This window comes from Rhododendron vialii, chromosome 6a (genome assembly GCF_030253575.1).
Source record: "Rhododendron vialii isolate Sample 1 chromosome 6a, ASM3025357v1".
NCBI lineage: Eukaryota > Viridiplantae > Streptophyta > Magnoliopsida > Ericales > Ericaceae > Rhododendron > Rhododendron vialii.
This window is the reverse complement of record NC_080562.1, coordinates 28353517-28406740: the sequence shown is the minus strand read 5'-3', so window position 1 is coordinate 28406740 and position 53224 is coordinate 28353517. Positions and strand designations below refer to the sequence as shown.

General features: G+C 38.5%; 2 long non-coding RNA genes and 2 pseudogenes across 4 annotated transcripts; all 4 read left to right on the top strand.

The window, feature by feature from the left end:
- The first annotated feature begins 4161 nt into the window (after positions 1-4161).
- On the top strand, positions 4162-15466 carry LOC131330098 (isoleucine--tRNA ligase, cytoplasmic-like; annotated as a pseudogene).
- A 553-nt stretch (positions 15467-16019) lies between these two features.
- On the top strand, positions 16020-22482 carry LOC131330104 (uncharacterized). The gene is made up of 7 exons (XR_009200953.1): positions 16020-16276; positions 16781-16975; positions 17431-17534; positions 17771-17833; positions 20100-20193; positions 21211-21509; positions 21885-22482. It is a non-coding gene; the product is annotated as an uncharacterized LOC131330104 (long non-coding RNA).
- Positions 22483-22528: 46 nt separating this feature from the next.
- Positions 22529-24829, top strand: LOC131330109 (uncharacterized). Of its 3 annotated transcripts, none has more exons than XR_009200963.1 (4): positions 22529-23138; positions 23760-23873; positions 24006-24450; positions 24565-24829. It is a non-coding gene; the product is annotated as an uncharacterized LOC131330109 (long non-coding RNA). The 3 variants fall into 3 exon arrangements; XR_009200964.1 differs by having other exon boundaries at positions 23760-24305; positions 24388-24450; XR_009200962.1 differs by having other exon boundaries at positions 23760-24450.
- A 1732-nt stretch (positions 24830-26561) lies between these two features.
- LOC131330054 (ATPase 10, plasma membrane-type-like) lies at positions 26562-52698 on the top strand (annotated as a pseudogene).
- The last annotated feature ends 526 nt before the right edge of the window (positions 52699-53224 follow it).

Sequence of the window (53224 nt, the reverse complement as noted above, 5' to 3'; positions counted from 1 at the left end):
GAACATATAGCCTGCTGATTTTTCTACAAGTATTGTCAAGGATGATAACAAAGAAATGATGAAATATTGAAGTTTTGACTCAACCTCTGGTGCGATATCTTCGTCCAGATACATAACCAGAATCTCTCTCATGCAGCTTGAGAATGAGATTGGAAATCCTTTCTATTAGTGAATGGGATCAAGAAAAGGCGTAACTTACCAGAAAATATATGCAACTCTTTTGGGGTTTACTGTATTCGTAACTTCACCAAAAAAAATTGCGTAACGAATGAACCAAAACTACGTGTATCGTACAAAATATGCCTACTATGTACAAAAAAAAAAAAACATGACCCAATAAAATGTGTGTACCATATACTTCCAAGGTACATCCTTGCGTAACTAAATAAAAGAATGCAACATACACCAATAAAATGTGTAAAAAACAGCAAAAAAGTGTATAAAATCTGTACCATACATGACCCAGGTGTACCATAGCTTTCTCCAACATTGAATCTATGTGAAGAAAGTAGGGTTCCGACATCCTCTTGCCATCATCTTTTCACTCTTTTGTTGTCCGTTGAAGAAAACAATCCAACTAAAACTTTCCAACTCCGATTGGGAACCAAGAAGAACTATTTTCTTCTTGGTAAGTAGTTGGCAAGAACTATTGAAATTTTAAAAAATAAAAATAAATAGAAACTCTAGAGGAGAGTCAAGTCCATGGGCAATGATTTAGACCTCTCGAATTCTCAAAGTACGTCAGTAGTTATCCAGAGGGGAAGAAAAATAGTTATTGGCCGTTCGGCTAAATAAGCTACTTGGCTTATTTTTTTGTTTTTATTCAAATTCTTTTCGCATTTGTTAGTTTTTTTGTCAATTTTGAGGGATTATTGCTTCTTCATGACAAGAAGAATCAAAAAAGTAAAAAATTACGATCGAAATTTTTTTTTTTTGAATAAAGGCAAAAAATTGGCTTATTGGCTTATTTTTGTCTTTATTCAAAAAAATTAGGTTTTGATTGTAATTTTTTACTTTTGTAGATTTCTTTCATCATGACGAAGCAATAATCCCCAAAAAATTAACGAAAAACTAACAAATGCAAAAAAAATTTGAATAAGAACAAAAAAAGTAAGTCACTTAACTTATTTAGCCGACCGGCTAATATTCTACGGCACATGACTTGACTTTGGGGTACTGGAAGGATCAATGGATGTAGACCAGAAAACAAGTGTACTAAGGTCAAGCAAATATCAGCTTGATTAGAAAACCAACACTATCTTAAATTACGGTTATCAGCAAGCACCAAATTCCGTGTTTAAGATTCCTATTACCACATCGGTATGGCAGTGTTAAAAATTACTACGCTTTTCGTTCCCGTTGTTTTTCTGTCGTGCTTGCATTCTGGCTCTCCGGTTGTAGCCGGCTTTATGCAAGGAGGGAATGAGACTGACCGTCTAGCCTTGGTTGCAATCAAAGCTGCAATAACCAGTGACCCCTTTGGAGCTCTTGTGGAATGAATTCATCTACTTTTGTCAATGGTTCGGTGTAACATGCGGCCGCCAACATCAGAGGGTCATTGAGTTGAAGCTCGATCATCAACAGCTATCCGGGTCTGTTTCGCCTCACATTGGAAATTTGAGCTTTCTCAGGATACTATGGTTGCAAAACAACATCTTGAGTGGTGAAATCCCTCCAGAAGTCAGCCACTTGCGAAGACTACAAAGAATGTTGTTGGGAACCAATACTGTAGTGGGCAGAAATATCCATGGATCGGGGTCAAACTTGGCCCCAGTTATGAACACGTCATCTCCGACGTATGCCAGCTGTCTCGGTTCGCTTGCAACGTCGTTATGGACCTCACGAAGGCGTACCACTCGTCCGCCGAATCGTAGTAATGCTTCTTTGTTTATTTACCGTTTAATCACTCGGCACACATTTAATACGCTCGGCTGGAAATGTTATCACTCGGCAGGAAAGCTATCGTTCGGAAGGGCTATTATTGTTCGGGAATCACGCTAGCGCTCGGGAGTAATATCTTACGAGGAGGCGATGCTTGCCAACTGGAGCTCAGGAATCATCTGGAAGCTTCCTAGCCCTACCAGCTGGAGCTTAGGAATCGACTGGAAGCTTCCATTGGCAAGGCAATATACTTGACACTCTTCCTAGCCCTACCAGCTGGAGCTTAGGAATCGACTGGAAGCTTCCATTGGCAAGGCAATATACTTGACACTCGCACATGGTCCCTCTTGATGAGGGGCTGCGTTGCACATTTAGGCCTTGTTCGTTTCTAAATTTTATTTTGTTTTAACTTTGTTTTTCAATTATTACTCTATATATTTCTCCAATTATTACTCTTTTTTTCAAATTATTAATTTCATTTCTCTCTCTCTATCTCTCTCCACTCAGTACCTCTCTTTCCAATCATTACCCTATTTCTCTCTCCACCCACTATCAAAACTAAAATACCCAAAGTTATCAAACGAATAAGGCCTCAATGACTCTGACATGTGACGTCATCCGAGCAGTACTACGTGCTTGCCAAGGCACGACCTACATACGTGCCAAGGCACGGCCTGCTTGCTCAATACTCCAAGGTTTGCCTATAAATAGTAGACGACATACCTAGGTAAGGGGATCTTCTTCTTGACACTTTCTATCTCTAAGATTCATATATTCTTCTTCCACATTTTGACTTGTTTGTCGGAGTCGGAGTCTCTTCCCGGAGGTACACCCCCTTTCGGTCTCTCAAGTACTCAAGTCACCGTTCTTCTCTACCACCGTTCAGATCAAAGGAGGAAAAAGTTCAAGGAAGATTCAGCCCCCCACAAATACCATTACGGGTGAAATCCCCAATAATATATCTGGTTGTTCTAAGCTTATTACCCTTGAATTCACTGGCAATGGGTTGACAGGCGAAATTCCTGCAGAGCTCGGGTTTTTGACTAAGCTCGAGTTACTGTCTATTGCAAAAAACAATCTAACTGGTGGTTTGCCTTCTACTCCTGGGAATCTATCTTCTCTTGCAGTATTTTATGCAACTTATAATAAGATTGGCGGTAATATACCAGCTACTCTTGGTCGGTGGGGAAAAATGGAACTTATTAGGGGGGAACAATTTGGTCGGTGCCATACTGCCATTCCTTTCTCAATATATATAATCTCTTTTCTGTCACAGAATTTGAAGTTATGAATAACCAAATTGAAGATAACCTTCCATCAAACCTGGGAATCACTCTTCCTAATTTCCGTTGCCTTATGACCAAAAGCAAAAAAAAAAAAAAAAAAATACTAAAGGCGAAAAAAATAACTACCAAATAGCTGTCTTTTTATCCTAAAGTGTCGTCTTGTACGAACTGTTTTCAATATCGGTCCATATTTTTACATTGTCGAGAAGAATGATTAACCTTAAAAATTACGACGAAAAACTCAACAAAAAATTACAAAAAGTAAAAAAAATAACGGAAAAAGATTTCGACAAAAAAATTCGGGAAGAATGGAGCCTTAAGGCACGTTCTGCTAAAGTTTTTATTTTTTAAATATTTATTTTTTGCTTTACATAACAGGTCATTCTCACAATACATTACATTTAATTCAAAAACAAATACTTATTTTAATTAGCAGAACAAGGCCTAAGTCTATGTAAATTTTGTGCACAAAGTTAAGAGCTAAATTTCGGTAGGAAGATGCTAGGGAAAACCGACACACTACACCAACCAAGCGTACCGACAGGCTCGTGGGATACATTCCAGAGTCCTGCACAGATGATTCGAGTTGCTTAATAATTTTAAAAAAAAATTGAGTGGACCCATAACAAATCAATTTAATCCAATATATGTGCGTGCTCGATCCAATGTTCTTTTTTTTTTTACGAATCCTATCGGTGTGGGGTGTCTGTTTCTATAGGTTTCTCGATTTTTTGTTATTCCTTGTAAATTTATAACCAAGACTTAAAGCTTGATTTGGAATTGCAAAACACACCCACACGATCCACATGGAGCCGTTTGTGCACATCAGCATGCGTATCTTATTAACCGGATGAAATCTTCCCTCATGCAATTTTTTGTTTGAATTTCTTAACGCATTCGAGAGAGAGAGATAGATAGAGAGAGAGAGAGAGACGGTTGTGCAACGTACCGTTAAAAAATTAGGCCTCTTCCTTCGCATGCACGTTTTCATCCGGAGCGGTTTGTTCCCAATTTCAAAATCCCCTCTCTCTCTCTCTCTCTCCGAAAATCCCTTGGTACCTCTCTCAAACCCTACGATCCCAATCTTTTACCACTGCAATCACTGGTGTCACCGATGAAGATTGTCAGAAGTCTGGTGGTAACGGCATTGAAACTGTTTGGGGGTTTCTCTGAATTTTGACGATCATAGTTTTGAGAGTTCTCCGAAAAAAACCCTAGATATGAGAAGTGAAGAAGGCAATGGCTCTTTGGGCAACTGAATACGGAAGCGTCAGGTGCAATTTGTGAGTTATTTTCCTCTGTCCTGCGTCTCCTTGCTTGGTTTGTTTCACTTATGCGCTACTCTGTTTTCTTTTGTCTTTTTTTGCCAATCTTCACAGTAGAGAGAGAGAGAGAGAGAGAGAGAGAGAGAGAGAGAGAGAGAGAGAGAGAGAGAGAGAGAGAGAGATTGATTATATGTTTGTCATTCCTGATTTATTTAAGTCATTGATAGATAGAATAGATGAATCATATTTGTGGTTGAACATATATAGCATAATCAGACTTGGGGTTTTGGTACAATAATGAGATTATGTGGGAAGGCAATTTCATCCCTCGTTTCACTAAGGGTTTGTTAATTTTAGGGCTGTTATCATTTTAACCCAGGTATGAGTTTGATTATTGTAGGCATGGGTTTGATTTCTGTGCATGGGTTTGGTTTAACTGGAAAATTTGGTTTGCCATACTTTTCGTTCCTCACCTGCTCCCCGTTCCCTTCTCTCTGCAGATGCATGCACCTACGCATACCATCTATCGATCTTCTTCCCCATACTGTTGAGCTTATAATCATTTGCCAAATTTAGGTTTCAAACTTTTTTCTGAGCAAAATCAGCATGACAGAAGAAGGCATGCTTGTCGCCATCCCGTTCTTTTTTGAGATCACTGTCACGAAATCTATGAATTCTCTAATTCAATGTATTTGTATAATTATTTGTGTAATTATTGATGGTTCGGTTCATATGGCTGGCTGAAGGTGAAAATGAATCGCCCAGACCTCGGGCTTCTCCCTACGATGAGGCAATGGACGCTTGTCATCTCTGATAACGAAATGCAGCCGTGCGGATAAGACCAACAAAGGCGATCGATTCGACATTCTGTACGATTATATCAAGGTGATTATGTTATTACTGGTAATTTGGTTTGTTTATATGGTGACTTAATTGCTGTACGTACGTTTGTTGTTAATGTTGAGCTGATGGTTTGCTGTGTATGAACTGCAGATGCTGGATTTGGAGGAGCCGATTTCGAAGTTGAAGGTTATTCATGTCGCTGGAACCAAAGGAAAGGTAGCATGATTTCCCGTTTTCTATGTAAGGAGTAAAAGAAGAATCTGGTTTAGCTGTGACTGTGGGGGCTTATTTCTCGAACCGCATATGAATTGGTTCTAATCCAGAGAAATTAGGGCTGCAACGAACCGAGTGTTTGCGAGCAACTTGAGGCTGGGCTCATTATGGGCTTGGCTCGTTTACTAACAAGCAGAGCTCGAGCTTGAGTTTCAAGCTCATTTAGTAAAGCTCCAGTTACTTGTAATGTGGCCTGTTTGTATAAGATCGACTCGTTTAGTAAAAGAACCGAGCTTGAACATCTTGATATTTAACGAGCTGAGCTCGGGCTAGATTATTTGGGCTCGACTTGAGTTCGAGCCGAGGTTGAACACTTAAAAGCTCGGCTCATCTCATCTCGTTTCCAGCCCTAAGAGTAACACAGCTCGAATTTATTTCATGTTCATTAGTCTTAGAGTGTTACGGTCCACGAAGAGAGGTAGTTGCAAGTTGTAACAACAAAGAAAAGCGATGAGCTGCCACTAATGGAAATGCTAGACGGAGGGTATGACTTAAGTTGACATGGAATGACATGGTAAAAAGTCATGAATCTATTGAATTTAATCGAACATATAGCCCTTGACAGAGCGGAATCGGGAATGCATGGTTTATACATGAAAGATATGTGTGTAGAACATTGGCTCAATTGGATGCACATCTTGTTTGACTTTTTTACTTTCTATGTGAAGTTTGATCTTCCAATCGAACATACTTTTGCGGTTTTGCCATAGCATATGGGGTACTTATTTAGCTAGATGTATAATGGGAGTCAGCTCTTTCTTGTTCCAATACAATTCGATTACTCAACTAGAACTCAAGGTATTCTTTCACTCTCTCTCTCAGCATGTCATATACTGTATGGTGTTGGACACTGCAAACAACATTTTTTCTGGAGTAGTTAATATGGGCGGTTGTTAGTCAAATTAAAAAATTCAGAGCTTACAATATGAGATTCAATTAATCTGTAGTGTTCTTTTTTTTGTGTGGACAAAATCAAAATTAATCTAAAGATCAGACGATTCAGAACATTATGGTCTCTCTCCCCCATGGGACTAGGGTTAGAACATCACGGACTCTTAGTTTTCTGGTTTTGAGCTCTATCTTCTCGTCCTCTTTGTCTAATTTCTCCCTACAGAGCTTGCAATCAGCTCCCTCAGTGGTAATTTCCCTTACTACTTTTGGTTCAGTGTCATATCTAGATTGGGTAATTTACTCATGCCTTTTGTGTTGGTTAGGGCTACAACAAAGAAGACAGTTGTTTTGTTCTCTTTTGTGGTTTTCTATGTTGGAGAGGTAATTTTCCGTTGGTTTTCAGTTTCTATGATTTGTGCGGTATATGGTAATATAGTTGTACATTTGCTTTAGAATTGCCGCTTTAAATAATGCATGTATTCCATTTATGGTGTCCCTAGGATCATTAAATCACACAATACACTGGATTTTACATGTCACTGAATCATGAGGCTTATAAGGCAGCTACATAGGTTCAAAAAAGCTGTATTTTTTATTTATTTTTAGTAAAAAGAGTTTGTAAGCATCAGTAATAGAAGTAATAAAAGCCACATAAATAGCCACTGAGGTGTGAAGAAAGGAAAAAGAGCAAGGTAGAGGGAAAACTAAGGAAAAAGAAAAAGGGAAGATGAGACAGAAAATATAGTAATTGGTGAGACAACTTACTCTATTAAAGTTATCGTGGGTAGGCAGTAATTATGTTTTTCTTTTTTCATGTACCATAATAGATTTTTCCGTGTTGTCTTTCTAGTTCATTTTATCATATATATAGTAGGGGATACAGATTTGCCTATGTTGGACTTCCGTTGTCATCTTGTATGTGTGCACCAGCTGAACACTTTGATTGCCCTTTGGAGTTTAATAGTTAAAATCAACTGAAGGATGATGACGAGTATGCTCCTTACAAACTCGATTTTCCAATGCTCAAGATAAGTATCACTGAATCCTCTATCTGATTTTCTCTATGTTTTCCTTCACATGATTTACATTCAATTGTTTTTTGATAAAAGCCACTACATGCTATGTACAATTGGAGGAACTCGCTTAAAATTGATGATTACTGAACTACTGTGAACGTATAAGGCTACGACTTAGTATAAAATGCTTTGGAATATGTTGCTTTCATCATTGTCTTCGTAAGTACTTTTAAAGAATTGGTGTCGAAGCTGTAAAACTATTGTGTTTGTCTGTTTCCATGAATAATTGTATTGTTTGGTATGTCTGAGATGATTTTAAGGAGATAAGAGAATAACATGATTTCAAAGAACCTAATTTTTTTTTTTATTGCGTTTGGAGAGAGATGAGAACAAAGAGTTATTCGTAAAAAAACTCCATCTTCTGCTTGATTAGTGGAGAAGAAAAATATTGTAGGCGAGACTCATTTAGTTGGCATTCACATTCAATTCCATGAAAAATTCAAGATCCAAACACATCATGAAAGCTCAATTTCTGTATGGGGTTCATATACTGATGAGTTACGACTGATTTCAAAAAGGTGGTATTTATTCTGCAAGAAATATTTTTTTAGGCTGTGGGTCTCACAAGTCTTGGATACATATATCTGCTTTGCTGGTATATGATCGGGAGCTGGAAATTTACTTCTGTCATTTATTTTTCTCGGAAACAACTTGTCTAAAGTCCTTAAGCCATAGACAAACTTTTAGGGAAAACCCACCCCACCCTTAGTGGTTTCCATTCAGTGGAGCTGAGGTGTCACTTGCTGTAGATAACTAAGAATAAGATAAATATCCGCTCATATGGCTTCTACAAGTTCTTTCATGTTTGTCTTGAATAAATGTTTTCAATCCTCGTCTTACAGAGTTTATCTCAACCAATCTGTTAGCATTGAATGTTCATCGGTACTCTTCAATGTTATCTTGGAGTGGCCCAGGTTTTCTTTATAGGTTGGAATTGGGCTTTATACTTTTCCTTTTCAATGCACAGGTTCTATACTCTCATGGTCTTGTCAACTGCGCTTTTTGGAAAGCCTGCGTTTAGGAATATCATTTGTAATGGACTTGTCCTCGCTGAGGATGGGAGGAAAATGAGTAAAAGACTCAAGAACTATCCATCACCTATGGAAGTCATAAATGATTATGGGGCCGTAAGTAATTTCCAACTTATATTGCTAATGTAGGTTACAATAATTGCTGGAATCATCCTGTCTCATTGATCGTTTTATGTTTCCCCATGATACTTAAAATATTGCTTGGATTCGTACTGTCTTGACCCTTGTGCAGGATGCTTTGCGATTATACATAATTAACTCTCCAGTTGTGCGGGCTGAGCCTTTACGTTTTAAAAAGGATGGAGTTTTTGGTGTTGTAAGTAATTTTTTTTTCTTTTGTTTGCGAGTGACTCTATTAGTGTTATCTTTCTAGATGTTTTAATGACCTTGATACTTTTAATTTGCTTCAATATTTTGGTTACTTGTTATATCTCATTGATCTTCAATTTCTCTCCTTTCTACGTAGGTGAAAGATGTATTTTTACCATGGTACAATGCATATAGATTCCTTGTTCAAAATGCAAAGAGACTTGAGGTCGAGGGGCTTGCACCATTCATTCCGGTTGACAAAGTTACACTTCAGCAGTCATCTAATGTTCTTGACCAGTGGATCAACTCAGCCACTTGGAGTTTGGTTCATTTTGTCCAGCAAGAAATGGATGGATACCGCCTCTACACAGTGAGTTGCCTGTTAAGCATTACTGAGCATTCTGCAATTTTTGTTTCTTTTATAATTTTCGATGTAGTTATGCAGTGTACTTGCAAGTTGCAACCTTTGTAGTATGTTCGCTTTTGTTGGAAATGTGAAGCTGTAGAATAGTGTAGAAGCAAAGAGACTAGCTAGAAAAAGTTACTGCCACTCCTTCTCAGAGAATTATGGGTCATTATCTGGACCAGCTAAGAGGAGTTGCTGCTCAACTTCACTTCTTTTGAAGTAGAAATAATATAATTCTTAAAAAAAAAGGAGGAAAAGAAAAGAGATTCTTGTTTGTAATTTTTACTCTGAAGAAGTGAAAGAAGTTGAAAGTTCCAAGTGACTGTGGTTGACGAATAGCTACCGGAGGATACTCTATCAGGACCACATCTGGCTCATAGGAGATCATGCTTGAGTTGACCAAATTCATTGCTGAATTGATAGTTTTAATCTTGGTGGGAGTATTGCCTTTTGAAATAGCATATGAAAGAAACTATTATGCTTTGTTTGGATTGCTTTTTGAAAAAAAATTATCAACTCAAAAAACACTCATTACCCCTACTTTCAATCATTACTCATCCCTATCTCCAATCATTATTCTCATTTCTCTCTCTCTCTCTCTCTCTCTCTCTCTCTCTCTCTCTCTCTCTCTCTTTTCTCTCTCTCTCCAATCATTACCTATACTTCCAATCAGTACTCTCATTTCTCTCTCCACTTATAACCCTACAAAATTTCTCAAAAACTCATCCAAACACAACATAAAAGATTGGGCTGAATATGTAGCTGAAAGTTACCTTCCAAGAAAAACGTAGCTAAGGAAGCCAAAAGATAAATAACCTAGTAAATTAAGTGAAAATTGAATGGTATGAATAGAGACATGGATTTTGAAGAAGCAATTCATCCTGATCTTGCCTATTCTAAGTTCCCAAAGGACATCAATGTTTTCTTGCTACCTATTTTACGAGTTGGGTGGCAAGCATCAGAACCTCTAGGGGTTTCGCATTTGGCTCTAGGTCCATGCAAGTTGAATCATATTGAGCTTGATCTAGTATTTTATTTAATCACCTGTACACATTTTTGTCATTCATTACTTTAAGCTAAAGCCTAGCTTAACATTTGACAACTTAATTGTTGATTCAAGCACATTGATTGATGCATAGAAAAAAGGGCAGCATCCAGGATTGTGAATATCAGATGCTACATAACAGGATTTTCGACCAGTGACCGATACTTACCTATGTCCTGTTAGATACTATCTGATATATGACTGTAACATTGACACCGATACGTCCCCTCATCTTTTTCACATCCAATTTTTTGTTAGGTTAAACTTTAGAAGGCTTAGGTTGTACTAAGTTGGCAGCTAGGGTTTTTTCGTTTACTAGTATGATATTGTAACCACTTGGTTCATGTGCTTTGCCCAAGATGGTGAAGTTCTTGGTTTGTGCACCCTTGGTGCTCTGTGTTGGATTTAATTATGCCAGAATGAGAAGGTTTGTTTACTTTAAGTATCTGCTAAATATTAGAAAAATAGGTTCACTAGGGGTCACATTCTTAACTATGTTGAGGTTAACGAACTATAGGAAACTGTAGCACAAGGTGTTACAGGTGCAGTTTGGTTTTGCTTTTTCTTTTTGGGTCTTATGATGCAGCTATCTTAACAATGTTTTTAAATTTATTTCACAAGTAGCATTCTGCACACGAGAATACCAATACATCTCAAAATACATGACAAGTTGATGGATTTTTTTGTGAAAGAGCTGATGTAGACTGCATTCGCGGTTTGTCATATTTTATTGTCCAAACTCCCAAGCTTTGGCCCGAATCTATATCCCTTTTACTTGGTTTAGGTGTGGGCAGGCAAGTCTAATGAGCTTGACTAGATTTTGGCTTTTCTTTCGGCTTTCAGAGGATTAATATTTAACTTTCAGGACCAGGCCACAGTGCAGGCACAAGCATTTTTATTGGTGCTGGCCTGAAGGAAAGCTTTATGACCTACTCTAGTATATTGAAGACCTGAATTTGTGTAACTCGCTAGATTGAGCTGTTAAAATCATCAACTTTATCAAATTGAGAATATAACACTTACTTTTCAAGGCTTAGGATTGTAATTAAATAGACTGGAATACAAAGTTGCCCTATCTGGTCTCCGCAATTGGTGCATGTAAATAAAAGTTACTCCATATTGAATCATTCAATCATGCTCCTATGTTTATACTTCCTCTTCACAGGTGGTTCCTTATCTCTTGAAATTTCTCGATGACCTCACCAATGTATATGTTCGGTTTAACCGCAAGAGGCTTAAAGGTCGTACAGGAGAAGATGATTGCAGGGTTGCACTTTCGACTCTATACCATGCATGTTGACAATGACTTCCCTCTTGTTAAATTTTTATTTTTTGCTTATTCATTAACAGTGCACTCTTTGAATGCTTTCTCATCCATCTTTGATTTTCTTTTGCGTTGATTCCAGTTTTAACTGTCTGGTTCCATGGTGTGTTTTGGGACATCCATTTAGCAATGCTTATCTGGTCTCTGTATCAATTCTGCTTATCTAGAACTGAGTGACCTAGATCTTCTTGTATGCATAGCTTGTGATGTTACAATATATATAAACTGATAGAATTACTAGTTTCTGGTAGCTACTCTTTTTCTTTTGGGTGATCCGTTGTCTTAATATAACACAATTCAATGTATTGAATTGGAGAAGTTTTGAAAGATAAATGTAACGTATATACATTGTGTATCACAACTTTGGGGACGGAGGGAGTATGTAAAGTAACTGAATTGATTATTTGATGTGTCAAATGGAATTGCACGAGACGCATTGTGAATCATCTGTTTTTACTATGCATCATGCTTTGAGTAATTCACCCCTAGATATGAATTGATTCTTGGTGTATTACGGATCATGAAGCGTGCGATTGTACACTTGGATCATGAAGCGTGCGATTCTAGGTTTCTTGGCCTTAGTTGTGGCTTTATGCATGTGCATATTCCAAATAGGGTCCCTTGCTATTCTTATTTGTAACAACGTGCGATGTGTCAGGTTCTTTAACGTTATGACTTGCTGTCCTGGATGTTTAATTATTGGTAATTTACTCTTCTATATTCACTTATTATTCACCTACTCAACTATTGGTTACCTATCATCTTGATTCAAAGGAATATCTATTCCACATAAACGTACATGCCTACACGTAAAAAGAATGTCTCGTAATCTGGATTTGCATTTCAGGTGCTCCTAACTTCTTGTAAAGCAATGGCTCCATTCACACCATTCTTTACTGAAGTTCTTTACCAAAATCTGCGTAAAGCTTCCAATGGGTTGGAGGAAAGCATTCACTTTTGCAGTTTTCCCCAGGAAGAAGGGAAGGTATTGTTGATTCCTGCTGCATTAGTTAAGTCTGTTCTTAGGGAGTTTGGGTGGAACTTGTCTAAAGCCCTTTGTCTTTTCAGGGAGGGCAACGTATTGAACAGAGTGTTAAAAGGATGAAAATTATCATTGATCTTGCCCAGAATATCCGTGAGCGTCACAACAAGCCTCTGAAAACACCACTCAAATAGTTTTTGTGCCTTGTCTGATTCCATGTACTACTTTCTTTCTGTGCTTCTGTATTTGCTTTCCTTATAACTGTTTCCTTTTCTATTATTCTATGTGAACTGCAGGGAGATGGTTGTAGTTCATCCTGATGCAGAGTTTCTCAATGATATAGCTGGAAAGAACATCTGCAGTATTTAGAGTATGATATAATTGTATGTATTTCATTGTTTGTGCTGTAAGTAAAGTCATACATTCACAGAGTTTCTTTTTGGCGTACGAGGTCATATCATTGGCTTGTCTGTGGTGTGAATCAACCAGGATGTTTGAGTGTGCTTTTTTCTCTTTATTCCACCCTATATGCAGCATGGGCAACACAATTTCTCTTGTTCTTTCATTTTATGTTTATGCAATTTGTGACTCCATTGCAGGTAAATTACCAATCTAAACTTGGCAGGGATGGTTGTTCCTTTTCTCTTGACATACTTAGGAAACTATTGCCTCGCATAGCATACTATGAAAGTGTTCTGCAATTCTGTTCTGATGGAATCTTGCTTTATTGAATAATGCTGAGAACCTAGTTTCAATTGAGATCTTAGATATATCTCAAATGGATATTTTGTAGTGTTTGAGGATTACTAAATCTACTTGAAGTTCGGAACTATGCTCTATTTCTGTTTGATGATTTATGTGTTTTTGTCTGGAATGTTGTTCGGATTGAATTGCTTTTACGATTAGATGTAGATCTAGTATGTGAAATCTTAGAGGTTTCAGACAGTATTCCAATATTTCATTAATTTCTTTTGGGTTTCTGATTGCCTTTTTCAGTGCTTAACTTTTTGGTTTTCTTATAGTTCGGTTTTCTTTTTGTAGTTTGTGTTGGAGGAACTCAATGTAAAATCCATTGTCCCCTGCAATGATCTTTTGAAGTATGCTTCTCTACGAGCTGAGCCTGATTTCAGGTACTATTTTATGATTTATGTTTCTCTCTCTCTCTCTCTCTCTCTCTCTCTCTCTCTCTCTGTGCTGAAGTTTGTCCTTGAGCTGTTTCCTAGTGTATTAGGTAAGCGTCTTGGAAAATCAATGGGCATTGTTGCCAAGGAAGTCAAAGCCATGTCTCAAAAAGATATTTTAGATTTCGAGAAGCATGGAGAAGTTACCATTGCTATACACTGTTTGAAGCTGTCTGATATTAAGGTGCATTGTTGTTTCTGGCTTTATCGGCCCATATATTGGCCCTCTATAAGCTGTCCTACTGGTTACCTCTATTATGCACAAGTTCTTAGTCCATTTAGATTACGTATTAGTTCAATGGGAGCCACCTTTTATATTCTGACTGGAATTAATTCGGAAATAGCACTTGAATTACCTTTTAGACATCAATTGTATTATTTCGCTGAATATTTACTTGTATCTCTAAGAGCTGACATTCTTTTGACTTTTAGATCAACTGGGGTTTCCGGCGCCCTGATAATATGACAGAGGAGGAAATTGATGCTGCAGGAGATGGTAAGGATCCGTGGGGACATTATCTCCTCAAATACAACAGCGTATGATCATGAATTTCTTGACATTCATTTTCAATCACATGTTTAGGTGATGTTTTGGTGATATTGGATTTGCGCCCTGATGAGTCATTGTTTGAGGCTGGGGTTGCTCGTGAGGTAAATCAAAGCTGCTTGTGATTACTTTTGTGACTTGTGGTTGCTCTCATAAGTAGGCGGATGAGGGAGGGAGGCTTGTATACAAGTTCCAAACTTCAATAGAGTAGGTTTGTAATAGGATCCAAAAGCTATCTTGTAATGATGATTGTAATCTTGAATTGTTTAGGTTGTTAATAAAATCCAGAAGCTACGAAAGAAAGCTGCCCTTGAACCGACTGATATGGTGGAGGTGTACTTCAAGTCGTTGGATGAAGATGAGTCTACCTTAAAACAGATTTTGAATTCCCTGGTAACATCTGTGACCTTCGTGTATTCTAAATACTTTGTCCACTGAAATTTTGTGACATTAATTGTGAGAGTGAAAAACTGCCTCAAATCACATAGCGTATGCAGTTCTCTAGTTTCAAAATTTATAATGCTCAATCATAGGGTTTTGGGGAGTTCATTTTGACTAGTGTTTTCTATGAATCATATTGCTTCATTGCTTGACTGATACATTAGCCTTTCTCAGTCGCATGGTATTTGAGATTTGTTTTTTCTGATACGAAGTTTGGGTGAAAGGTGAAATAATGAGTTTGGCTTTTGAAAGGGTGAATTGCAACACATTTTAGTTCTTTTTCAACCATGTGCAGGAACAATGTATCAGGGATGTACTTGGTTCGTATTTGCTTCCCTCAACCATGATGCCACCACATACGGTGAGTTTCAGTAATACTTCTTAAATATTCTTGCCGTTCTTTCTTCTTCAATTCCATTTATGAAGAAATTAATTTAGTGGATCTTTTTGAACCAATGAAAGCTTAAACGAAGCATCATCAAATATTTTTTCCGTAAACTCTTTATGGCAGGATCAGTGATTCTTTTTACTCGATAAATATGTAAAATATTGAAACAATGAGAGAAGTTGGTAGCATCTAGTTTCCTGTAGTTCTCTCCATTTGTCGTCTCCTTTAAATCCTTGAATGGCACATGTTGGTTGCTCTTTACTCATTAGTGATATTTCCTGGCCATCTTCTTTTGACTTAGATTGCCAAGGTACCTCGTTTATGGACTTGTTTGGTGTTACTTGTTTCATCTACTCAATCTTTCTACATCACAGTTGAAAAGTTTCAAATGCCCAATGATCCAATTCCAGTAGTTTTGCTGGTAATTTCTTTCATAAAGAAAATAATTAAACTGTCCATATCATTTGCAGATCCTTTATTCCTCTTCCACATTTCATGGACACGGACACTGACACAAGGACACGGGAATTCTAAAAAAATGGGGATACGGATACGGGGGACACGCCACTTGTATATTTATTTATATTTTTTTTCAATTTTTTTTTTCAAGTTTAAATGACAAAATGTGGACAAAATGAAAAAATTCATAGTTCCAATACCATTCAAACAAAACAAGACATCCATAAGTTCAATACAACCCTATTGAAAAATAACAGTTTGAACTTTGAAAGTTTTAAAGAAATTACATTTTGGCCCCTAATTTTTTTTTAAAATTACAGTTTGACCCTGCCGTGTTTCCATCGGTGTCCGTGCCGTGTCCTCCCGTGTCCCTAGTGGTGTCCCTGCTTGCAAATATTCTATATCTTGTGATGGTATATACATTATTCACATATATACATAAATGCTGTTTTGATTGCCGGGAGATGATTCTAAATGGATGCTCCTTGTCCTTGGTCACTCTGAGTATTTCTCTGAAGGTATTCAACTCAAAGTCTCATTTCTCGGGTTCATATGGTGGCATCCCTCCTCTACCTTCCCGTGTTTCATATCGAAGCATAAGAAGTTCATGGAAACCCTTTCAAGGGCTGACATTGCAATCTTCCATCGGTATGTCAAGTTGATGCTCTCTCGTTTGTTTCATTTAGGTTGTATGTTTTGAAATTAGATCCTGGATTTATGTAATTGTTGTTATTTTTGCGGTAAAAAAGCTTAGTTTCTTGTACCCAGATTATATGATGTTAGATGAAGGAATATATGGCTTTGGTTCCTGCTAAAGTGATGTTTTTTCAATGTTGTCATTTTTCTTCAAAATCTTAGTTGATCAAGGCTTGGAATTATTTTGGCACGGGCTTCTTTCAGCCTACATTATCCAGTAGCTCATGGCTTTTGAAAAAAAATGTGTATCTAAAAATCCTGGCTGTTCAATTGCTTTTACTCAACGTGGCCGTTGGATCAAATTGAGGTTGTGGAATGAAACACGTTTATCCTCCCCCTTTTTTCTCTCTGGTGCGCTCTCTCTCTCTTTTTCAAAATTTTAACGATTATTGCCTCTCTCCCATATCTAAGTATCTAACGATTACCCTCTCTCTGATCTTTATCGATCTCACACAGTATAGATGTCTAGATACCGAACTCTATGGCAACTCAAGGAACGTCGTTAAATCAGGCAATCTCTCGCAACGCCACGGGATGACGGGTAGCGGATGGTTGGGGATCGGTAGGAAGTGCTTAGATGGTGGAGGATTAAACGTACCCAAAACTCTGTACTAAATCTCATGGCCAGTTCACACATCGGGTTGTTCTCAGGTAAGAAATCGGTTCCTCTGTCCTCTAAGAGAGTTCTCTTACGGTTGTTCTCCAGTTTTGGATTGAATGGGTTGTTGAAAGGTGCAAAATTCTCTAATTTTATGGTATACAATACTTTTATTCTTGATGGGGTTTCCCCCCTTGCTTAATGTCTCGTAAATTTTTTTTATGAAGAACTGATTTATAGGAACTCACCACATGTTTGACAAAAGGCCACTATGAAACCATTGATGGACAAATAAAAAATGGAAGCAACAAACTGAGATCTTCTATTTCTGTCTTTTGATTTGTATATCGAAACAGGAACATTAATTTCAATTGCCTTTCAAGTGTTTGGCTAAAGGTCCCAACTACCATACCCTTATGCTTTCAAATCATTTTTGGTCTCATATTTAGAATCTTCAAAGAAGTATTTCCCACGAAATCACATTTCCGACTTTCGTTTTCTATTGTAGCCATTGGATTTGACTGGCAAAGTGAAATTCGGCTTCAGCTAATGAAGATTAAATCGAGAACTTCGCACAACAACAATCAGCTTCTCACCAAACCATCATTCCGTGTAAGAATCTCTATTTTATGTGTTCTTCATTATTTTTCGTGGTTGAGTTTTGATCGATTCAATTGTTGGCTGGTTATAAATCATTACCTATAAACATTGAAGAAAACTAACCGATGGAAATAAAAGTTGCTTCATTGATTGACTTTTGTTTATGGTTATAAAGAGAGCACAATGGGTAGCATCGGATTTGTCTCCAATATGTTGCTACTCATTTTTTTTTTGAAAAAATGTGTCAGGTATTGAAGGCATAGAAGGTAATGTTCAAAGGTAGTATTTCAAGGTTGTTGAAATCCTTACCGGTAAGAGATCCTCCCCCCGATTTCTGACAATATTTGGAAGAAACTTTTGAACTGGTTGGTTGATTTAGGTTTGATTCGTGCCTTTAGGTATGGCTGTATGTGCAATTTGCTTGGCTTAATAAACTGTGATTAGAAATAAATGAAGAAGTCTGTAGGTGTGAAATCTATGGGCTCCACTGTCTAATTTATTATCTGATCACGTTTCATGATCCTTACTAAAGTCACTGAGGATACATAGGGGGTGTTTGGGAGGCATGGTTTTACATTTTTCAATTCCCATTTTTGGATTTTGGGTGTTTGGGAGGAAGAGGGAAAATGGATTTTGCAATTTCTTGTTTCTACAACAAAACATAAAATTTGGAAATAGGAGCTTTTTGGATTTCCATTTTCACATTTTTGAATTCAACCATGCCAAAAAGACAAGGCTACCCTCTCTCTTTTTGGATAATTCCCATTTTTGCCATGGTTTAGGAAAAGTAACAACAAACAATAATTGAAATAATAAAAATATAATTAAAAATAAAAACGGGGGACACCAGTTCATGAATCATGACCGGGGGCAGAATTTCATGAATCATGACCGGGGGCAGAATTTCGGAATTAAATTTTAAATAAATTGAGCCCAAACATTATTTATATACAATATACACCATTATTAATAATTGGGGGCAACATAGTAAAAAATCAATCCATAATTCATTTTCATTCCATATCTTCCAAACACTACTCCTACTGTAAAATGCGTTCTGCACATATCATCCAAACACTCTACTAAATACAAAATACATTCTAATCATAATCCCAAAAGTCAAAAAGACAAAAAGTGAAAAATGAAAAGCCAAAAAGTTGCCTCCCAAACACCCCCATATTTCGTGTGTTAAGAATGCGGTATGATGGGATTAGAAATGTTTTTTCCTCCCCTTTTTTGGTTAGATAATCATGCTAATATGGTTGTTTGAGAAGTACTTATATATTTGTTGTCAACTCTTATTACAAGTCAATCGTTAGCTTTTCTAAAAAAAATGATTTCATTCTTTTTGTTCTAGATTTTTATACTATCCGATTATCTTTAGGCAAAAATTTATTTGATCAAGACTTATGTTGATTGCCCTTTACCGACTTCTCTTTTATATGGATGATGAAAGCAATAAAAAGTGAATAACGGGTTTGTAGTGTGGATTACGCTACAAATGGTAACTGGTTTGTTCTATTCAGAGGTGGTTTAGAGTTTGGGGATGTTGGAAGGAGTCAAATTTCATTTGTAGGGTTCATTAGTATGTCTGATTGAGGTGCTATAAAATGAAATCCTGCAACATGAATCTGATGCTTTTGTACAAAGTTAATTTTGTATTGCTTCGATTGTGTTGATTGTTGGCAAAAGGGGAGACTAGAGAGGGCTGGGATGTGTAGAGCGGGATTAGCCTGCAAATGGTAACGGGTTTGGGCGATTCACAAGGGTTTAAAATTGGGGGATGTTGGAAGGAGTCGAGTAGAAACATAGACATTTTGGGTGAGGCTTGAGACCTATCGGTATTCAGTGCCGTCTTATTGCGCATTATCTTATTTGCATAGTTTGGCAACTTCAAGCCAAATAAAAAAAAAAGAAGAAAGAAAAGCTGTCATAGTTCAATTTTTTTAATCTTTTCTTCATAGGGTGGATAGAGAATTTAAGTCTAATACTTAATCTTTTGGAACACGTTAGATGGCCTGAAACATGTTAATTTGCATCCTCAATGCTTCTTCTTCTTTCTTTTTTTTCATATATGCAATCAATTTTTTGCACACACGAGCCCGACTTAGTTTATTTATTTTTATGTTTTTGCATCCTAAATGCTTCTTTTATGTTTTTAGGGAGTTTTTGCTAAATGTAATGCATTGGTTATATGAAATGCCTTGGTGGAATTAGACTGCGTTGGTTTCATTTTGTGTTTATGATGGGTACCAGTGAAGGAGATATGGACATACACAGAAGCTTAGGGTAAATAATACTTATTTCATTGCCCTTTTATTTCACAAATTGGCCTCTAAATATCCATTTGTATCTCTTGAAGGAAAAAAGAATATTAGGTGATGCCCATTTACAAGAGAAAAGAGCTGATAATTTGGATAGTGGTATATTAGGTTGATTGTAAATTAGGTTTGATGGGGTTTAGAGAAGTTGGGAACCAACAACGATTACCTGTTTTTGTTCTCAATACAGTTTACGTGTACTTCTGTATTCCCATAGTGATGAGTTGCTAAATTTATGATTGCTTTGGTACGCAAGGTTTAAAGAATGTGGTGGAAGTGAAGCTGCAAATGAATGCTTAGAGGGTCTTGGACATCTCACTGGGAATGAACATGAAGAGGATTTTCATATGGTAATAGCTATGATCAGTTTTTGTTGTTTCCCCTTTTGTATGTTTTTTTTTTGGTTAGTTATTGGTTTGACCAATCACTAAAGTTAATGGTTGTGGTTAGGAGAAATATAGTTGGTTAGAAATCCCATTTGACTATGCAATTTTATACGTGTTGCAACGTGACTTCAGCTTAGTTCTTTGATCGTGAGGATCTTAGGGTACCGCCTTTGTTATACCTTCGTTTGCCATACTCTCACCTTGAAATTACTTGTTCACATTGGTTGTGTTTCTGTCGATATAATGGGAAAGATGAAAGACTGTGAAGCTAAGGGGTTTGAATAACACAGCTTGGGCAAGTCTCCTATTTTGCGCTCACACTACCAGGCATTTACTTATGCAGTATTCCTTTGATAACAGATGTAGTGAATCTGATGGATTTGCTGGAAGTAGTGAATCTGACCAAAGAAAATCCAGCTCCCTATCACCCTCATAGGAATCTGATTGAGGATTGCCAGATTTGTAGTAAGAGCTCTATGAATCACACTCCACGAGAGGGCAACAAAGTGACTGATGTTCCAGAAAATATTGGCGGGACTCAGTGTTGTCCTTTGAAACACCCAACTGTGGTTTCTAAAGGGGAAATGTTTTTGCAGCTAACATTGTAGCGGGTTGTATTCGAGAGGCAATGCTGCCTTTTTTTGACTCCAGAAATTTGTGTTGGTTGATATTTCAACTTACCCAAAAATAATAGAGTTGGGCATGTCCCCTGTAAATGTCCCCTTTGAAGTGTAAGCTAATATGGACATGTTTTTTTTAGTCTTATTGTACTTATTTAGAGTTTTAGTTCTTCTTGCCATGGTCATTGGCTTATAAACGGGAAGGAGAGTGGTTAATAGTGGGGAATGATACTTCATTTATGCAGTGTTTAAAATGTGTTGCGTCGTGCCTCTAGGCACGGGCCATTACTATTAAATGTACTTACTAAATTTTGATAGTTTTGTTGTCTATCAGGAGTTGAATTTTTTTTTTCAACACTAGGACAAAGAAATGGAGAAGGCAAAGTCCAAGGGAAAAGAAAAAGTCATCTACGCAAATAAGGGAAAAGATAATGCATCTCTCTCTCTCTCCCATATTGCATAACCCAAAGGTAACAGATTTCAACATTTTAATCTTTTTTCCCCCTCTTTGGCTATATTTTTTGTATATCGAACGCTCACATTTGAGAACCTATTTGTGAACTCATTTGTTCTCTATCAGGTGTCATTTCTACAAGTTAGTCTGCTAAAGCTTCGTGATTTCAAGGATAGGAAGTTCATGGGGACAAGGAGAGCATAAAGGTAACCAATTCAAACTCCGCTTTGTCCACTGTTTTGGTGTTTCCAATCAATCGTTTAATGTCTTTATTTCTTTGTCCTTTGAACAATGAAACAATGAAACAAGAATTGGTTTAGAAAATGTTTAGCTTAGAAAAATTGGCTTAGAAAGTTGGAATTCTGTTTCCAATCAAAAATTGGTTTATAGTCCTCTTCAATGCTTAGCTTTCTTAGAGAATTCAAGGTCTGGTCACATTGATAGTTGAAAGAATGAAATGCATTTAACTTGGAATTCTGTTAATTTGTTCACTACCATTCAGAAACCCATCATCTACTTTCATTAACACGTGCCCCGTCAATTTGGATTCACTATGCTACTTCAAGATGTTCGTTTTGCAGGTCAAGTTCCTGTTCTGGAATGTCAAGCCATTTCGAGTAGATGTCGGCATTTTCTAAAGAAAACAGTTACAGTAGCAGCGGGAGTAGCCCCGTGGGTCTCTGCAATGGCACATTTCTGTCTTCGATCGGAGTTTGCACGAATCTGAGGAGATTCATACATAACTATTCACCTAGTAGTTAAATACGAATCGAGAAAGTCAGGATCTCAAACCTCTCTCCCAGTCCCATGACGCTATGCGAGGCTCTTGGTTCCACTAACCAATAGGACAAAAAATTTAATGAATGAATATATTTTTTCCCCTTCTTGAAATGATTGGGGTTAGTGATTTTTTCTTTCAGTTAATTAGATGTAGAGAATTTGTTTCTCCTTTCAAAGTAGAGAAAGGGAGCGTGCATTTTGATGCCTGTCTATGCTATGTTCATTTCTTTGGTGTTCAACCTGTTGGTGTCTGTAACTTTTGTTTTGACTATTTCATTTTTTACCAAAATTACACGCTCCTCAACCAAGAAAAATAATTACACTCTTTGATAATTCATTTCAGTCGTGTTAAAAAACGTGTTGCGTTGTGCCTTTAGGCACGGGCAATTTCTAGTGCATATATATATATATATGTGTGTGTGTGTGTGTGTGTGTGTATGACGCATGTAATAATGTAGTACTGCATATATCTAGAAGGCATATGTATGGTAGATTGAAGTCGTTAGAGAGTATTAAGGCCATGGAACAGAAGTATTGCCTTCACATTGCTGCTCTAGGACTGTATATCCCGATTGGAATGGGTCCCATAATGCGTAGTACATAACCATTAAGACATCTGTCATAAGCTTCGACTTTGTGACATACCTATTGAATTTATGGCCCTGTGTTTAAACGAAGTGGCCAACAGGATTGTGAAGCTTGTCCTAAATAGACAGGGGAAGGCTTTGTTGAGTTGAGTTGAGATGATACTTTCCAGTCTGTTACCTGCTCTCTATTAGCCGTGGTTACAATATTCAATTATTATTCGGTTGATTAAGTCATCTAATCACAGTTAGCAGTGACTTTTTCTGTTTTTGTAATTTTTTTAGTGATTGTAAGTAGGCATGTACTCATGTAAGTTCTTGATTTTTTGTTCTCATATTAACTTGCAACCTCGTGATTATATGCGGATTTGGGTACCCACAAATCCTGGAGGGGTTGAGAGGCTTGCCCTAGGCATCATTGAAACTGAGTCAGATTTCTATCTCCACAGCTTGTGGGGTTTGCCTAATGAGGTATGTACCTTCTACCATAGAACCAGTGGAGTGGTATACCATAAATTTGACTTTTTGATTTTTCCCTTTTGGTGGTGGTCTGGTGGGTGATAAAATTTTTGACGATCTCTCTCTCCATTGGGGAAAGAGAGAAGGAAAACTAGAAGAAATACAAAACAAAACGTCCTAAAATGGTATCTTCTGTTCTGTCACTATAGCAGATACATGAACGCTAATATGTTTTGTAGGTCACTGAATACAATGAAAAATGAGTTATAGAAGCAAGAGTGGCAGGAAAAAGGTTTTTGTCATAAAACAGGAGCTCTAGGATAAGAGTGATGTGGAAAATAAATGCCAAATTCAACTTGTATTGGGTCTTCATAACATGGATGGCTGCCAGAAACTTCCAGTTCTTAACACAAAATGCTGCGGATGACTGCACTTTCTCTCATGATTAGTGAATGATTTTGTTATTTTGAATTAAGTTAAGTAGTGATTGTCGGACTTAGTTGTCAAACCAAAGTATCTCATGGCCTTTACTGTTGGTTATGATCAAAAGAAGAATATTGATTGCAGCAATCAAAAAGGTTGGACTGATTTCTCTTTCTCTCTCTCTCACATCGTGATTCCATGGTTTTACAGTTATCATAGAACTTCACCATTTTGCTGTTCCATTATGATGGTTGGACAAGTGAGTGATGAATTTGAGTGGTCAAAGCGGGCTATCCACATAAGTGTCCGGAAACAAACTAAATGGTAAATCTGTTATGCCTACTTCTGCCTCCTAACAACGTTTTTAGATGGGCTGTATTGGCTTGTTATTGAAGCATATTAGATTAACAAATTTTTACCTAATTTTATATCTAAACTCGTTGAAATTTGTGCAAGGTGGTATGCCAAACGTTTTCTGCATCCTAAGATTGTGGCGACCTGTGATTATGTTTTTATTAGGGATGACGACCTCGGGGTTGGGCATTCTGATCCAGAGGAGCGAGTGAAAATTTCAGTATCTTTGAAGATGTTGTTTAAATGGATCGGGTTTATTAATGTTATCAATTAAATGCAGATATATTATATTAAACTGGTGAGGAAGCATAGATTGGAAATTTCTCAACTAGGTTTTGTGGAGCCAAATGATGGTTTTACATGGCAGATGACCAAAAAGAGGGATGATAGTGAAGTTCACAAGTGAGATGATCTGCATTTATTGTTGCTTTGTCAGATAAACTTGTACTGTTGCTAGACACTCTTTCAAATTTTTTTTTTAAAGTTTGTCCTCCAGAGAAACCAAAGAGATACGGTGCACTGATCCACACTTGCCACCATGTGCAGCGTATGTATTCATTTTACATCTATTTTATATGTACAAACTCATTTTGGGGTTTTCACTTAGCTTCTTCATATGGTAAATTGTCTTTGCTGATTATCTTTTGTTGAAAATTCACAGATTTGTTGAAATCATGGCACCTGTGTTTTCTCTAGACGCATGGCGCTGTGTTTGGCATATCATTCAGGTACAAAACATTATCTTCACGTTTTCCTATCGCTCCCAACCCTTCAAGCTGTCTTTGGTAAGTATTAAAATTCTTTTCTTTTATTGCAGAATGACTTGGTCCATGGCTGGGGTCTTGATTTTGCTCTTTGAAAATGCGTAGACATCACTTATCACCTTGTGCTATCTCTATTCATATGCCTGTCTAGCCTATAATTATAATGGGATAGCCTTAAAATTTGTGTAATATGTATCCCAAGACACTTCTAGATTTCAAAACTTGGGTTACATTTTACACGTAAATACATATAATCTTTTAATATAGGCTTATAATAGTACTATAAAAATAATAGTACAAAACTTGGGTTACATTTCGATGTGTGCTTAACGATTGAAAATGCACTGTACAGCCTAGCCTTTTTTGTTGCTTGCCAACCTTCACCAAAGAGGGTAGTATAGTAAGTTAGTAACCTTACAGTGGTGGTCTGGAGTTTTGAGCATTCAACAATTACACTATCATATTTTTCTTTTCGACTAAAGATTGAATGACCTAACTTTTGGCAGGTCCTTAGAGATGGCCATTGGCAAGAGCAAGATGCAGCTGTTTTAGTACCTGGAGATATTTCAGCATAAAGCTAGGAGATATCATACCTGCAGATGCTCGTTTACTTGAGGGAGATTCACTAAGAATTGACCAGGCAATATACTTCTCTGATGAGCTAATTAATGCGCTACATATGTTCTTTTTGGTATTTTAGGTTTGATAGTTTTATCCGATGTTTTATTTTAGTGCCCTTTCTTGGCATTGCAATGGAAATTCCATGAAGTTTTAAATTATTGTACGCTTCTTTATTTAAGTGGTATTTGCATATAGCTATATGATAGTGTTTTTCCTTTTTTCTTCATACAGTCAGCTCTTACTGGAGAATCACTGCCTGTCACCAAGAGGACCGGTGATGAAGTTTTTTCTGGTTCGACATGTAAGCACGGAGAGATCGAAGCTGTAGTGATAGCAACAGGAGTTCACTCTTTGTTTGGAAAAGCTGCACATCTAGTTGATTCAACAGAAGTAGTTGGTCACTTCCAACTGGTGATTTATAAATTAGAACTCTTCCATCTTTATTAGAATGACAAGGTCATAGACTTTGCCTCTTGAGTCTTGCCTTATACATGTGAATTCCGAAACACTTGTGCCTACTGCATTTTTGCTCAACGTGTACAAGAGTTCCAGTAGCACTTAAGGATTATGTTAAATCAAAGAAATTTCGCACCAGGCCCAGGAAAAATTTAACTTGTTGGCAATAAAAATAAAAAAATTGTTGAAAAGAAATGAACTGGGGAGCTTTCAATATCTGTTAAAGCATCCAACTCCAAACCAATTGGCAAAGAGTGGAGAGGCTGCCCAGGCTCATATACTAGTATTGGAAGAGATAATTAACCAATGTGGGACAAATCCCAACACTCCCCCGCACGTGCAACCCCTGACTTGCACGTGGAGAGGTAAACAAAGGATCCGGAACACACGGATCACAATGAAAGAAAGTGCAACTATGGCACAGACAAAGGGGAAAAGCCTCCGAAACTCTAGCTCTGATACAATGTTAAAGCATCCAACTTCAAACCAATTGGCAAAGAGTGGAGAGGCTGCCCAGGCTCATATACTAGTATTGGAAGAGATAATTAACCAATGTGGGACAAATCCCAACAATATCCAACCAAAGCCAGGGTGGAATACGTGATTGCAGGGAATGTAACATGCTGTTGCTGAAGGTTCTTACCTCCATTGGGAATTTCTGCATTTGTTCTATAGCTGTGGGGATGCTTCTGGAAATCGTTATCATGTACCCTATACAGCATCGTTCATATAGAGATGGAATCAACAGCCTTCTTGTGCTACTGATTGGAGGGATACCCATAGCCATGCCAACAGTATTGTCTGTCACGCTTGCAATCGGTTCACATCGACTCTCTCAGCAGTACAGCTTTCGATAGCTACGGGTCAGTATATTGCAAAGCCATTTGGACAAAATTGTAACAACACAACACCTCTGAATTTTTTGTGCCATTGGAATATTGTACTGCTTTTGGGTATTTTATCAGAAGAATCTCAGCCTCGTATTTTCATTGCTGAATTAATTGCAACTCCTCTTTATTCTTTTCTTCTTTTTTCCAATTATCTTTTTTCTATTTCTTAAGGGCACCATTACGAAGAGGATGACAGCAATTGAAGAAATGGCTGTATGGATGTCCTCTGCAGTGATAAAACTGGAACACTGACACTGAACCGCCTCACGGTTGATCGAAACCTTATTGAGGTTTGAAAGCTAACCTCAGCAGGGTTGATTTCCCTACCGCTACAGTTTACTTGTTCTGTGGGAAACAATTACTTTTCAGAATTTTATTTTTGTTCTCTATGATCTTTATTCATGTGTTACATGGTCTTGGTTTAAATTCAACCCCAAAAACTAGCTATTAAAGTTAGTGTGCCCTTACGCTTACATGTTACATCTTAATTTATATCCAAGCAATACGAGACTGCGCTTCAAAACTTGCGCCTACTTTTTCACTATTATACAGTGACTTAATGCAAAGTATCTATTAATATCATGTCTGCAGGGTCGTTCTGTCTCCTAGAAAAGGATATGTGAACAAAGTACTTAGGTACATCTCTATAAAGATCTTGATAAGAACCTAAATAGATTTGTTAAACTTCCAGAACTCTCATTTTAATTGTCGGCAACTACTCATCAGATCTCATGATAGTAGGGGCGGCTGTACCACTGGTTGAGGGGTTCAAGCGAACCGCCTTGGTCCAAGTTTTCTTTAGTATTGTCGGCATTAGATATCTCGTGTGAGTTAAAGTAAACAAAAATTCTAATTCACAAACTCATACACAAACACATACACACTCACATTGTTGGTGGGCACACAGTGCAAGTTTGTATGAATGTGGTTGTAGACAAGTTGTAAAATAAATGGAAGTCCAATTAAATTTGGGTAGCTAAATAATATAGCCCAACAAACCAAAGTAAATCAAGCTCAATGAATTTTAGAATCTAAAAAATAGATTGGACAAAAAAATAAAAGGGAAATCTATACATACGTTTTCCTTCTATAATATATCTCGCGAAGTTAGAGTTTATTGTTTGCATAGAACTTTTCGTCATTAACACTCTATTTTCTTGGAGCAAAAAAAAAAAAAACACTATATTTTCGGTACCGCTTGATGAAAATCATGGAGCCACCCCTGGTGGTAGTCAATGTAATTGTAGTGAGAATGCGCGGTGATTTTCTTTCTCTAACCTGTGATGTTAGAGATTGAGATATATGCACCTCCATGTTTACATTGGCCTGCTCTCAGAGGTTGTTTCTCAACACAGGAAAACTTTAGATGATAAACGTCTTCTGTAGGTTTTTCATAAAGATATGGACAAAGACATGGTTGTCTTGCTAGCTGCCAGAGCATCAAGGCTGGAGAATCAGGATGCCATTGATACAGCCATCGTTAGCATGCTTGCTGATCCAAAGGAGGTGAACTAGAAAATAGAGCCATTGAGTTCATAGCTTTCTTCTTTCCCTTTTCCACTTGTAGTTTATTCAAGGATGAAAACAATTCTTTTGTCTATAGGCACGTGCAAACATCTCTGAAGTTTATTTCCTGCCTTTCAATCCTGTGGACAAACGCACGGCCATTACGTACATTGATTCTGATGGCAACTGGTATCGGGCTAGCAAAGGAATAAAGAGTCACAGGAATACCTTATTGGATGGTTGCTGCTGGCACCAAATAGCTATGAGCCTTATGAGAAAAATTGTGCACATGAATGCTGTGTTTGGTATGGTTTTTGAATTTTTTTTTGAAAAATAGTAGGAGTAATAAGTGGAGAGAGATAGAGAGAGAAATGTTGGAAGTAGGGGGAATCTAGGGGGAATTTTTTGAAAAGTGAAGAGAACAAGGCATAGTTTCTCTAAAATACGATGATGAAAAATTTGATGTTCTCATTGGTTATAGTTTTCATTGGATAAATACATTCTGGTAACGAAAGAGAACTTAGGGCCTTAAGGATCATTGTAAGGGAATGGAAATTGCGAGACAAACTAAGAAATAATGAATAAAATACTACATCATAAGTACCATGGTCAATTTTACCAATTTATCATATACACAGTTAAGTTTCCGCTTATTTAGTCAGGAGTTACGATCATCTGAGCTGCCACTGTCACGTCCTCGAATTTTTAACATAATTATAAATGATTTTCATAAAAAAATACTCACAAATATCCGTACGGTACCCAAAAGGTCACTGTGTTCCCATTCCCTCAATTAAACTTCCAAGTCCATAAGGTTCCAAAATATTACAACATTGGCTCGATGGCCCCAAATTATCATAAGTAGCGAAGTTCAAAAAAAAAAAAAATTAGTGGTTACAATATTCTGAGTCAAAAGAATTACAATTTTAGTTACAAATACATCTTTCAAAATAAATTTACAAAGATGAATAGGTAACTCCTTCGGTTAACTTTCAAAAAATAATGTCCACACTCCAAGCATGCCAAGCAATGCAAGCTATGGTTCCGGGTTAGCACCTGAAAATAATATAAGGCTTGAGCTACACTAGCCCAGTAGAAAAGTCTACGCAAACTCTATATGCAAATGAGATGAAAGATGCCGATGAAACATGGACTTTCGGATAACAAAGGAGCATGGATAAGACACAAGTACTATATTAGAAATTTAGAACGTAAACGAACACTTCACTCTTGTCAATTAACCTATCTTTGTCCTTTGAATTCATTTTTACTCATCTTTCGATCTTCACACATCCACCTCATATGGTTACGTTCCAACCGCTTAGTATCTCAGAAGTTCCCTATGGATCCTTGATGGGCACGCAAGAAATCTTTCACATCGTCACATTATGATATCAATCAAAAGACATTCCGGGCATTAGGACCCCGTATACCCAATTTACATTCCGGGTGATCATGACCCCGTACATCCAATTCTCATTCCGGGTTCTCGGGACCCCGTACATCCGATTCTCATCCCGTACATCCGATTCTCATTCCGGGTTCTCGGGACCCCGTACATCCGATTCTCATTCCGGGTTCTTAAGACCCCGTACATCTGATTCTCATGTTTTATTCTCAGCTTCAGGTTTCAAAGATATCAACATTCACAATACGTGCTTCACGTTACATCGAATAGCTATCTTTTATATCATTGTGTTCTTCACATGTTCGTAAACCGTCATTAATTCCCCTTTAAGCAATCTACTAACCTTTTACTTCAAGTTAAACCCATGACCCACGCATCAACTACTCACTGCGATTTTCGGTTTATTTTATGCGGTAACATATCACATTTTTATCCGTAATCCATTAACGTCAATCCGTCGATCCTAGTTTCTGTGATAATTAACCCATTAAGTTCATTCAAGTCCATCGGGTACGTTTTTAGGTATGAAATATGTATTATTCTCCAAACACTAGAAATGATGCGTAAACGAACCCAATAGAGTCAATGAAAAGCTTCGACACGCGAGTTGAAGGATATAGGAAAGCAGCTGAAAGATACTGCAGCAGCTCAAGGAAGCAGCTGAAAGCAGCTCAAACTCCTAGTCTCCTACCGGTAGGCAGGCAAGTCCTACCGGTAGAACTTGAAGACAGAAAGGCCAACATTTCGGTAGAACCTAGACCTACCGGTAGGTGAACAAGTCCTACCGGTAGAAACTCCAATTCACGCAACCTACCGGTAGGCAAGCAAGTCCTACCGGTAGAACTTGGAAACAGAAAGGTCAACATTCGAATTTGTGCTTGACCTACCGGTAGGTATGGAATTCCTACCGGTAGAAGTTCGATACGTTGAGCAGCTTTTGAGCTGCTGCTGTACGTTTGAGCTGGTTACGAAGAAATTTCTCAATTGTTCTACCGGTAGGGAAAAGGCTCCTACCGGTAGGGAATCGATTTTCTGGTAAAGTAACAACGTTCTACCGGTAGAAAGGACAGGCCTACCGGTAGGAATCTAGGAAAAACAGACAATTCTAACAGCAACTACGAATTTTCAATCCAAACTTAAACACGACATTACAAGCACGATTCATGCACCAAATCACCCATAAAACAAATAAAGAGAGGTAGAATTCCCTACCTCGAGTATCCAAGCCGAAACCAAAGAGATTATGCAAGCCCTAGCTTCCGGAATCCCAACCGAGCTAAATACACCGAACCGAGCTCTATCCAATGCGATACGAGCCCGATTACACAAGTAGAAAATGGAGTTGAGGTTGATAGTTTTGGGTTTTGAGTTTAGAGGCGAGTTTTTGGGTGAGAGAGTGAGAGAGATGAAGAGAGCCGGGAGAGGAGAGAGAGAACCGAGAGATGGAGAGGGAGGAGAGAAAATGAATTTTCTCTCCTGGCACACACACACATATACACACATGCACTATATTACACTAACACCCATATTTTCCATATTCTTGCACATTAACCTACAACCACAATCTCCACACTAAACCATCACTTATCCCTTTATAAAATATTAAAATTAAAAAAAATAAGGAAATTTACGGGTCTCTACATTCTACCCTCCTTAAAGAAATTTCGTCCCGAAATTTGCCAAACCAGGTCCAACGCTACCAAGCATCATATAGATACGCAAAATCACAACAACTTATATATGTAACGGTTCAATAATCATGAAAGTGCTACGTCATACTCACATCAATCAACTAAAACGAAGGTGGATATCTCCTTCGAACTTCGTCCCCCTTTCCCCATGTAAACTCATATTAATCGTATCGTATTGCCTCTCAAAACTTGGCTACACAAATCTAGGATACGTGTCGGATTCTCACCTTAGGACACGTCGGCTTTTAACTCAATTTTGGACCTCTCTAACACATGCAACGGATTCGTTTCATACTTCTTCAATACCTATGTATTAAAATGCATCAAGAATACCCGATAGTCCAATTGACTTCCCGAGACTTCCATCTGGAATGGGCGGTGATCAATCGCCTCTTCCAACTGGATTTCGTCGGTTGTCGCCTGGGTATCCGAAAGACACGCACCGTATCCGATACATAACGTATTCTTCAAACGATAAAAGCTCCTCCTTTTTCTGCCTCAATGAAACTAACCTCAATGCGGCGATACTTTACGAAATACGTCCTCTCACTTCGAATGACAAAGGGGTATCAACGACGGTCAACATCGTCCTTCGGTTATCTCAAACGAAACAGTGAGCTTCAAGACTCAGACAACACTTATCAAGGACTTAAAGAATGGGGACGAGGCATCCGGAATCCAAGGAACACATGAAATCTTTAAATTCGCTAAACAACCAACTCAACGTACCGAGGAACATAGAAATAACCGATCGTAACCTTCTCATTACTCTACAAGCCAAATGAGTTGGTGAACAATCTCTTGCAAATGATAGATTTCAATACTGAGGACAAACACATAGCAACAGGACAGCTCACTAAGTAAACGAACTGATGCAAGATCGACAATGTGTCCAATACCAAGGATAAGCAAAACTTCTAACAGAGTGAAATTGAGCAATATAGAATGAGTTTTATACTTTCAAAGTCGAGGGACTACCACGAAGGCTACAAGTTTGAACATCACAGAGACCAACTACAACAAGTGAATTTGAATCGAACAACAACTATAAATCAATATTAACCAATAAATAGGTCACCAAAAAAAAAAATTTGTCTCCAATAAGTGAGTGTTAAGACACAAGAACTTGAATAGAGTAGCAGTTTTCAATAAATAGACCAGAGGCTGCAATGACGGAATTTAGACCAATCGATAAAGTCTAAATGAGCAAGCCGATATGTAAAGACCCGTATTTTAGGCCTATATTTTTTTTTTATATAATTGTGCGGCTTGTCGAGATAAACGGTGTGGATATATGGAATGACGTATTTGCGGAAGGATATAAAGATAAATGGATGAGAGGTGCATGTGTGAGTGTGTGGTGTGAGGGCATGGGATCATTTCCCCAACCTCAATTATTTCCAGGGAACATTTTTTTCCCCTTTTCATTTTTGCTCTCGGTTGTCTCTCTCTCTCTTTCCCCTCCCTCTCGGCTCTCCCTCTCTCTCGGCACACACCCTCTCTCTCTCCCTCTCCAACCCGGACTCAAAACCCATGGTAAATAACCTCCAAACCTTCATCCATTCACGTTGTTGAGCTTGAAATTTCGTGGGTTTCGCTCGGAGGAGGAGATTCGGTTGATTTTGAGGTTTTCGGAAAGCTAGGGCTTGTAACTTCTTGGGTTTCGTGCTCCGACTTCGAGGTAGGGAATTCTACCTCACTTTATATGCTATTTGAGTGTTTTTATGCCTTATTCGAGCTGGTATTGGTTGTCGTTGAGATTGGATCGAAACTTAAAATTTTCTGTCGAAATCTGTTGAAATCGTCTGTAAGTAACTCCTCCTACCGGTAGGAGCTTTTACCCTACCGGTAGAACGATTGAGAAATTTTGTCAACCAGCTCAAACGTACAGCAGCAGCTCAAAAGCTGCTCAATGTATCGAACTTCTACCGGTAGGAATTTCCTGCCTACCGGTAGGTCACGCTCGAATTTGAATGTTGACCTTTCTGTTTCCAAGTTCTACCGGTAGGACTTGCTTGCCTACCGGTAGGTTGCGTGAATTGGAGTTTCTACCGGTAGGACTTGTTCACCTACCGGTAGGTCTAGGTTTTATCGGAATGTTAGCCTTTCTGTTTTCAAGTTCTACCGGTAGGACTTGCTTGCCTACCGGTAGGAGACTAGAAGTTTCACCTGCTTTCACCTGCTTATTTGAGCTGCTGCAGTATCTTTCAGCTGCTTTCCTATATCTTTCAACTTGCATGTCAAAGCCTCTCATCGACTCTAATGAGCTTGTTTGTGTATTCTTCCAAGTGTTTTGATGAGTATTACTCATTTCTCACTTAGAGTGGCATCCAATGGACTAGAGTGAACATGTCTAGGGATTCGATGAGTAGTGTTGCAATCCGTTCCCTCTCTCGATTCGTAAATTTCTTAGATTCGTTTAGTACATGCTTTTACGGACTCCAAGTATAGAAACTAGATGATCAGGCATCGTAAAGTCTAGTCATGGGTTAATATGTGGCGTGCGAAGGTACGGGGGTGTACTTAGGGGTACGGTGAGGACGTGTGTATTTGAGTATATGCGATATGGCAGATTGTTGGTCTTATAATACCATGCGATTGATTAAATGGTCTTTGGATTTAATTGAATGAATGGATGTTTGTGAAATAGGAAGCGGAATGAAAGTGAATAACTAATGGACAGAGTATTGTAGGAATTTATGTATGGGCTTAGTACGTCATGTAAGATGCGGGTATGTAAACAAAAGAGGAGGCATGAACATGTATATTTGTGGAGTCACATAATGACTAATTAAAATTCAGTGGTATAACCGTTAAAGGGATGATGAAATTGATTATGAAATGATGTCGATTGTGAAAAGTGTGAAAGGTGACCCAAGTGGTCGTTATTGAGGGAAAAGACTCGGGGTGACCCTGCGCTCGAGGGAACTAGACCCGAGGTGACCCAACTGATTCATATTATTGGAGGAAAAGACTTGGGGTGACCCTGCGCTCGAGGGAACTAGACCCAAGGTGACCCCACCCGATTATTGTTATTGAGGGAAAAGACTCGGGGTGACCCTGCGCTCGAGGGAACTAGACCCGAGGTGACCCTAGTGATTATTTGATGGGAAATACCGGATTAAAGGAAAAGAAAGGTTTTGCAATTAAGGGATTTAATGAAGATCAATGTGGACACGAGAAAGATTGTACTATCATACGGAGAATAATAAGATGTTTTGATTTGATTATAGACAAGTGTGAGATGACGTGAGTTTAATAATGTAACTAGTTAAAGAAGTAAACGGCTAGTGACATTGATGTGAAGTCTAGGACTCTTAGGCGATAATTCGCAGCTTGTTGGTAGTCATTTGTGGTATAGGCGTATCTGTCAGTACTCATTCATTCTCGGTGCATGGTTCATTCAAATTGCATATAGCTTGAGTTTAGAATTTTCTACTGGGCTAGTGTAGCTCAACCAAATCTTTCTTTTCAGGTTCTGATGCCGGGCAATAGATTGCATGCATTGTGTGCTTGACAGTAAAAGACTTTTGGAAGCTGACTTCACTGGTTATTTCGTCATCTTTGTGAAGATCTCATTTTGTTAAAGGTGGTTTTGTAACTAATTATTACTGAATTTTCTTTTGACTAAAGTTGTGATTATCTAAACTTAAGGACTTGTTTGTAAATTAAACAGGTGGGAAACTCATTTGGGTAACGTATATGATATGCGAGGTTTCTCTTTTATTGAAATGTATTACTTTATTATGTTGAAAATCGAGGGCGTGACAACTTGGTATCAGAGCATAAGTTTAGAATACCTCGAGACCGTGGGAAGACTTTTAGTCTCATGGGTTCAAACATTGCTGCATCTTTTTACAAAATCACATGTGTGCTTGCATGAAGAGTCGGTATGTCGATGTGACATTGCATATATATATCACATAGAGTGGCACAAAGTTGTTGACTTCGGTTGGAAAGGTTGGAGACCTGTAGCACACGATTAGGTGGCTAATGTTGATGATTTCATTTGTTATGCTTCCATAGTAGGATGTCTTCGAGACGTGGAGATAGGTGTGGTGAGACCAGGGATCGTGAGCACCAGGGTTGTAGTGCAAACGGGGAGAATGAAGTGAGTCAATGTACCAGGGATGAAGCGATGTTTCCTGAGATTGCTGAGTGCGGAAAAGGTGTCGAGACACTGGAAGGTGCGCAAGGTGGTGTGAATGTGGGAGAAACTAGGCATCAAGTCATTAGCACAAGATCATCTTCAGAGAGTGTTGAGAGTTCAGGAAGGAAGAAACCTAGAGTATCAGATCACTTTACTCAGGACCAGCAGGGCTTTAAGCCACCTCTTTATATCGGGACTCCAAGAGCTCTTCTCAAGTGTCAGACTATGTGTTATCGATGTCGTCAGTTTGGCCATATTCGTTCTCAATGTCCACGGCGTGGGGGATCTTGTTATACTTGCGGTGAACGTGGCCACATGGCAAGGAATTGTCCTCGGGGATTGGGAGTACATGGTGAGTCGAGCTCGATGCAGCAGGAAACACATACGTCGAAACAGCAACAGATGCAGTTCCGCCGCTAAACTACCACCCCCCCTTATTCTCTAGCTCTTAGAAGCGTCACTTGTTTGAGGTATCATTTATTCCTAGTTGTGCTACTCATTCTCTACAATACTTTTGATTTGGAAGCATTTCACTCATTGAGAATCCTATTCTTGTCCATGTTTGGAATAGAAAATAAGAAATCTTAGTCCACGCGTGTTGAGAAATATCGATAGATCATATTTGCCGAGATTAGAGGTTAATCATTCCATATTGAAGTGTTGTCCTTGACCTCTTTAAATTGCTTATATCGAGATTTGGTTTGATTTGGACAGGGATTGTACGTATCCATAATGATTGGTGACATCTCAAATGTGATTTTAGAAGAGTTGTTTCTTTTATTACCATCTTTCATTGGCCAAGCTGAATATTGTTAGAATTGTATCGTAATTTATTCTTCCGTGTAGTCCAGCGTGTAGATGACCTGTTATAATTCTTAGTATTTGAGTCAATTATCATGCGATCCCTTCCTAGCTTTTCTTGGGCATATTTAAATTCTCGTAGCGAAGTATCTTATGACACTGTTGCTATCAAATTTGACAAATGTTCCTCGTTCCCTATTCAAGGTCTTATTTTGACATTACCCTGCTTGAGATAAATTTTCATTGGTCAGTTTGGATTTCCTTGATGCGATTACCATTTTCGTCGTTTGCTTGTAACCGTTATTCCATATAAGTATTTAATTTGCAACATCAATCTATTGAACCCAACCTTTGGCTATGTACCGTATGAAATACAAATTTGTTAGCATTATCAAAATTTAGACCTTGTTCCCATTATTGCCTGCTTAGGCCATCATCCATTTTGGTCCCATGACTAAGAAGTCATATGATTTGAACTCACATCCGCTTTGTATCTATTTGTTTGCCCTTGCCTATTCGGTTGGTTCGAATTTCCATTGTTGGAGTCAAATCTTGTGGTGACATATCTATTGATGTCTATTCATTGACACCGTTCAATACAAATTCAATTGTGGAAATTACTTTCAATGGTATTTTACTCTGTCGTGGTTCCTCGATTCTGGAGGCACATGATTCATCTTGTGATGCTTAGTCTCAAATTGTTGAAAGTTCTACTCATTTCTAGTATGGAAAATTTCCTATTTTGGATCAATTGGTTTGCGCGAGATCAGTCTCATTACCTGGAACTTATTCATAATATCGAAATCTTTCGTTTGAAAAATGTTATCCGTTGACTCCTCTGACTTGTAAAGCAATAAGAGAGTTATGACCTGTCACTTCAAATTTCGTGAGTTGGCATAAATAGGTACTTCGAGTTTGTTGCCGAACCGCCGTAAAGATTCCAAGTGCTCTCTAAATTTCAGATGCCCTATTGCTGTTCTTCAAATTCTTGATTAATGCTGCTTGAGTTTTGTAGCTTATTCGTTTCATTTGAGATGACGAATCGAATCCTTCTCGTAATATAGAATCACCCAACCTAGAATGAAAATTTGGTGCGGCCTTTAGAAGGATTGGCTTGTGTTATGGACCCGCTAAAACAATTAATTCGATTCGCCAACGATAGTTGGAAGCTCGAGGGAGAATGACCGAAAAGAGAAAGGTAAAGATCGTCAAAGATTGCTAACTGCGGAGGGCTGACCAAAGGATTGTGTTGACCGTCGACGTCACCCAATGTTATTTGAAGAAGGGAAATCATGAATTTCGTAAAGCATAGTTGCGTTGGGGCTTGTCTCGTTCTGGCAGAAAGGAAGCGTTCACCGTAAGAAGGATAGTCTAAGTGTCGGACACTATGTGCGTGTTTTGGGATACCCAGGCGACAACCGGTGAAATCCACTTGGAAGAGGCGCTTGATCACCGCCCATTCTAGATGGAAGTCTCGGGAAGTCAAATGGATTATCTGATTATACTTAGGAGGTAAGATCTCCATGGTGAGATAGATAATTGTGTATAGGATTTGTATAATAAAGAAAAGTTTAGAAACTGTGTACCGTTTGACGTTACCGCCTGACTTTTTCAAAATATATGATGCATTATGTATACGGAGATTGAGGAGGTATGAAATAAATCCATTGCATGTGTTAGAGAGGTCCGAAATTGAATTAGAAGCTCAAGTGTCCTATGAAAAGAAACCGATGCGTACCTTAGACTCGCGTAGTCCATTGTTGAAAGGTAAGCTGATGTTGTTAGTGCATGGTTACGTGGAAATGGGGGTACGAAGTTCGAAAGATATACGCGTGTTTGTTGTGGTTTGCTTGATATGAATCTAGACGTGGACTTCGATGGTTATTGAATTGATGTATAATGGATAGTGTTACAGTTGGAGTATGTTGATGTGATGCTTGGCATGATTAGGCTTGCCTTATCTAATTTCGAGGACGAAATTTCTTTAAGGAGGGTAGGGTGTAAAGACCCGTATTTTAGGCCTATATTTTTTTTTTATATAATTGTGCGGCTTGTCGAGATAAACGGTGTGGATATATGGAATGACGTATTTGCGGAAGGATATAAAGATAAATGGATGAGAGGTGCATGTGTGAGTGTGTGGTGTGAGGGCATGGGATCATTTCCCCAACCTCAATTATTTCCAGGGAACATTTTTTTCCCCTTTTCATTTTTGCTCTCGGTTGTCTCTCTCTCTCTTTCCCCTCCCTCTCGGCTCTCCCTCTCTCTCGGCACACACCCTCTCTCTCTCCCTCTCCAACCCGGACTCAAAACCCATGGTAAATAACCTCCAAACCTTCATCCATTCACGTTGTTGAGCTTGAAATTTCGTGGGTTTCGCTCGGAGGAGGAGATTCGGTTGATTTTGAGGTTTTCGGAAAGCTAGGGCTTGTAACTTCTTGGGTTTCGTGCTCCGACTTCGAGGTAGGGAATTCTACCTCACTTTATATGCTATTTGAGTGTTTTTATGCCTTATTCGAGCTGGTATTGGTTGTCGTTGAGATTGGATCGAAACTTAAAATTTTCTGTCGAAATCTGTTGAAATCGTCTGTAAGTAACTCCTCCTACCGGTAGGAGCTTTTACCCTACCGGTAGAACGATTGAGAAATTTTGTCAACCAGCTCAAACGTACAGCAGCAGCTCAAAAGCTGCTCAATGTATCGAACTTCTACCGGTAGGAATTTCCTGCCTACCGGTAGGTCACGCTCGAATTTGAATGTTGACCTTTCTGTTTCCAAGTTCTACCGGTAGGACTTGCTTGCCTACCGGTAGGTTGCGTGAATTGGAGTTTCTACCGGTAGGACTTGTTCACCTACCGGTAGGTCTAGGTTTTATCGGAATGTTAGCCTTTCTGTTTTCAAGTTCTACCGGTAGGACTTGCTTGCCTACCGGTAGGAGACTAGAAGTTTCACCTGCTTTCACCTGCTTATTTGAGCTGCTGCAGTATCTTTCAGCTGCTTTCCTATATCTTTCAACTTGCATGTCAAAGCCTCTCATCGACTCTAATGAGCTTGTTTGTGTATTCTTCCAAGTGTTTTGATGAGTATTACTCATTTCTCACTTAGAGTGGCATCCAATGGACTAGAGTGAACATGTCTAGGGATTCGATGAGTAGTGTTGCAATCCGTTCCCTCTCTCGATTCGTAAATTTCTTAGATTCGTTTAGTACATGCTTTTACGGACTCCAAGTATAGAAACTAGATGATCAGGCATCGTAAAGTCTAGTCATGGGTTAATATGTGGCGTGCGAAGGTACGGGGGTGTACTTAGGGGTACGGTGAGGACGTGTGTATTTGAGTATATGCGATATGGCAGATTGTTGGTCTTATAATACCATGCGATTGATTAAATGGTCTTTGGATTTAATTGAATGAATGGATGTTTGTGAAATAGGAAGCGGAATGAAAGTGAATAACTAATGGACAGAGTATTGTAGGAATTTATGTATGGGCTTAGTACGTCATGTAAGATGCGGGTATGTAAACAAAAGAGGAGGCATGAACATGTATATTTGTGGAGTCACATAATGACTAATTAAAATTCAGTGGTATAACCGTTAAAGGGATGATGAAATTGATTATGAAATGATGTCGATTGTGAAAAGTGTGAAAGGTGACCCAAGTGGTCGTTATTGAGGGAAAAGACTCGGGGTGACCCTGCGCTCGAGGGAACTAGACCCGAGGTGACCCAACTGATTCATATTATTGGAGGAAAAGACTTGGGGTGACCCTGCGCTCGAGGGAACTAGACCCAAGGTGACCCCACCCGATTATTGTTATTGAGGGAAAAGACTCGGGGTGACCCTGCGCTCGAGGGAACTAGACCCGAGGTGACCCTAGTGATTATTTGATGGGAAATACCGGATTAAAGGAAAAGAAAGGTTTTGCAATTAAGGGATTTAATGAAGATCAATGTGGACACGAGAAAGATTGTACTATCATACGGAGAATAATAAGATGTTTTGATTTGATTATAGACAAGTGTGAGATGACGTGAGTTTAATAATGTAACTAGTTAAAGAAGTAAACGGCTAGTGACATTGATGTGAAGTCTAGGACTCTTAGGCGATAATTCGCAGCTTGTTGGTAGTCATTTGTGGTATAGGCGTATCTGTCAGTACTCATTCATTCTCGGTGCATGGTTCATTCAAATTGCATATAGCTTGAGTTTAGAATTTTCTACTGGGCTAGTGTAGCTCAACCAAATCTTTCTTTTCAGGTTCTGATGCCGGGCAATAGATTGCATGCATTGTGTGCTTGACAGTAAAAGACTTTTGGAAGCTGACTTCACTGGTTATTTCGTCATCTTTGTGAAGATCTCATTTTGTTAAAGGTGGTTTTGTAACTAATTATTACTGAATTTTCTTTTGACTAAAGTTGTGATTATCTAAACTTAAGGACTTGTTTGTAAATTAAACAGGTGGGAAACTCATTTGGGTAACGTATATGATATGCGAGGTTTCTCTTTTATTGAAATGTATTACTTTATTATGTTGAAAATCGAGGGCGTGACACGATATGAAGCAAAAGTAAGTTCAAATCTCGTAACTTCAACGTTGAGGAGTCACAACAAATTGTGATGCTAAAGTAGGCAAAAATGGCAAGTCCGCATCTAACGGCACCAATGAATTTGTATTATATGGAAGATGGGAAATCTTTAAAGCGGCCACAAACTCAATGCACCAACTCATAACAAGCCCAAGAATCTAGGAAAAGTAACTTCATCTGCCCCACTAGTCCACGAGTCTAGGAAACGAGTACATATGCCTTGGCAAATGAGTATCCTGATACCAATGATGAGCACAATATGAAAGATAGGGCCAAAACTAACAAAAGATGCGCAACCATAATTAGACTAATACCGAAAGGTGCATAACTCTTGATAAGCCAGAACGAAACAGTATAGAACAAACCATGTACCTCCAAGGCTGAGGACTATATCAGATTTTTTTTTTTTTTTAAACGCCCGAGAGAGGCCACAATCACAACAAGATTTGAATTTGACAGCACAAAAGGATGCGATGTCGTTGAAGACATCACTACTAACTTAGCTTTGATAGATAGAGGTTGTAACAACAGAGATCAAGTGAATAGCAACTGCAAACTAAGAAACTTGTAACCATGGCAACATAATTCCAATTCGACTAACGAGATTTTATACCATGAATCGTAACATAAGGAGTAGAATGAGAATAATAGACGAGAAGTACTCAAAGATATCAACAATAGTTACTTCAAAATCAATAGTAGGTACACCACATGGTATTTCATGACAAGGGTTCGTACAGCACATAGTAGCACTAGAAAGGATCGTGTGGTAATTGATGCAGATGTCAAAATCTATTCAAGCTAATGAACAAACGACTTCATGGATAACTTGCTCATATACAATTTCAACCAAGGTTCAACTAAACCATAGAGAAAAGAGCGGTAAAAGAAAAACTCGGATGAAGACACGTTCGACATATAGCAAACAACACTGGCATAACCAATCTTTTCTCAAGACAAGACCAAACCTCACCTCACGTAAGACACTGAGATCACAGACAAAATGACAACCTGAAACAACCAACTCATAGTCTCGGCTAATACTATCTGGAGGTGTTACTCAACAAATGAGAATGGTCTTGGAATCCTCGGTGTTCAAATTCAAGTCAAAGAAAAGATGCAAACCACGGAAAGATGATATGTTCCCAAATTGAAAGAATCCTAGCAAAGGATTAAACGAGAGAGGGGAAATTACCCCACACATCTGGTGTCTCTAGAGTTTGAGAAATGGTAAGACTTAATCCTCGCTCAACCCGTGACCCTTGACCCGAAGTAGACTGGAATTGGGAGTGATGTCGAACTAGACTCTGCCCTGGTCTCACTGAACTAGGCCCACTATGCTCTCCTACTTTTTGAGGGCATCTTCTCGCAAGATGATTAGGTGCACCGCAAATGAAACATGTCTTCCGCTGTTGCGAACACTGAGCACGAAAGTGACCTGACTGACCACACCGATGGCACACAATTTGTGGTCTGACAAAAGCTCCATGACTTCCCGAAGAAGTAGGCGGCCCCAAACTCTGTTGAACATGCAATGATTGATGTGGTTCTCGCTGTCGCTTTCTCCCTTGGCTCTCAGAACTTCCCGAAGGCAAACTTGCACTAGAGGTCGGTTGCTTAGTTTCCCACACTTTTGGTTCTCCCTGCGCACCCACTGGATTCTCAACACTCCTTGCACATTCAACAATCTCGGAAAACCTTCCAATGCGCTGGCTCACAACCAACAACTTAATGGATGGGTGTAATCCCTTCTCAAAACGCCTACACTTTCTTTCTTCTGATGCCACTAATTCCGGAGCAAAACGGGACAGAGACTGAAATTTCGTAGCATATTCGGAGACGGTCATATTACCTTGTTCTAGTTTCTCAAATTGTTCTCTAAGTTGCTCGCGATACGTTTCTGGAAAATATTGATTCTCGAAGAGTTCTTCAAACTCAGCCCAAGTCAAGTTCTCTGCATCAGGTTCATTTATTCGAGTAACCGTCCTTGACATTCTCCTAATGTCTCTTCTTGCTCCTAAAACTGATTCCCACCACTCATTCGCCTCGCCAGTAAGTTGAATGGCCACAATGCTCACTCGTAGGTCATCTTCAGTAATCCTAAGAGCGTTAAAGATTTTACGAACTTGTGCAAGCCAATGGTCGGCCACAAGAGGATCGCTACTCTCCCCATCGAATTGAGGTGGTTTCATACGATGGAATGCCCTCATTGCTTCCATGGCACGGTCATTTGTGTTAGCCCTAAGTGCTGGGTTCAGAAGGTTTGACTCTGCAAGTGCCGCTACAATTTCCCTAGCAAGGTTATTTTGACGTCTCGGAGGCATCGCGCTACAATGATTGAAAACATAACACAATCAACGACAACAACTATCAACAATAACAACCACGACTACATCGTGAGACTAAACGTCCGACTTTCCCAACACAAGCCAACCATGCCTTGACAATCTACATTATCGTAAATGCAATGTAATGCCAATGTACTGACTCCTTAATGCAAGCACACATATCATGTAAAAATTTTGCTATGATTTTGAACCCATGAGACTAAAGTCTCCCCACGGTCTCAAAGTATTCAAACCTAGACGCTTTGATACCAAGTTGTCACGTCCTCGAATTTTTAACATAATTATAAATGATTTTCATAAAAAAATACTCACAAATATCCGTACGGTACCCAAAAGGTCACTGTGTTCCCATTCCCTCAATTAAACTTCCAAGTCCATAAGGTTCCAAAATATTACAACATTGGCTCGATGGCCCCAAATTATCATAAGTAGCGAAGTTCAAAAAAAAAAAAAATTAGTGGTTACAATATTCTGAGTCAAAAGAATTACAATTTTAGTTACAAATACATCTTTCAAAATAAATTTACAAAGATGAATAGGTAACTCCTTCGGTTAACTTTCAAAAAATAATGTCCACACTCCAAGCATGCCAAGCAATGCAAGCTATGGTTCCGGGTTAGCACCTGAAAATAATATAAGGCTTGAGCTACACTAGCCCAGTAGAAAAGTCTACGCAAACTCTATATGCAAATGAGATGAAAGATGCCGATGAAACATGGACTTTCGGATAACAAAGGAGCATGGATAAGACACAAGTACTATATTAGAAATTTAGAACGTAAACGAACACTTCACTCTTGTCAATTAACCTATCTTTGTCCTTTGAATTCATTTTTACTCATCTTTCGATCTTCACACATCCACCTCATATGGTTACGTTCCAACCGCTTAGTATCTCAGAAGTTCCCTATGGATCCTTGATGGGCACGCAAGAAATCTTTCACATCGTCACATTATGATATCAATCAAAAGACATTCCGGGCATTAGGACCCCGTATACCCAATTTACATTCCGGGTGATCATGACCCCGTACATCCAATTCTCATTCCGGGTTCTCGGGACCCCGTACATCCGATTCTCATCCCGTACATCCGATTCTCATTCCGGGTTCTCGGGACCCCGTACATCCGATTCTCATTCCGGGTTCTTAAGACCCCGTACATCTGATTCTCATGTTTTATTCTCAGCTTCAGGTTTCAAAGATATCAACATTCACAATACGTGCTTCACGTTACATCGAATAGCTATCTTTTATATCATTGTGTTCTTCACATGTTCGTAAACCGTCATTAATTCCCCTTTAAGCAATCTACTAACCTTTTACTTCAAGTTAAACCCATGACCCACGCATCAACTACTCACTGCGATTTTCGGTTTATTTTATGCGGTAACATATCACATTTTTATCCGTAATCCATTAACGTCAATCCGTCGATCCTAGTTTCTGTGATAATTAACCCATTAAGTTCATTCAAGTCCATCGGGTACGTTTTTAGGTATGAAATATGTATTATTCTCCAAACACTAGAAATGATGCGTAAACGAACCCAATAGAGTCAATGAAAAGCTTCGACACGCGAGTTGAAGGATATAGGAAAGCAGCTGAAAGATACTGCAGCAGCTCAAGGAAGCAGCTGAAAGCAGCTCAAACTCCTAGTCTCCTACCGGTAGGCAGGCAAGTCCTACCGGTAGAACTTGAAGACAGAAAGGCCAACATTTCGGTAGAACCTAGACCTACCGGTAGGTGAACAAGTCCTACCGGTAGAAACTCCAATTCACGCAACCTACCGGTAGGCAAGAAAGTCCTACCGGTAGAACTTGGAAACAGAAAGGTCAACATTCGAATTTGTGCTTGACCTACCGGTAGGTATGGAATTCCTACCGGTAGAAGTTCGATACGTTGAGCAGCTTTTGAGCTGCTGCTGTACGTTTGAGCTGGTTACGAAGAAATTTCTCAATTGTTCTACCGGTAGGGAAAAGGCTCCTACCGGTAGGGAATCGATTTTCTGGTAAAGTAACAACGTTCTACCGGTAGAAAGGACAGGCCTACCGGTAGGAATCTAGGAAAAACAGACAATTCTAACAGCAACTACGAATTTTCAATCCAAACTTAAACACGACATTACAAGCACGATTCATGCACCAAATCACCCATAAAACAAATAAAGAGAGGTAGAATTCCCTACCTCGAGTATCCAAGCCGAAACCAAAGAGATTATGCAAGCCCTAGCTTCCGGAATCCCAACCGAGCTAAATACACCGAACCGAGCTCTATCCAATGCGATACGAGCCCGATTACACAAGTAGAAAATGGAGTTGAGGTTGATAGTTTTGGGTTTTGAGTTTAGAGGCGAGTTTTTGGGTGAGAGAGTGAGAGAGATGAAGAGAGCCGGGAGAGGAGAGAGAGAACCGAGAGATGGAGAGGGAGGAGAGAAAATGAATTTTCTCTCCTGGCGCACACACACACATATACACACATGCACTATATTACACTAACACCCATATTTTCCATATTCTTGCACATTAACCTACAACCACAATCTCCACACTAAACCATCACTTATCCCCTTATAAAATATTAAAATTAAAAAAAATAAGGAAATTTACGGGTCTCTACAGCCACTGGAATTCGATATGAACTAGTACATTAACTAGCTTTAGATTGTGAAAGGAGATCACACAAATTGCTTTTTAAGATCCTGCTTCGAGCTCTTTCCAATCTTTTAAGGTGACAACAGGGGTAAAAACAAGGAACACCAATAAGCACATCTGTTGATTTGCAAATTTTCCGTCAGTAGTATTACGGTTCTTCTTAGAGGGACAATTGCTTATATTGTTTGCCATCGTAAGACTAATTCATCTTCTCCAAAACGGAACAGTAATCATCGTTTCTCACTCTTTCTGCTTTCCCCTTCCTTAAATCCAGATTCTAAACTTCTGTGAAGAGAAGGAACAGATTGCTGGAAAGTGCATGCCATTATTGACAAGTTCGCTGAACGTGGCTTGCGGTCTCTTGGAGTTGCTATTCAGGTATGAACGCATCAGTGTCTTATTTCTTTTCCTTTCTGTTGTGTTGAAGTTGGAATTGGCAACCAGAACAAACAGTATCTTATTTTCTTTGTATCATTTCACTTTTGTTTTAATGAGGTTGCCGGTAGACAAACAAATTTTAGTGCAAGACCAGAATATGTGTCTAACTACATTATTTGTCCTGGAAAGGTGGCGATTAGCTACGCATGCCTTCTTTGTGTCGCACGTTTGGAATGGTCAAGGCAAACAGACAGTTTATTAACAATTAGTTGCTCAGTTTAAAAGACAGTGCTAAGATGGTAACTATTTGTTCTACTCAAATTGTTAAACAATAGATTTCTGGTTTGCGATTATTTTTCCAGGAAGTTCCAGAAAAATCGAAGGAGAGTCCTGGTGGTCCTTGGAAATTTTGTGGCTTGTTGCCTTTGTTTGATCCTCCAAGGCATGATAGTGCAGAGACCATTCGAAAAGCACTTCACCTTGGGGTTTGTGTTAAGATGATTACAAGTAAATGGAAGATTTTTATCCTGGTTTCTGCTACCTTTTTTTTGATAGGCCTGGTTTCTGCTACCTTGTAGGTGACAAATACAGTTCGGCAACACTGAATTGGCTTCGCTCTAGCGAGAGTCTCTTCTCCATTATCCGGTAATTCTTTTTTTTTTTTTTGTAAGTCATTATCCGGTAATTCTTAGTTACCAGATAATGCACTGATTTGCTTTTCTTTCTTTCCTTTTGGCTGCTTAACATGGAGACATGTTTTGGAGATGGCGTATCAGAGTTCACTTAGTTTGCCATAATCAGATGCTTTGTATGTTTTCTTCGTGGATTCATTTGCTAGTAAGAAAAGAATTGGGATAACAAGTGACTTAAAAATGACATTTACAGCAAACTGTTAACATTGAACTTAACAAAGCTGCTGAGCAGAACAGAATAGTGGTAAGCACAATAAAGTCAATTTGAATATGAAACTTGTAACATTGGCACATCCTTCTATTGGGTAATCAAAAGGATAATCAAACAATACATTCACAATGCTACATTGCTACTGACTGGGCTTAATAAATATAGCACATTTGCAAGTAGCTTTGAAATGGCGTATAGAACCAATTCTTTTGGTTGCATTTGAGAAACGTAGGACACAAACAGTAAAGAAAATTATTAAATTATTTCATGTGCTAAAACAGGTGATCAGTTGTCAATTGCAAAGGAGACAGGTCGACAACTTGGCATGGGAACTAATATGTACCCCTCCTCATCGTTGTTGGACCATGAAAGGGATGGAATTGAAGCCCTTCCGGTGGATGAGCTCATCGAAAAGGTAGATGGCTTTGCGGGTGTATTTCCTGGTACTTGAATAAACTGCCTGTCCCATGAAAATGAGACCTTAGACTTCTCTTTTGTTCTTCTAGAACCGTCATTTTCTTTTACATAAATGGGACCAAAAGTATGGTTTTTGGCAAGTTTGCAAAGAACGCTTGTTGACAGCCCCAAAAAAAGTGTGGTTCATAGTACTAATGATCACAAATCCACTGTGACGGGTTTCTACTTCATCCATGTTTGCATACTTGCAGTCCAGACCTTTAAGTCCCATTCCTATTTTCAGCCTTAATGATATTACTGAGGTAAAGGATATCTTCCATCTCCTGGTCTGATTCTAGATGTTACTTCCATGCGATTTTCAGAACATAAATACGAGATTGTGAAGATTCTGCAACAAAAGAAGCATGTTGTTGGAATGACTGGAGATGGTGTGAATGACGCACCTGCTTTAAAGAAAGCAGATATTGGGATAGCAGTGGCAGATGCTACAGATGCAGCAAGAAGTGCTTCTGATATTGTATTGACAGAGCCAGGCTTAAACGTGATTATCAGCGCTGTTTTAACCAGCCGAGCTGTATTCCAAAGAATGAAGAACTATACAGTTCAGTAATGATATTCTCTTCTTCAGCAAATTAGTAGCATAAATTTAGAACTACTTGCATGAATGCTACCGAGCAACAGAATCCCTTCCAAAGAAATAATGAACCCAGAAAACACGTGGACTTGGAAATGAATCCTTCCGCAGAAATAGTTCCATGATTGCTGCTTGCAATGAGCTGGTTTTGCATGACCTAATAGTCCTACGCCGTGTACGAAGAGCCAGATGGCCTATCCATAAAATTGCGTGGTGCATCAGAGAACCTATGGCACCACCAATGCCTCTTTCATGTCTGTATTTTTTGTAGTTCTTGGACCGATTAATGTTTCAGCACTTACATGGGTTGCTAATGAATATGCAGATATATGCTGTCTCCATAACAATTTGGATTTTGGTAAGTCAGGATTATATTCTGTGCCTTGGTTTTGTTTGAAACTTCTAACTTGTTTTGTATCAATCAAGTTAGAGGTTTCCTTTATCGGTCTTGAATCAATAAATCTATGGTGTTATCTTCTTGCAGCTTGGTTTTACGCTCCTAGTATTGATATGGGAATACGACTTTCCGCCTTTCATGGTTTTGATAATAGCAATATTGAATGATGGTAATGTTCAAATGCGGTTAGACTTTGCGTTTGCCTATCTCTGTGCTGGTTAAGTTTCTTTGGGATCTGTATCAGGTTCTTACATATTGTCGTCAACATAAAATGTTCAATTGTTACTGATATGCCTTGTTAGTTTTCTGCAATAAGTTTTCATTTGGCTTCGTCCTCTAATAAACCCGAGTGTAGATATTCATAGAGATACAGTGATACAGTCAATAGTCTGTTGCTAGCACACAAAAAAAAAATAATAATAATTAAGTCTGTTAAAATCTAACTTGCTTTAGTTGCATCTTTTGTGAACGTTAATGTTGTATCCAGAAAAGACCAAAACTAATGAAACTTAATACAAACAATACAGATTTTTATCCTGTTTGGTAAAGGGTAAACATACCTCTTCCACGGACTGCTGCCCATAAAACTAAATTAATATTCTGCTTTTCCAGTATAAAACTTGCGATTTCTAGCCATCTCCAGGAAAGTAACTTGGCGTAAAATGCGTGCTAAAATATTTTTCTTTGTCGTTTATAAACAGGGACCATAATGACTATTTCCCAAGACAGAGTAAAGCCATCTCCAGGACCTGACAGTTGGAAGCTTAATGAAATATTTGCAACTGGCATTGTCATTGGCACTTATCTTGCTTTAGTTACTGTTTTGTTTTACTGGGTTGAAGAAGGCACTTCTTTCTTTGAGGTAACATAATCACAACATGGGTTATTCACTATGTTTGGCAGGAAAGACCACCAAATACAATTCTTGTTTTGCTTTCTGTTTCCACTGATGTTGAGCTTACCCAATTACTGACTGCAGGACCATTTTCATGTAAGGTCCTTATCCGGAAATTTCAAAGAAATTCATTCTGCTATATATTTGCAAGTCAGCATTATCAGCGAAGCTCTTATATTTGTTACTCACAGTCAAAGTTGGTCATTCATGGAGAGGCCTGGGAGTCTCCTGATGTGTGCATTTGTGTTGGCTCAACTGGTAAGGGTTATTAAACCAGTGAAGAGGCTCCTCCATTAGTTGGTCCTCCTCTTTTCTTTTCCTACATATTTCAATTTATGCTTGGACTTGCATTTTGTTGGTCCTGCGTTTGAATAATGCCACAGTTTTAACTCGATTGTGAAACAAGAGAGGTCAAATGAGTTCAGATATAAATGATTTACACTTCTTTGTTTTCTTTCTCATGTAGGTCACTACCTTGATTGTAGTCTATGCAGAGATAAGCTTTGCTTCAATTAGTGTCATTGAATGGGGATGGGCAGGTATTATATGGTTATATAGTTTGATTATCTACATTCCCCTCGACATAATCAAGTTTGCAGTTTGTTATGCTTTGAGTGGAGGCTTGGAATCTCGTGTTTGATAGGAAGGTTAGTGTGACAACTTTGTTTTTCTTACATTTTTATGTTTATTCGTATGGGGCTACCCTTATTTAGGTGACATTGTTTCACAGTTTCTTTATCAGACGGCTTTCACATCTAAACATGATTATGGAAAGGATGATAGGGAGGCTAAGGGGGTACTTTCTCAAAGAACAATCCAAGGACTGATGTCTGGAGAGTTGGAAATCAGTAGGACATCTTCTCTGATTGCTGAACAGGCCAGGCGTCGTGCTGAAATAGCCAGGTACGCTAGACTCTCACTTTCACTCATTGGGCTTGGCGTAGTTTTGTTCCATAGATTTTATGGTCAGATGTAATGTACTTATTCAACAACTGGGACTTCTCATGGATTTAGTATGTAAGCCTTCTACGTGGATTTGCAGGCTACGAGAATTGCATACTTTGAAAGGACATGTAGAGTCGGTGGCTAGACTTAAAAATTTGGACTCTCGAATAATTCAGGGGGCTTATATGGTCTAAAGCCATGGTATGCATACAAAATCTGTCTGGTACAAAGTTTTTAGCCAAAATATACACAGAGGAAATTGGGTAATATACGCAAGAGATGTGCCATGGTTTTGATGGAAATGATTGGAGTGATCTAGACGTTTACATTCTATGTTTTGGATTCCAGTGCTTTGGAGAGATGTGCCACGGTTTTGATGGAAATGATTGGAGTGATCTAGATGTTTACATTCTATGTTTTGGATTCCAGAGCTTTGGAGGGCATCTGGAACACGGCACAATTTATTGTACAATTTAATTAGGGCATTTCCAGTGTGTATCACATCTTTTTGACAGAGGTATGCACTATTTGTGGTGAGTTTTTTGGGAAACTTACCTTAAGCTTAGCCACTCGATACATGCTTGGCCCACTTTTTCCGATTTTCTCTCTTAGAAGAATGAAGTTCAAGTCCACTTTTAGTGTTAATAACAAGAAACATAGTAGTATTTATAGTCGGTTTATGCGATAAGGAAACAACATTGGGCTGAAATACCGTGACATTTTCATACTGTTTATCAACATTTAAATAGGGAAACTATAGAATTCATTACAATACATGCCCCACAAAGAAAACAACAGACCTAAACATTGTTTTTTGTTTCAAATGCACGCAGTAGAATTGACCATCCAAATGAACATGGCAACAGCAAAACTTCATTGCCGACCAGAAAAAAACAGCAAAACTTTATTAGAATCAGAACCGCCCAAAAAGGAACTAAACAGCTCAATATGGTACATACTAGAAGCAATGAGCACTCAGATATGTCTTTGTGACCTCATACGACAGCTACATTTTGCTATCCGTGTCTTGTAATGGAGCTTCCAAACACCCCCTAAGTTTAAGCAGAGACTGTTTTTGATTATTACAAGGGCATGGGCATATAGCACAACTAACCTCAATAGCACATAAAAGCATATACATTCATTGTAGGAGTCGAAATAGATGGACCTGCAAAAATATAGGCAGTTGTTCTTAACACAAAAACTAATATCGACATCAAAAGATGAAAGCAAAACTCTGTAGTTTGCTCATTTCTTACCATTTCACTCAACTTTGCACCAGAGGAGTTTGCAATCCAAAACCTTCAAGTTTGACAGGAGTAGGAAAGTATTAAATACCCGTTCTTCCTCCTCCTCCTTCATCGTCGAGTATGATTATTAATGGTCGTGTCGTCATCTTCTTAGTGTTCGCTGCCTTCTGAATCCTCATTTTCATCTTCTTTGTCTTCTTACATGCTACATGCTGTTTTTTTCCCGAGTTTGATGCTTGTTTTTTCTAGATTGCTTATTCTTCTTCCAATCTGTATCTGCATCTATGCCTATGAACCATGCTATACATTTGAAACCTCCTGTTTAGAGGCTAAAAATAGCACATTTTGGAGTTGAAATCAATGCACAATTTGATAGGATCAATACTAAAACTTAGAGTCCTATTTTGGAATATTTGATTATATGTTTGATATATTGTGTTTGTTGCTGGAATCTGATGGTTAGAAGCTGTGTAATGATGTAGTTTTGGTGCTAATGGGAATTCGGTGTCACGATGTGTTTACCAAATGTAAGTTCCAGATGTTAGGGTTCAGTTTTTGTCCATACAATTCTGTGCCCATCGGAGAGGAGTTTTTTTTTTTTTTTGCTTAACCCTACCGGAGGGCTATTAGTATGAATGTTAAGATAATTGTGATGCCGTAATGATTATTACTCTCAATTGTAAGACTTCTAGACTTGATTTCGGCAATTAGAATTTAGATTTTTTCTTTTTACTTAGACTCTCCATCCCCAAGACGTTGATTAAGTCATTTGTATTGTTGTGTAGGCTTGTGTTGCAGGAGTGATTAATTGGGTGTTTTCAACCACTATGCATCTTCAATTTCAAAAACAAAAGAGGTACAGAAAAGGTTCTCATCTCAATTTCAATTCTTTGTTTCTCTGTGGACTGCTCTCTCTAGATGCCCCATATACTCAAAAAAAGGTACAACCTTATCATCTGCCCATTTACTTTGCTTGCTTCAAACATTTAAATATTACTCGATAACAAACTTGGGAGAACTTTACACTAGCACAGTGAAAGGATAGGCTATAGATCAATCTGAACCTTTCGGGGTAGAATAAGTTGCAATTTTGCATCTTAAAGACCTAGCTCTCCGTTTCTACTTCCTCTTCTTCTCTTCTCATGGTGTATGTTGTTTTTTGCTGAGTTTGATTGTATATGGTTTTCTGGCGGTTTCTGGACTAGTTTTCCTTTTCTTCCTCTTCTTACACATTTTTTTTGGTGTTTGATGGACGTGAAGAGGGAGAAAGGGAAGAGAAAAGGGTACGGAAGAGAAGAGAGAACTTAAAGTATATTGAGGAATTTGTTTAAATTAACGAACTTAAATAGAGTTAGCTAATGGGGGTGTGATTTTAGAATGTAGAAGGGTGCACAACAGAGGGGGTGTTACCAAAATTTATCTTTATGAATTACTTCTTGTTTCTAGAGGTGTTTGTTCTTCAGCTTCAGTGTGCCTTTTTCCCAACTCTATTTTCTTCCTTTCTTCTTTCGCCCTTTATTTGTTTTCATTTTACCAATTATTTCGGGGTTATTTAAATTCTTCGAGTGCTGAAATAGGGTTTTTAAGGCTTGAAATACGATTTCGAGCATCGAAATGATCTAATCGAG